Source organism: Gymnoscopelus braueri (genome assembly GCF_963280865.1).
Source record: "Gymnoscopelus braueri genome assembly, chromosome: 1".
In the NCBI taxonomy this organism is placed as follows: domain Eukaryota; kingdom Metazoa; phylum Chordata; class Actinopteri; order Myctophiformes; family Myctophidae; genus Gymnoscopelus; species Gymnoscopelus braueri.
In genome coordinates this window covers 41,114,898-41,178,720 of record NC_137603.1, presented here as the reverse complement: position 1 = coordinate 41,178,720, position 63,823 = coordinate 41,114,898, and the positions used below count along the sequence as shown (strand labels likewise).

The 63,823-nt window shown below is 41.3% G+C and overlaps 1 protein-coding gene across 1 annotated transcript; it reads right to left on the bottom strand.

The window, feature by feature from the left end:
- Positions 1–18,475: 18,475 nt before the first annotated feature.
- On the bottom strand, positions 18,476–57,149 carry map1aa (microtubule-associated protein 1Aa; the record flags this gene model as incomplete). Its single annotated transcript, XM_080433153.1, has 7 exons — positions 18,476–18,659; positions 19,581–19,807; positions 20,339–27,464; positions 29,461–29,601; positions 30,525–30,607; positions 55,904–56,005; positions 56,870–57,149. 7 exons carry the CDS (start codon positions 57,147–57,149, stop codon positions 18,504–18,506), a joined length of 8,115 nt encoding a protein of 2,704 aa, XP_080289279.1. The 3' UTR covers positions 18,476–18,503.
- Positions 57,150–63,823: the final 6,674 nt, after the last annotated feature.

Sequence of the window (63,823 nt, the reverse complement as noted above, 5' to 3'; positions counted from 1 at the left end):
CTGCATGTATTACTGGTGCTTATTCGACATTTCATGCTGTACTCCTCAAAAGAATGACTGTAGTTTTTATAATATGTCACCTGGAGCAGCTGGAGCCTTTTTTATTAACAGATACAGTATACTATAGGTTCTATGGGACGGCCATAGCTGAATGGGTAGAGAGGCCGTCTCAGAAACAGAAGGTCCCCCGGTTTGCACCCCTGGCCCCGGTCTATGTGTCCCTGAGCAAGACACTTAACCTTTAACTGCTCCCAGGGCACTGTATTAGACATTATTATGTATTATGACACTTTCCCACTGCTCCTTATATATAGGATGGGTAAATGCAGAGGACAAATGTATGTGCAAATATGTACAGTGACAAAAGAAATACCCCAAATGAGTGGGGACCTTATTATTATTATTATTATTATTATTATATGACCACTAACCAATTAAGCCTGATTTATTATTCTCTGTTATATGATTGAGTAATTGCAGCGAAAACAGACAATTTACAAGCCTTTCAGTATTCGGTATTCGGTACCAATGGAGTATAAATTAAGCATAAAGCAATAGAGTAACACAATGTACTTACAGTCAATAGATTTATTGAATGTCCCTACTGTGATTTCATATCAAAACTATTTTTCTGTGTTGTGCCTTTCGGTGCCTATGGTCTTTGAGAGGCCATGTAACAAGACTAGACCATTACGGGTCCACTTTGCTCCATTTGTACACTGTCAAAAGTCAAATTAATAACCACTTAAAAAACCCTACTGTATATTGATTGTTGACTGGGGTCCACCAGGGCTCTATACTAGGCCCAGGCCTTTTTCGAAAATAGCCGATTAACAAGCTCAACGTGACACATTGTGAGCTTGTAGATCTGCTATTGTCACCAAATGTTACAGGGAATAGAAGGGGCTTCATGTGGATGACTACAAATTGTTTTCTATGCACTATTTCTGCCCTCTATGATGCACAAGAGGACACGTTACCCCACATAAATCCTCCCTTAATCTTCTGTAATACATAACAGAGTGTCTCTCTGTTATGTATTAGAGATTGACATTTCCCTGCCATTCTGAAAAAGAAAACACACAGCTAATGCTACATTGTAATTTATTTGAGGAAACAGATAATTTGGTATATGGATTTCTGCTCTCTAATAGTGTCTTTCCATTACATAGTACTAGCTTGCCACTTGCAGGTACTTATTTTAGTACCTCCGACATCCGAGTTCCAAGCGGGCTGAGGTGATACCAAATTGTTAAGTGAATTGCCTACAGACAGACACATACCCATGGATCGACTCCATGGAAGCTTGCGAGTTGCGACTACTGTTGTTATGGCCACCCATTATTGTTTTATAGTTGTATTTTGTATCTTCTCTGCGTGACCATGTCTCCAATGTTGGGTGTGTTAGAAATCAAAGAGATTAGACTGCATTGTGTTTGACAGTTAGCTGTAGTATAAGGTAGTGTACAAATCTAACCAAATGGACCCAACATAACTCAATTCAATGCATTACTTTCAGAAATCAAATTGTGGTAATAGTGAAGTAACACATTAAACTCACTGAACAGAGACGACAAGCTGGTTGACTTCCCTCTGGGTCTGTATTGAACATCCAGTATATTGTGTAACATCTTGTGATTGACATTGATGAGTGTAATATTTAGAGATCAATGCAAGATGCTATTTATTACAACATGGGCATTGCACTGATTATGTTGTTACTGTGTTCTGCTTCCAGAGATCATGGCCCAATGTTAGCACAAAGAAAATACAATCAATTATATACTGTAAGGCTATATTAAGATATCAAATGAAATGTATCCATTATACAGAGAAGATTTAATTATATTTGCTGGCACTTACGAAATGTTAAATTGGAGTTGAAATTAGTTTAAATGTAATAAAGTGCTGTTAGGGGTATGTTTGAATCTTAGAGAAAGATCTGGATGCTTTAAGTGTAAAGTCAAGTGTCTAAAATTAACTGTTGTTATCACCATGTTAAACAAACCTTGTTGATTATCATTGATCTTATTCTTTCTATGAAAGATGCATCAAAGAGCATTGTTAATTGTTCAGTGTCCCTTTTCTGACATGGATGTTAATACTATGTGTATGAATGCATGTATGTACGCAAGTATGTACTGTATGTGGAGTTATGTTTTTGCAATCTTGCCACCGCCCCCCAAGCAGTATGCAGTGTGAGCCATTTCATTTAAAAAAAAAAAACTTGATTGCCATTTTTTTTATTATTGTGTTTCACCTCTTTGATTAAATATCATGGATTATACTGCAATATTTCTTGTTTGGAAACAGGAAGTTGCTCTTTAACAGTCTAAATTATTCAAAAGTTTTCAAATAAATTTAAAAAATATATGTACAAGCTCCCAGTGAGCTTCTATTCTATTTTTTGAATAGCCAACGTATAAAGTGGTTAAGAGGATTGTGATGCTACATTAACTACTTTTGCTGGAGACCCTCTGGAAACAGGTGCAGACAGATACTTCTTTTTAGTCTCCAAGTGGTGCTACTATAGACCGCCGAAGTCTGACGTCATTTACACATCCTTTGTTTGTCTACCTGGTTTGCAGTTTTCCACCCCCGTTCTGAATCCCATAGACGTATTGAATATCGCGTCAAATAAGAACTGTGTTCCAAAAATAAACACATGACCCCGGCGGGTTGACTCTTATGGATATGAAGCATCAACTGACGGTGAGAAAACGATAATGTTACTTCCGCCGAATTAGTTACATTTTCGCCAGAAACAGACTGTATCAAACATAAGTGACTGACTACCATAAACGATATAGAACCTCCTCCCTGACAATAACGCCGACACGCGGTGTTTATTTTTGGACCACAATTCTTATATGAGACGATTCTAAGATGACCCAATGTTATTCTCCATAGAGAAATTACTTCCGCAAACCTGGGGATGAACGAGTGACGTCAGGACTTCGGTGCTCTATACGGGAGATACGGGTACTCATCGCGGTCCGCATCGCCTTGTAACATCCGTGGCTCGGTGGTAAGCACTTTATATTTGAAATCTGAACGTTTGTGAGAGATGGCAATGTGAAAAAATCGAACACAACCATGACTGTCATGGTATGACAGTCATGTTTCAGGGCTAGGAAAACACTTGTTTTCACTTTGTCGAGGAAAAGAACCCAAAAAATAAAATCATAACTTACACCACATATAACACAAAACAATGAACGTGATCTTAGACACGGAAGCTACCATCACACATTGAAATCGACTCAGTACACAATCAGGTGGCAAGAATGTGTATAATATTAGCACTCGTCTGTGTTTCCAGTGTGCAGGGAAAACACCTCAATGGGAACTCGTTATATGGCTGAGTCAGAGTGACGTCAGAGGTCCATCCGCCCGCCCGCAGCAGAGGCGAACAGTCTTTTTACCCCCGGTCTCAGTAGCCCCGCCCTGTAGGGGCCTACTGGGCGGTGCTTCTTTCGCTCTATATTAGAAGAGTGGGGAACGTTGGGGGTTGTCACATTCTAATACAGCCCAAATACCCAATCTCAGCACCGGCCTCAGTGGCGCATCTCGCTAGTCATTAGACTATCAATCCATTAGCATTGGGAGTCTGGGTTCGCAGAGCCTTCTATTAGAGAGTTGCGCCAATGAGGGGTCAGAAACAGCGTCGGTCACGTGGTTCATGTAGCTGGAAATAGTGACAAGGAGCCGCCGACTTTAATGCATTCCATGAACTTCCGGTTTAGGGATTTGTCACTATTCGCCAATGTATGTGTATGTAGAAGACCTGGCCCGAAGAAGTGAACGGAGTTGGCGTAACTCTCTAATAGATGGCACTGGCCCGCAGGCCTGCCCTCCCATTAGCCAATTTTGATATAGGATAGGATAATCTTTTGACACATCTACTTTTAGGCAAAACCACTGGGAAACGGTTTTAACAGAGCTAATCATATGTATTAAACTACTCATTACGTTAAGATAACTTTTGACTTCCATGTCACGACTAACCTTGCGTCAGTAGGTAAATAGCCTTGGCTCAGTAGTTCTCAAACCTTTTCGCCCCCCTGGACATGACGCTAGTATGTCACAGGGACTTAACCCCAGTCCGACCCTTGATGCTGAGTGCCAAGCAGGGAGGCATTAGGTAGCCTACCTTTTTTTTTCAACAATATGTTTATTTATTTTTCTTTCTTTTCACAAAATATTTCAACATTATATTACAAACACAACAAAAAACTAAAAGGACAATTACATTAAAACATTACAAGACAATCAATGAAAAACAAAAACATACATTGACATCAGCACTACTCCTCTCCAGATTCCTCCATTAAATGCAGCAGATTATTGTTTTCCATGTACTGTATAAAACTACCCCACACCTCCTGAAACATCTCTTGTTTGTCCCTAAGTATATATGTGATTTTTTCCAGAGGTAGGCATAAAGACAGTTCCCTGAACCACTGTGCAATGCTTGGTCTATCGGGCCTCTTCCAGGTCAATGCAATTACTCTTTTAGCTTGTAAAAGACAAATATCTATGAATATTCTCTCATTGCGCTTTATTCTGTGTCCGACTGGATAGAGGCCTAGCAGAAAGAACTTAGGTTCTGGTACAATGTTAATTAACAGTATCCTTTGTATTTCCTGCCCTTAGGTACCATTTTTATAGACTTTGGAATGACTCCCAGTCTCAGGAAGGACACTCTAACCATAAGGCCACTGCACTGAGTTGGTATTTATAAATAGTGAGAAATAATGTTTCCAGTCAGACTATAAAGCTAAAACTTGCCTGACCAAATAAATGTTGCAGGGTTATTTGAGGGTGAATGATTTCATTAGCAGTTAATGTCTTTACTTCCTCAGTCATTCCTAACTTTGTGCTGCCTCAATGTTACTAGATCTGAAGATGAGTTGATAACAAAATGTATTCGTCACTTTTATCCTTTACTAGCCACCCTCAAAAGACAAAGGATGGGTTGATTAAACAAGAATATCCAAATGAGGAACCCAAAAAAAAGTGTGACGTAACATGTGGGCTGATCACTGAGTTGTCAGCCAAATACAAGGAATATACGTATATCAAGTTTGATTCTAATTGTTTTTACATGCACAAGTAGCCCATAGGGGCATGAGACTGCCGTTTCTATAGAGTGAGATGGCCTGATGTACAAGTACACCCCCCCTGGACATAATATGTCGCAGCTGCTGTACACTGACTGACAATATGCATGTATATTGTATAGATGTCTGTACTATATGCACAGTCAAGTACAGAGGCTGACAATGTTTACAGGTGCAGACAGACACTTAAGTCTCCATTTGCTGCTACTACACTGACTGCCATAGTACATGGCTGTACCCCCCCAGGGCTGGGCATCAATATCAAGTCATTTCTTCACAGCCTTGATTTCAAAGATTTTAAAAGGGGAACATAGCCGATCTATAAACTCACAATACATCACATGTTGAGAGCTTGTAGATGAGCAATTTTGCCATTTTTTCACCAACACCATTACTGCACAACAAAGTATAAAATAGTGGTTAACCAGGCTAACCAATTTAGTTTGTCAAAAACAATTTATAGATATAAGAATATTTTTAAAGTCAGTTGTTGGTTCTAAATATCAGTTTTGATACATTTTGTTAATTGCCCAGCCCTACAATTTCTTATAGTGATGTTATCAGTTTCCTGCTGCAATGATCTGAGAAGCCATACACAAATTGTATAGGTACATGTACACAAGATGTTAACAAAATGTGATGCCCTCTGCTGGTAGGTGTCGCAATGTACTGTAGTTGCAATGACCACACTCAGGTAAATAAGACTCCTCCTTGTAAGCTGTGGTGGTTTCAATAAGGAAAACATATTCATGTTGAGGGTTAAAGTATTTATAAGCTTTATTATAACACTTATTACAACAAAACACCAAATAAAATTAAAAGACAACTTCAAGATAAAAACTCAGTTAAAAGACAGTATCAGCACTAAAACCTAGACTTTCTAAAAGTGTCAACACAATACATTTTGTATAATTTGTTAAGGAGAACTCAGCCTTTGTCGAGGGAAAGAACCCCAAAAATAAAAGCCTAAATATCTTAACACCTATACATTTAAACTATTAACACGGCAGCTACCATCACACACTGAAATGGAAACAATTGACTCTGTACACAAGGACAAGGTCAGCTGGCAAGAACTTTACGGTCTCTTGTGTTTTGGTGTGCAGGGGAAACACCAAAACAGGTTGAGGTTGGTAATCACATTGACTGGAGTCAATTTGGGAGACGTAGAGGAGTGATAGTCAGAGGCTTGAGATCAGATCGAGAGCCATCAGATCGAGTGCACAGGTATGGATGCAGTCTCTCATTAAAGCACTGGCCAAAGAACGTGTAGATGTGAGAGTTTGCATCCACATTATAAAAAGAGACCTGTCTCACGTCATAGTCTACAAAAACCCCCACTGCCTGTGGTCTCTCCTTCACAAACAGACTGAACCCAGAAGACACGGAGCCATATGCTCGATATTGGCCGGCATCCAGCACCATGACCCAGCATCCAGTCTTAACAGACATGCTGACAGGATTCTTTCGGTTAACAGACACTCTCGCCACTCCTACAGCCCAACTAGTCTTTCCCTTTACCTGAACCTCAAAGTAAAACTTCCCTGATGAGAACCCTTCCTTTGACAACACTGCGTGATGTTTAAATCTCTTTTTACTATCAGGAACATTCTGAGGTGTTGCTCCAAGAATCACCGCTTTCCCATCCGGGGACACGATGAGGTCACAGTGTGCAGTGTCTGGGTCAAGGGTCACATCCACTGCACAAGCCTTGAGCCTCTGCAGTTTGATTTCCTTATCCAGAAGAGCTGCACATCTTCTCACGCAGGTGGTGTCAGGCAGATTGAAGTCAACCATGGTGTTCTTCTGGTCCTTGTTTAGCAGAGCGGGCAGGCTTGACAGGAACAGGACAAGGCGGTGGTGATCGTCAGAGTGAGAGAGGTAGTCAATCTCTCTCAGTTTCTTGTTGAGCTCAGCGATTTCCATGTTCAGTTCTTGAATGAAACCCTCCGCTGTTTTACACCGGTTCTCAATCACCTCAACCAGGTCTGGCCGAGAGCGGATCAGCTGGTCATTGAAGACTCGTGCTCTCTTGGTTGAGCGTTTGATCTCAGCGATCCTCTGTGACCGTGCTTTTATCAGACTCTGGACTTTTGCCATCATCTCAGGCACTTCTGCAAGTTTGGATTCATATTCTTCCTCAAGTGGTACAATATGGTGATTTTTGTGGTGCGTTTTCATGCAAACAACACAAACACAAGTCTGGTCTGTCTTACAATAGAGGTCAGGGAGCCTGTGATGGTTCTTGCACAACCTGTCTTCAAGACCTGATACAGGAGCAGTTAAAGTGTGGCCCCTGAGGCCTGCAACTCTCTGGTGAGGCTCCAGATGCGTCTCACAGAGAGAAGTTACGCATAGCAGACAAGACACAACAGCCTTGTCCTTCCTCACAGAACAGATATCACAAAGAACATCATCAGATTGGTCTAGAACTTGCACCCACTTCTTAAGTCCTGTAGCCAACTCTGACAAGACAGTATTGACTTGCATTCGAGGTCTGGTTTGAAATGCTGTATTACACAGAGGACACTTGTAAATGTCATTGGTGTCCCAGCAGTGTTGAATACACGCCTTGCAGAAGTTGTGTCCACATGGTGTGGAGACCGGCTCAGTGACCACATCCAGACAGATCGCACAGAGCAAGTGCTCTCCTGATACAAGAAACCCGCCAGTTGCCATATCTGGAAAGAGAAAAGACAAACAAAGCATTTGTCATATGAATCTTAAAGCCATTTCAGTTTATTTACCTTTAGTGTCCCTATTCCAGGGCTAACATTCAGTGAAAATAGCTAATCTAAAACTAACAACGCATAGCGTTTCAACACTTTAGGAGCTTGTAGATCGGCCATTTTCAGCAACAATATTTAGTTTAGGGAAAAACAAGAAATGACAAAGTCATAATATACCCGCTTGCAGCAGGCTATTTTTGCCCCAATCTGCAGCACAAAATGTAAAAGTTGTCATTAAAATAAAATCTCAGCCATTCGAATGCAACAAAAATAACTCCACAGAGGTTCATTGGTTGGCTACCAATATAAAGTGTGTGTGTGTGTGTGTGTGTGTGTGTGTGTGTACAATATCAATGATAGTGAAAATAATTGATCTACAATCTCACAGATCTGCTATTTTCACCAGCTGATATAGTTACTTCATAATGTAGCCTACCCTTACCCAAGTCAAAACTACAGTGTTTCACTTAGAAATGTATGAACAACAAAAATTAAGACACACACACACACACACACACACACACACACACACACACACACACACACACACACACACACACACACACACACACACACACACACACACACACACACACACACACACACACACACACTGGTTGATAGTGTTGTATGCATTGTTCCTGGACAAAAGACCGGTGGTGACCAGTTAGTATTCATTTATGTATGAAAGAAAGAAACTATTTTCACAATAAACGAAGTGAGTCCATAGAATACAGGTAGCGTAAGGGCAGTCATGTTAAAAACATCAACAGTGGTGGAAAAAGTACTGTAATGTTTTACTTAAGTAAAAGTATCAATACTGCAATGTAACCCTAACCCTTTATAAAAGTGAAGCTCACAACTTGTCTTTTGATTTCACTGTTTGAAACAGCTAGGCTTGAGTTGTAATGCATAACTGCAAGTTTGCCCTTTTCACTACTGGCTTACATGAAAGAAAAACCCAAATGGGTCCATTTGGTTTCATTAATGTCTTTTGTAAATGAAGTATTCAATAAAACGTCATAATAAAAAATAGCAGATCTACAAGCTCACAAGGCGGCGATGCGTTGTGAGCTTGTAGATCGGCTATTGCCAAGTCGTCTATTATCAAATAGCCGATGCATATAGGTTTAAAGTGCTCATGTAGCCTAATAGTCACTTAAGTCTTTGGGCTTGTTTTCATTGACCTGGTTGCTTATTTTTCTCTCAAAATCTGGCAACCGTGTCATTGTTTAGACCGACGAAGAAGAAAATGGCGGAAGTGAATTGATCCTCTTTTCCAAGGTCCGTGTGAAAGACAGTATTATGTTGAGAAAATATAAAGTCATTACAGCACCATAACATGGTTAATACATTTTATTTTGGGATGTACAATACATGAAAATTACGAGAGTAATAACGCGAATTGCGTCGATAACTAATGGGGAACGGACATTAGCGCGCTTGGCTAAAAACAGTTAGTTAGTAACATCATACAAGCTAACTATTAGCCAAATTCGGCTAGCGCTCGGAGGACTGCATAGTCCCATAGCTTGGGAGGACGAGGCCGCCCGTTCAGAGTATGGGAAAGTATCCCATTGGCTTAAACGACAGCCAATGACGCAAATCTGTCGAACAAATCTGTCGAATGCAAATGAATCTGTCGAATGCAAATTTGTCGAATGGTGAGTCATAGGTCTGCCTCTTCATAGACCCGCAGCTTTCGCTAAGCGGGTAAAAACAGGAGGGGTTAGGGTTAGGGTAATAGAGCCCTTGGAATCTGGTCAACCAAGTTTTAAGTGGTTAAACCAGGTGGTGTAAAGTAACTAAGTAAATTTACTCAATTACAATGTTAGTTGTAGGTAGTTTTTACTTTACTGGAGTATTTCCCAATTTTCAGTAGTTTACTACACAAATATTAGACAAATATTGTACTTTTACTCCACACAATTATGTGAAAACTTAGTTACCATTATTACAAAATCACTTCAGCCCTATATAAAACGTGGCCATTTAGCAGATAGCTGTCATGTATTGTGAGCTTGTAGATCTGCCATTTTCAAAATATTTTATACATTTTAAAACTTGTGAAATAGGACTTTTTGCAGGAGTACTTTCTACTTTAAGTACATTTTGATACCAATACTTAAGTACTTTTACTAAGTACATTTTGAAACAGATTTTTACTTACAGAGTATTTCTACATTGCAGTGTTGAAACTTTTGCTTTGAGTACTTTTCCCACCCCTGGACCAGGGTACCCCAGGGATAGTATTTCCATCTGCAGTAAACCTCTGTTGAAAATAGCAGTTCTACAAGCTCGCAACTCGATCCCTTGTGAGCTTGTAGATCTGTTAGTTTTGCAGAATGTTTGCCCCAGAAGAGAAACACTAGGCTTCAAGTGGTTAATCTAACATGCGTCCCATAGCACACAGTTTGAAAAGACTTAGTGTAAACAAGTGAAGAATTTGACATTAGATTATTAATGAATGAATGAATACCTTCTCTTACCTCGAACTGTGGTGCAAGTTTCAAAATAAAAATGCACTCAACAGGTGGGTTCAGGCAGGGTGGATGTTGAAGTCGAACCTATGGACAGCTTTCTAAGCTTTTTGAAATGTAAACACAGCTGAAAGTAATCACATTAATTGAGGGTGTGTTTCATTTAGGTGTTAATGTGTGCCAGCATGCATGGCTCCTGTACTGTTATCTTCCTGCTGGCACGCAGAACATGTAAATTAAACACACCCACAATTAACTTTTAGCTGCGCGTTTACCTGCCCATGACTCATGAGAAGCACCTTGGCTGTGGTAGTGTGGTGAAGTTAGCCAGAATGACCACAAGATGTCAATGTTGCTCTAGAATCTGCACCTGGCTCGCTGATAACAAACTATCATTACACCTGGGTAAAAGTGAATCCATTCACTTTGGGTCCAAAATAAATCTCTGCAAGGCCGATGGCTTCACAGGAAAAGTGAGTGACAATGTGATCACAAGAAAAGAGGAAATGACCTACCGGGGTTGCATTTTAGAGGCAAATCTTTCCAGTGGAAAAAATGGAAACAAAAGTAATCAAAAAGGTCAATCAAAGAACAAGATTTGTGTACAGGATCTCCTCTCTGGTCAGTAGGAATACATTGAGGACTCTATAGCTGCCTGGTAATGTCACTTCGACTACGCATGCATGTCCTCATGGTACCATAGTAGCTGTAGAATACAACTACTCTCGTAGACGTATTATTCTGACGTTGTAGATTGAAAACGTCAGAATCATAAATACGTCTACAAAAGTTGTATTCTACAGCTAGTATAGCACCACAAAGGCACCACATTGACACGTTGTGACTTGTGAGCTTGTAGATCGGCTATTTGAACTATTTAAAATGTTTTTCAAAATACTAATAAATGCCCAAAATATTCAGGCATGAAGGGTAAGGCATACTAAGGCAAGATAGGGCCCTGATGTTAGTTAAATGCACTTAGACTTTTACTGTGTACTATCCTATCTAAACAAAGTAGCCTATTTAATTATTATTATTATTATTATTATTATTATTATTATTATTATTATTATTATTATTATTATTATTATTATGTAATACATTTACAATTTACTTTGCTTACCTTCATTTTAAGGACTCTATGACAGATGCAGGTAAAACAGTGAGCAGGTGAGTAGAAACTCATACCTTCACACACACACACACACACACACACACACACACACACACACACACACACACACACACACACACACACACACACACACACACACACACTCTCTCTCTCTCTCTCTCTCTCTCTCTCTCTCTCTCTCTCTCTCTCTCTCTCACACACACTCTCTCTCACTCTCTCTCTCTCTCTCTCTCTCTCTCTCTCTCTCTCTCTCTCTCTCTCTCTCTCACTGACAGATGTTGTTGGTTTTGATATTACAGGATGAAGGATGAGTCATCAGCCAGTATATATATATATATATATACAGCCAGTATATATATATATATATATATATATATATATATATATATATATATATATATATATATATATATATATATATATATATATATATATATATATATACTGGCTATATATATATATATATATACTGGCTGATGACTCATCCTTCATCCTGTAATATCAAAATTAAGTTTTCTAAGTTTGTATAATATGGCTCTAATATTTAAGTGAAACTTTGCACGCACATGATACTAGGCCAAGAAATGCAAGCATACATTTTTCAAACCGGCCTCATGGTGGCGCCTTAACGGGCCGATTCACTCTGTATGAACCATTAATTATTGTCTCCGCCAGGCCGAAAGGCATGGCGAGAGAGTTTTACCCCCTGTCCGTCCGTCCGTCCGTGTGTGTGTGTGTCCTGTCCGTCCGTTAGCAGCTAATCTCCGGCACCGTTGGCCCGGTCGCTGCGATACTGTGCACACACACTCCCTGGATGGATGCCAATTCAGAACCTCTGCCCCAAATTTTTCACATGGGCCTGTTATAGCGCCACCAGGAGGCCGATTTGTGCAAAACTCATTTTTTGACATTACTCCTACAGATTTTATCCAAACGTCATGCAAATTGGTACACAGTATCTCTATAGTCATGTGATCAACACAGATCTGTCCGATTTCCCATATTCCATCCTGATTGGCTAAGGTTGGCTTCCAAAGTTTGCAGGATTGGTCCGTTTTCAACAAAATGCCTGAAATTATGCACGCAACTTGCAATTTCCGTGACATTTCACACGTGCATTCCCACTAGGCAGAGGAAGAAATGCCACCCTTTTCACATTGGCCTTTTATAGCGCCACCAGCAGGTCTAATTTAGCAAAACACATTTTTGGAACAAAATGCCTCAAATCATGAATGCAGTGTCCGATTGCCGTGAAAGGCCTAAGAATAAATGGCACCCTTTATACATTGGCTTATTATAGTGCCACCAGGAGGCCACAATAACGTACCTGACCTGGTGGAGACCTGTGCTCCGAGGAGCACTTTTTCTATTTTTTTCTTGGATTCCTTGGATTATTATGCAACTCCCCAAATAAGCCACGCCCAAGTTTTCCACCATGTTGCATTTTATTCAACTTTGTTGGCCCACAATAAGTTACCTGGCCTGGCGGAGACCTGTGCTCCGAGGAACACATTTTTCTATAGTTTAGTTTTAGTTTTTTTGTATTTTTTTTGTGGAAGATTTTTAAGTGGACCGAACTCAACATGAACACAAATTTTTTTAAGTGGAACGATACAACTTTGAAGTGGAACGTAACAATGTTTTAAGTGGAACGTAACATGTTTGAACTGGAACATAACTGACATGATACTGACCATGATACTGACATGATACTGACATGATATTGACATGATACTGACATGATACTGACCATGATACTGACCATGATACTGACCATGATACTGACATGATATTGACATGATACTGACATGATACTGACATGATACTAACCATGATACTGACCATGATACTGACATGATACTGACCATGATACTGACCATGATACTGACATGATACTGACATGATACTGACCATGATACTGACATGATACTGACATGATACTGACATGATACTGACCATGATACTGACCATGATACTGACATGATACTGACATGATACTGACATGATACTGAGTGACATGATACTGAGTGACATGATACTGACCATGATACTGACGTGATGAGAGAGAGAGAGTGTGTGTGTGTGTGTGTGTGTGTGTGTGTGTGTGTGTGTGTGTGTGTGTGTGTGTGTGTGTGTGTGTGTGTGTGTGTGTGTGTGTGTGTGTGTGTGTGTGTGTGTTGTGTTTTATAATAGTTTCAAGATAATTGAATTAATAGTGATATTAATTTGGCCTAGGATCTCCTCGCGATTAACAACCAATAATATTGTTTAGAGGCTTCTACACTGTAAATGTTAGTAATTTTTGTGTTGTAGGCTAAAACAAATATAGATTCCTTCAAGAGTTTATTTACATATATTACACATGGATTCATTTCATATGAACTACTTTTGATTACCATTGTAACATCTTACCACTGTAACAGCTAATGGGGATTAGTTGTTACCTATTAACACATAACACAGCTAATGGGGATTATAGCTGTTACCTAATAACACATAACACAGCTAATGGGGATTAGCTGTTACCTAATTTAGGTAACAGCTAATCCCCATGAGCTGTGTTATGTGTTATTAGTAATAATACATTACACAGCTAATGGGGATTAGCTGTTACCTAATTTAGGTAACAGCTAATCCCCATGAGCTGTGTTATGTGTTATTAGTAATAACACATTACACAGCTAATGGGGATTAGCTGTTGTAACAGCTAATCCTCATTGGGGATCCCCATTTTGTCTGTTCAAGAATTCTGTTGAAAGACTCTCGGCATGCATTCTATAGCCTACTTACTGAACCTCAGTACATTGATGCATGCTCTTTCCAGCTCTGCCACGGCATCACTGCCAAGCAGTGATCTTCTCCTCATTTCAAAAGAAAAGTATAGTTACCCATGGTAACATGTGTTGTTCCTGTTACGCCTGCCCATGTGATCCAGGAGGTGATGTCATCGTCATGCTCATTCACTTGGTGCCAGTTGTGGTATTCAATGCCATGCTGTTCATTCATTCCACTCACAGCAGGGATTGTTCTCATGGAAAGCAATGGATCATTGTGCCTAATATATACAGTATACTGAGACACTTGATGCTCCATGGAGCGTTTTTGTCCGTTTTGCATGCCAAATTTGCACCTCGATTGTGCACGCGCGCGCGCGCGCGCACACACACACACACACACACACACACACACACACACACACACACACACACACACACACACACGCCCATTACACACACCTATCATAACATTACATCATCAGATTAGTGGAGACTGGAAACCTGTGTTCAATATGGGTAATATATATTTTTTTTAATTACATCAAATTATAATTTCATGCAGTGAGCTAAATCTTACTTAGCCTACTTACTTACTTAGAAGTGTAGGCCTAATAAAAAGACAAAAAAAAACATTTTTCTCAATAAATGTGTTTTATTGGTGTTAACCACACTTTACCCTTTTACAATAAATCTGAAGTTCTATTTTCATTTAAGCTTTAAAGATAGAGAATAATATTGCACTTAAAACAAAAGATGAAAGGAGAGCCATGAAGCAAAAAGGAGGAAAACGATCACAATGCTTTCTTTGTGGCGCAGCACTGCTTAGGTTACATGTGCCTTCTCAATACCACAAAGTTAGCTTCTTAGATATATGTTTTTTTTAAATAGCATTTCTATTGAAGTTTTTCATTAACTATTACAATACAGGAGGACTCAAAATTACACATGCACATACAAGCAGGGCTCACTGGAAATCAACAGTCTCTATTGTGATTAGGTTACATCAGGATTCAGAGGTGTTTTAAAGTAATAGATTCATTTGATCTTTTGTCACACAATACCAAAAAGCTGCTGTTTTCTGTATTTGTATCATTGAGTGTGGGGAAGAATTTATGTAAATAATAATATCATTAGCCTTTAGAATGAAGCATTATTTATACTGTAATTCACAAATTAAGGTGACCACTGTGTCAATATACTGTATCTGTTTAATATGCACCTCTGCTCTATCAGAAAAAACCCTCGTACTGATGAATCCTGCTTTACCAAACCCATCGATGACACTTTATAATTCATCATCTCATAATCCCTTTCAGCTCAACATTACAGACATGGTTATTATAATCTTCCTCCTACAGACATATGTCAGTGTTCATTTTCTTGCGAAACATTCACTGCCACAATTGCCTTGTACTTCATACATAAAGAACACAGTAATGGTGGTTAGATTAACATTTACGCTGTGCAGACGTATTCGACGTTACGAGGAGAAACCTTTCAGCTGTGTACAGACTTGATATGTGTTGTAGTCTGTTGTAAATAAACTGTTATCAATACCAGTGACAGAGGATTCAGAATGTGCCATGTAAAATGCACAGTAGCCAAGGCAACAAAGAAATCGAAAGTCCTCCACGGAGAACATAAAGGTTATCTGCTTCTTCACATTACAATCAGACAGAACCGTTGAGTCCAGCCCCAAACCTCATGCTTCCTGTACATTTGAACAATGAGCATAGAACAAAAATATTGCAGCATTCAAAAAGCATGTTTTACTGGAAACATTTGCAAGTCTTTCTGCTGTTAAGTCTTAGTGCTGTTATTTACAGGCAAATATCATTTAAAAGTGTTGAAGAAACGCAATAATATGCAGCAAAGTTTTAGATTGCTGAAGACTGTGAAATGGCACCAATCTCTTGATTCCCAGGTTTGTTGGTCCTGTATTTGATGTTTCTAGAAAGTTGTAATTGAGCGTTGTTAAAAATCTATTCCAATACACAAAGACACAAAAATATAAAAGCATCGATATCAAATTAGAAGACACATAATAGTATGATAATAGAGAAAATTTGCCTTAAGAACCATTTGAGTACCAATGAAAAACATTGATAATGTAAACACCCAATAAAATGCTGTAAACAAAAACAAAACAAAAAGCTAGTTTTTGATGTGATGAGATATCCTGTGGACTGTGGATTCTGGTCCCAAAGATAAACATCTTAAAACCCACTAATCCATAACGATTTTTCTTTTCCTTTTTAATGACATAAACTAAACAATAAGTAAAAAGAAAGAATGAAAGAGGTAAAGCAAAACTTTGACACTGCATGTCATCCCCCTGTCTCTCTGTTTTCACTGTCTCGAATCTAAAAAACAAAACAACAAAACAATGCATTTCACTATATTAAGTAATGGCAAACAATAATCAGAGATTTGAGTATTTTATACTGGCAGGTCTGTAAAGATAGATTGACTATTGACTCGTTGCTTTGTATTGGATATTTTGTAACTTGTGCTTTTTGATCATTAAAAGCTGCAGGGTATAGTAAGACCCCATGATTGAAACACTGAACTGGTGCCAAAAAGTGCCATTTTATTATGCATATTATGTGCAAATAGTACTGGACCTTTTGCGTACTGATGATCATACCAGTTCACCTAGCCTCTCTACCACAGAGTCATGGGTGTACTACACCTTGATATACAGTACAATATATATATGACTCTGGCACAATATATTTACCTATATGTATGTGGTTATACACATTACCGTAGGTGTCCCCTTTCATACACCAAGACAGAAAGGCACATGTGGGTGACAGTCTAACCTCTACCACCTATCAAATCACCCTACATCTTGTTCATCAATAGAATCTAAAACGGCACACCTTTACAGGCAAACAACCATTCAATCTGTCTCCTCACAGCCACATGTCCCTATTGCTGTAGTGGAATTACATTCTTAGTTCTATTACAGCTTTTATATGAAGTTTACATACACACAATAACCAATGAAAGGCCTGTCTTGTAACAGCTCACAACCAGTGCACCAGTTGTAGATAGTGTATACTACGTACAAGGTGTTCTATATGTAATGATATGAGCAGTTATAATCAATTGTTTGTTCTTTCTATTTTCATTAAATCTTTAATGCAAACCTGTGTTCTATCCTTCACCACATAAAAGTCCCCTGCAGTAACTATATTGAAAAAATACAGCTAAGACTCCAGAAACAGGGCGGACACTGAAAAATTCTTAGTTGATTTTTACTTTGAGATAATTATGGATAGAGCATTACGCATGAACACAACTTTTGAATATGATCTACCCTAAGTGACAGCAAATATATTAAAAAGATACAGAAAGATACATCGGAATCTACTTGGAAGATTATCTATATCACTACGTCAGTAGTAGGCACAAAGTTCAACAACAGGACAAGCAGTGTTTTAGATGACTGGTACAGAGATAAGGGAAAGTCTGAGTAAAGCCTGATTTATACTTTGTCGTGTGATGTGTCGCTCGCTGAAATAAAAACAAGCTTGTAGATCTGCTATTTACGTCAAGCAACATCATCCTACAACAGAGTATAAATGAAGCATCAGTCTGAATCACCATATTTAGCTGATGATCATAACTTAGCAATAGCATATTCCTTAATGTGATCAAATTGTATCATAAAGGCTTCTGGACATCAGAGGAAAACAACTATGTAATACGTTGCTGGCTTAAAAGTAAGAACAGATGGCAAATTTGTGCTTTTAATTTAGGCTATTCTTAGAGGATATGACCTCTATCATAGCAAACCAAGAATCAAAATGTAGCTTTTTTGACTGATGTCACCTCAGAAAACAGTAGACAGAGCGAGTGTCGGCCGATAGATACAGAAATCATTATGCTAAAGTGTTTTAGAAACAATGTTTTATAGAACATAAACATTTTCCCAGGATAGAGTAATAATCCCATACTGAAGTAGAGGATGTTGTGATCAGAAAAGCACCATTGTAATACAAATGGTTGTGATAGCCATAGCCAAGACAAGCCTGTGGCTGTTCTGTGAATATAAAATAAAAATCTAGAAAAAATTGAGAGTAGACTGCTAGCCAAATCTGTCTCAGCTTTAGGCCAAACACATTGACCGAGTCAGAAACCAAAGCAGAGACAGACTTGCGTATCAGGCTATAGAAAAGAGCAATTAAAAACAGATCTACAGCAGGGATGCTGGATGTCCTGTCATAGTGAAGGGTGTGAGAACTCAATTCTTAGAACTCTATCTTGCAGGCGGGGAAGGATTCATCCTGCATGACCACGGTGCTGCTGGAGGCCAGGACCATGATGTTCAGTTCTTGCTGCTTCTCATGGGTCTGCTGGTACCACTCACGGGTCACGTCTGTGTCATGGGTGGGGATCAATGTTACCTGAGGATAGAGATGGCAAAGGAAAAGTATACATTAAAAAATCACACCCTGTGTGAAGTGGGCGGTGTCTTCCTAGCTAACCACAATACTGAATGGAGTCAACCAATGATGTACAAAAGATAAATACATTTATTGAAACACTCTTTATGATGGACGAAACCATAACTTGAAAAAAACAATTATTTTGTTTTTTTCAAGTTATGGTTTCTTATATAGGGCTATGCACATGTGTCATGTGACACTGGCCAATCACAGTCCTGAATAGATTGTGATTGGCCAATCACAGCGCAGGATAATTGTACAAATTTCCAAACTTCACTTTTAGGGGCGGTTTCACTGGCCAAAATATTTGTACATTTTTCCAAATCTCACTTATAGGGGCGGTTTCACCGCCCAAAAAAGAGAATGTGTCATGGCTGTGCCTGCCTCTCCTGTCTGCATTAGCTGGCCCATCCTATGTTCCACTGCATGAACTTTGGATGTGCCCAGTGTGTTCCCCAGCGTAATCAGCAATCACCTGTGTTAATTGTCCATTGTGCTCATCTTTGTTCTGATCGCGCTTTTGTGTATAAAAGCCCAGTTGTCCGACTTCTATTGACTTTTCATAAGCCTGCTCTATTCTTTCCTGTTATTTCTGTCTAGTGTTATCTTGCCCGTTGTCTTTGTGTTCATCAACTCCTGCCCTCCGGCCTTTTCTGCTTTTGGGTCTTACTACTGAAAATGGCTTGAAAAGTGGAAAGATTTGAGAATATAAGAGAATGCCTTTAGATCAGAATGGGGTAAAACTAGATGGAAATATATATGGCTTCACAAAACAGGTGCCTGTTCAAAACATAGTACACATCAAAGCACAATACATTTAACATAATTATTATTATTTATTTATTTTTTAAAGAAGAAAAAAGAATGGAGAAATGTTACCTGCAAGTTTGACCCCCACTGAGCCTTGCCCTCCAGCAGTGCATCCAGGACTGCTCGGCTGGGTTCAGCACTCCCCGTGTCGTTCCCACTCACCACGTAGTATGCAGAACGAATGCGTTTGAAAAACTCCTGGTCCACATTCTTGCCACTGCAGTGGTTGGGTATGTAGGCCAAGTCGACATAGATGGGAAAACCAGAGGGAGTTGTTGAGCCAGACTTCTGAGAGCCTATAGGTGAGAAAGAGGAAAGAAGAGGCCATAGTCACCAAACCCCATCCTGTATAAACAGTGAACTATACCAGTAGTTCTTAACACACTACCCGCCAAAGACGCAGATCTGCGTTGTATTTAATTAGTGCAAAAAAAAAAAAAAAAAAGTCCCAAAATGGCTGCTTGCGGTTGGAATGTTATTGTCCCAGTGGATACACAGATCCCTCCGCCTACCCACAGGGACTTTTTTTGTTGTTGTTTTTTTGTACACAACGTGGTTTCCACAGCGTTTCAACAATCGTCTATTTAAGGTAATTACGCTGGCAAGGGGATAGAAAACGTTTAATATCATGGCGGGTAATGTGTTAAAATGTTAAAATTTTGTTTAAAAAAAAAAAATATATATATATATATATATATATATATATATATATATATATATATATATATATATATATATATATATATATATATATATACATATATATATATATATATTCCTTGAACATTCATGTCTTCATATTAAATGTATATATACGTTATGCTTACCAGAGCTGGTCTTCACGCCATTAGTCAGCCCTCTGCTGGGGTTGTAGCTCGACCTGGAGAGGTCATCCTCTTTTGAACCTTGCCCATCTGACAGACGAGACATCCTGGAGCTCTTGTCTGCATCCTTCCTCTTCAGCGAAGCACTGCGTGGGGACGACATCTGTTTGAGTGGCATGGGAGAGCGCTTACGTCGAGCTGGGGACCCTGATTTGGGTTTACCCGAGGCCTTCTTCAGGCCTTTGGTTTTGGGCTCTTTCTTCATGGGAACCTCTGGTGCCCGTGTGTGGTCGTTGGCCAGGGAGTCGGGATCCACCATGCAGACGTCTGGGTGAGGGGGTTGTGGGTGGGGGTCCATGAGTGGTGCAGGGGGAGGATCATGGCTCCTCCTGGAGGAAGAACGATGGCTGCCTCCTCCCATAGCAGAGGATTTATCTACAGGCATGTAGTCAGCATCCTCATCTGAGGGGCACTCCTCCGTGCCCGGGGGCGCATCTGAGTCTGACTGAGAGCCTAGAGACTCACTGACAGAGGTTGGTGGAGTATCCTCAGTGGCAAGGCGGAGCCCTGGGTGGTGAAGAGAGCTCTGCATCAGTGGAGGCTGGGGCTGTTTATTGGCTCTCCTCTTCACTGACAGGTCATGCTCGTCGCCCTCCTGTGACTGGTCACTCCTGCATGCCTTCTGCTCCTCGTCCTCATCGCTGGACAGTTGTTGTATGCAAGGGTTGATAAAGGAAGGAGACAGATCCCCTTTGCGCTGCCTGTACTCCGAGGAGGAATAACCCGGGGAGGAACGGCTAGGATAAGAGGAGGCAGCTTGTGCAGTAACGTCCTGGTCGCTATCGTCGTCGTCGTCGTCGTCATCATCATCATCATCTCTCCCTCCTTGGCTACACTCCTCTGCATAGAAGGGGGCACGGAATGACTGATCAGTGGAAGACAGAGATAGAGGGCGGGCAGGACGCTCAGGTTCCATGTCACCTTCTTCTTCAAACTCCTCGTCGTGGCGGTAATGAGGAGGCGAATCCCCAGGAATCATCCCCTTCTGGGGCTTGGGTACCTCCCATTCATAGGAGCTCCTGTGGCCAGGTCCCTCCCTCTCAGTCTTGGCTGGGCCTGTGTCTGCACTACTTGCTGCCACTCTTGGAGGAATAGGGGACCTTGCGCTGACATCTGTGAGGCCGTTGGCAGTTTCTGGCTTGCTCGGCTGGAGAGACGAGGGTATGTAAGCACTGAGAATATTCGAGAGCGTGCCGTCTGCCTTGCTGCTGACTGCAGGAGAGCCAGGTTTGTCAGGTGAGAGACTACTGGTCAGGGCACTGGAGGGAGACCTCTGGGTAATTTCTCGCATGTAACCTTCATCGTCGTCCTCTTCTTCACTACTGTCTGTCTCCTCAAAGTAATGCTTGGCCACTACGTCTGGCCGTGGCGAGGAAGTGACGCCGACGAGAGCTGCATTGGCGGACTCTTTGTCCCTGGCCAGCTGTGCCCCTAAAGCACCGGGCGTCTCCAGCTTAGATCCCTCAGACCATGCTGGTTTGTAGAAGCAGTCTGACTGAGGGCCTTTATCAATGGCTCCACCTGAGGTATCCATCTGACCCTTCTTGTCCGCAGTAAAGGCAACAGAAGACAGTGACGAAAAAGGTTTGACCTCCTCGAAGGGGCTGCTGGGTGAGAAGCGGGAGGTGGCTAAGCTGGAGGCAGACTCTGCTTTGGTGGTGGCGGGGGCAGCGGGGGTGGTGATCTGTTTCTCAGACACTTCCAGGTATTCATCCTTTACCCCTCCGGAGCTGGAGAAAGGAGCGTCCATGACTAGAGAGTGTTCATCTTTAAAGGAAGAGTATTCAAAGAGTGGCTCTGCAGTGGCAGGGGTCTCCAGTTCCTCTCCAAACTGACGACTGGTGGAGAGAGAGCCTGAGGTCGAGGAGGAATAGCTGTAGGCGGAAGAAGAGGAGTAAGCTGGCGTAGCCGTGGTGGTGTACTGGAAGCTTGTGTCCAGCGTTTTCTTCTGTTTCTCAAACTCGGAATCAGCCCTCTCGCTCTGGTAATATCTGTCCTCGGTCGAGAACTCATCTTTGCCTTTGTCTGTGATTTGACTGGAATGAAAAGAGCCTTTCGCGCCGCTGCCATATGAGTATTCAAACCCAGAGATATGTGAGGTCTCTGACTTATCGGCTGTGGACAGTAATCGAGTCTCTGTGCTGTAATGGAATGTTTCCTTTTCTTTTTCTGCTCTATTGTAAGGAGGTGGAGTAAAATTGCTCTTGCCGGATATGTCGGTGGCTGTGATATCTGTGGGCTTCCTGCTGCTTTCTGTGGTACTTGGTTTCCCCTGGCTGTTATAACCATAACCAGCCATAGAAATCATGAATTCAGGCTTGTTAGAATCAATTGTTTCACTGACTTGACTTTTCCCCTGGCTGTTATAACCATAACCAGCCATAGAAATCATGAATTCAGGCTTGGTAGAATCAATTGTTTCACTGACTTGACATTTCCCCTGGCTGTTATAACCATAACCAGCCATAGAAATCATGTATTCAGGCTTGGTAGAATCAATTGTTTCACTGACTTGACTTTTCCCCTGGCTGTTATAACCATAACCAGCCATAGAAATCATGTATTCAGGCTTGGTAGAATCAATTGTTTCACTGACTTGACTTTTCCCCTGGCTGTTATAACCATAACCAGCCATAGAAATCATGTATTCAGGCTTGTTAGAATCAATTGTTTCACTGACTTGACTTTCCCCCTGGCTGTTATAACCATAACCAGCCATAGAAATCATGAATTCAGGCTTGTTAGGATCAAATATTTCACTGAATGGACTTTTTACTTCCTTCTCAGATTTGTCTTTGGCCCCCTTTTCAATATCTGAATCAGTGGCACCTTCCTCCTCCTCATCTTCTTCCTCCTCATCTTCCTCCTCATCTTCATCATCATCATCATCATCATCATCAACAACGACATCATCATCATAGTCTTCCTCATCCCTTGCTGTTAGTTTGCGCATATCAACCGCCAACGCTGCTCCTCTCTCATCGAGACTTGTGGCAGCTGGTTTGCCTGCATCGAAAGCAGCCATTGAGGAATATGGAGAGGACACCTTGCTATCAGTGTTGCCCTTGAAAGAGTCTTTATCCGATGACAAGGTAGTGGATGAGGCCTCTGGCCTATCAGCCATGGAAGGGAATCGGCTCTCTCTGCTGTATTCAAATGCCTCCCTTTCTTTCTTGGTGCTATCATAAGGCGATGTAGCAGAAGTGGTCCATGATGGGGAGGAGAAATCTTTGCCATAAGAGCTGGCTAATTCCTCTTTCTCTGCCATCTTACCTTTAGCTATCAACGGAGATGTGGAGTCACATTTCTGGGAATCTGTTTCACTCTTTGCTCCGTCTTTCCCCATCTTATCCGAGGGCTGCTTATAAGAATCTGAGTCCACAGAGCTCATTTTACTGTCATACATGTCACTATAAGAAAATGTCTTGCCGTGTACATAAGGAGTGTCTTGTCTCATGTCTCTCCCTGGTGCCTTTTCTTTGTCTTCCCTCTCTGGGAAATTATAGAGGCTGAATTGAACGCTTTTGTCTGCATCTTTCAATTCTACGTTTTCTGTTTTCTGCTTGCCATTGTCTATTTTGTTATCTTCTGCTAGGGGCTTAGGAGTCTTTTGGCAGGAGTAATCATCATCCAGGAAGCACCCCTCTTTCTCTTCCATAAGTTTTGCCTTAATGGTGGGCTTTAGATCTGTTTTGACATAATAATCGTCTTCCGCCTCATCCTCTTCATTATCAGACTCTTCAAATGTTGTCCGGTCAGTGGACAGGCCAATAATGGCACCCTTTTCTGAAATAGTGACAGATTTGTCCGTTTTATCGGGTTTCAGTTTGATGGCTGAATTGTCTTTTTCCTCTGTCTTGTAGGACTTTTCCTTAGTGGGAGAGTATCCACTGCTAGTAGGAGCAGACTGTGTGGGCGATGCCAGCTTCATGGTACTGTCATCCTCACTTTCCAGCATTGAACATGACTCAAACCCAGTGGAAAAGGAAGGAGGTGGAGAGACAGGCTTGATTTGAGCACTAGATTTTGGCACATCTTTGCCGAACGGAGGGAAGGGAAGAGAAGATGTGGTGGCAGGGGGAAATGTATCTTTCTCCTGCCGCAAGGCAGCGAGTTCGTAGCCCTCTTGTAGTTTGCCAAGTGGGATGTCAACATTAGGAGTCTGGTCCTCATCTTCATCTTCTTCATCATCTTCTTCTTCATGGACAGGTTTTGTCTTTTTACTGGTTTCCATCTCAGGGACGATGGGCTGGTACTCCTCAGATGGAGGAGACTTGAAGCATTTGTCCTCCTCCAGGGAAGAAGTGGGAGAGATGGTCCCCGCAGAGTGGAGGTAATCTTTCCCATGTGTAGCCTCAGTACGGGAGGGGATGCTGTTGACTGGGTCCAGCAGCAGAGAGCTTCTCCCAGTCTCCTGCGCTGTCACTGATGTTATGGACTGGTCCTCTGCCATGGAAGTGGCAAATGAAGATAGTTTGTCATACTCTGTGATGGAGGTGGCTGAAGAGATGTGCTCTTCTTCTGCTAGAGGAGCAGCAATGATGGTGGGGTATGCTGCAAGCACGGGGTCATGACCTCCAGTGAAGCCTTTGGGTTTGACATCAGCCATGTCCGTTACGGCTGAGGGCCTCATCCCTTTTATACCATGCATGGAGTCAAAGGAGCCCGGGACATCAGGGACAGAGATGTCATAGGAGCCCACATCATAGTGTAGCTGTGGGATCCTGTCCTCTGCCTCTTCATGGATCTCCTCATCAGAGATGGTCTGCTCGGTCTCGGAATAACCAGGGATGGTCTCATCCTGGATGAAGGAGAACTGTTCAGAGACAGACTGTGCTGCAGCTGCTGAGCCAGAGGGTGCTGTGGATGGGAATGGTTTGTGTTCAGTTGGCTTAGTGTCAGATTTCTCCTTTTTAGTCTCCTCTGGTTTGTATTTCAACTCCTCATCATCTTCTGTTCCCTCTAGATCAGCTTTTTCAATGACTTCGCCTTCCTCCTCTGAGCTGTCACTCTTCTTAGATTTGTCTTTTTTGTCAAATTTGGGGGAGTATTGGTCATATTTCTCCATTTTCTTCCTGTCAAAAGGACTTCCTTCCTTCTTTTTCACATCTATAACCTGTTCTGATATAGCCTTGTCTTTGCAGTCACTTTCTTGTTTAATTGGAGATTTAGCCAAAGGAGACTTGACCTCAGAGTGAGTGGATGTGAGTTTTCTGTCAGGGTAAATCATGGAAGGAAGCTTAGTATCTGTGTAACCTGGATGCCCAGAAATCACATCATTTTGGATGGGCTCGCTCCTACGCTTGCTGAGCTCATCTTGTTTCAGAGCCTCAAAGTCCTCAGTGAGATCCTCTGGAGATGACACAATGGCAGACCTGTCTGCCAGGGCTGCGGCTGCTGCCTCTTCATGGGCCTTCTTTGGGACTGGCCTTTTCTGATCCACCTGCTCTTTCGCTGCTTTGTTTTTGTCCGTCTTGGGTTTGGCCTGAGTCTTGGCCTTGTGCAGCGTTTTCCTCACCTCAGGGGTGAGTGGCTTCAGGTCGGGTTTAGTGATTTTCCTCAGCTCCGGTTTGTTTGGATCCTTCTTTTTATCATCCTTAGCTTTACTTTTCTCTTCTTTTTTAACATCCTCTTTCTTTACTTCACGTTTCTCTTTCTTGATCTCTTTCTTCTCTTTATCTTTCTTCTCGTCCATCTTGGGAGTTTTTTCCTTCTTGGCGTTTTTGTCTTTGGACACTTTCTTCTTCTCTAGCTTAGCTGCTGCAGGCGCCGCCTCACTGTTTTTCTGCTGTTTGGTGGCTTTTGCACTTTCACTCTTGGGTTTCTTCTCCTCTTTCTTTTCTATTTTGTTCTCTTTAATCAAATCACTTTTGGACTCATTTTCCTGCCCAATGGTCTCTTTCTTGCTCATTTTAGAGTGCGGTTTGGGTGAAGATTTGAGGCTCTCTTTGCTGTCGGTTCTTGATCTCATTTTTGTTTGTTTTATGATAGGAGGTGGTGCTCCAGAGGAGATGTCTTTCTGGGTGGCCACCGGGTATCGTAAGAAGTCCAAGTGCCTCAGCTTCTCAAGCCCTTCAAAGATTTTGTTCTGCGGTGCATTTCCTGGGAATAACACTCTCACTATCTTCTCTGTGGGACTGTGAGGAATCCAAACAATGAGGGCTGTAACTGACGTCAAGTAAGGGACGGATATCTCTCCTTCTTTTCCATTGGGCATCATTATCCCCGTCTTGGCTTTGCTGTTCCCAGCCCATTTCTGCATTAGAAATTGCATCTCTTTGCTTTCTTTAACAGGGTTCAGAACATACATGTCTAATTTTCCGACCCCAAGTTTATGGAAAAGTGTGATGGGTTCAATGGTGTTACTGACTACCCTGTGAACAGGCTCTGGCGTGATGCCAAGTTTGTTGAGGTACTGCAAGGTTAGGGATGCCTCTTCTATGCTTCGCTTCACTTTCAGCGTGGACTCTGGCATCCGTAGCTTCTCTGGGACATTGAAGAACACAACCCCGATCTCGGGGGAGATGAGGTTCTTCATCCAGTCACCATAGGCATTGGATCCCTGGGACTGCTCCTCCTCCCGTTCAGCAATCTTCCTCTGGAACAACCCATTGATGCCAGGGAGGTTGTCTGCCCCGATGTGGGTAAGCAGGACAGAGTCTATCCTGTCCAGGTGTCGCACCAGTTTCCAGAAGCAGGACTTTCGGTCAGACCCACCGTCCACCAGGATGTTGAATCCGTTTACAGCGAACAAAGCAGAGTCTCCCCTACCGCCGGGGAAGATGTAGCAGCAAGGCTTGGACAGCTTCAGAAAACCGCCGGAAGTAGGGGCCTCCAGAAGGTCAAAGGATGATGGAATGTCCACTGTCTCTGAGACATAATCTGTGAACTCTGTGACTCCCTCCATGTTGGGGAGTATAGGGTCGGGGTTCAAACGAAATTCCAGAAGGTTCTGGAGTGGCTGCTGTTCCTGGCTGTGACTCAGGGAGCTCCAGCCTCCGTCCCCCAGGCAGGAAACCGTTAGCCTGGGACGATGGTCGACAGATGCCCTGGATAGGATCTCAGTTACCTGGGGACAAAGGCACAGAAAGAAAAAACTAAGTCCATCTAAGAGGTATATGTTTATGAAACCCTCATAACGTCGCTGTCAGGTGGAAACCTTGTATGTCCTATGTAACTATTCAGGAAAAAGAAATGTGTGTGAAGTGAGCGGTGCCTTTGATGAGTTGATTTCATTAAGCTATATGAACTAGACCAGGGGTTCTCAAACTTTTGTATATCACGACCCCATATTATGAGGGATTCTTTTTGGCACCCCCCCAGGAACTGAAACGCTATGGAGGTGATTCAATGTGCACACATTTGTAATGTAAACAGGAGCATTTAGCCAAAATATATATTCTTAGAACCACATGAGTTTCTTGATCCACCTCTCGATTTGGCCACCAACGGTGGCGTTTTTCTCCATCGCAACATGTGTGTGTGTGTGTGAGGAGTCAAGCCAATTTTTTATTTATTTTTGACCGTTTCTTGATTTTTAAAAAAATGCATATTTTTTGGATGCCACTGCGTGACCCCAACGGCACCTTCTCGCAACCCCATAGTTTGAGAACCGCTGCACTGAACTAGAGGAACAATGTTTAATACCTGTCGATTCATTTCAAGGCTGCTCAACAGCGCCACTTGAAGGTAGGTCACCCAGCGGCATTCAGGCGGTACTACTCTATTTTATGTATGGGCGCTAGTATTCATACGGTACTAATCTATTTGAGCTAATTAGAGCAATGGTCACCAAGTTATGGCCATTTGAAATGTTAGAAACTGCTGTAACACTTGCCTCATACAGTATGTGTGCAATGTATTCAGTTTATTTAGTTACTTTGAAGTATTTTTTATGATTTTATGAACTTTTAAGTAGTTATACTTAAATTAGTTATTTTTTAATTACTTTAATTAGTTCTAAGTATTTTTACTCCAAATAGTTAATTTTAAGTATTTTTACTCAAATGTGTTACTTTTAAGTATTTGTGCTCAGTTTATTACTTTTAAGTATTTGTACTAAGTTTAGTGACTTTTAAGTACTTATACTTAAAATAGTAACTTTTTCTGACGTTTATTACTTTTAAGTATTTTTAGTAATTGTTATTACTAAAAATGCGGAAGTCCTGCAGTTCTGAGGCTTTATGTTCCATTCTCCGCGGTTCTGGGGTCTTGCTTTTTACATATAGCTTCACACTAACAAGTAATTAATTTTCAGGCCGTTACGTGGCCTTCAAACCTAGTCCTATGTTGCGCTGATAAAGAGGTCACCGTCTAAGAGCACCCACCCAGTTTGGGAAGTTTAGCATGCTGGGAACTGTAGTTATGGCTGTTTAAAGCCCAGCCAATAGGAACACAGAGGGGGCGGGGCTTAACATTTCAGCCCGTCCCTATTGGCCGTCTAAGAGCACCTACTAAGTTTGGGAAGTTTAGCAGTCTGGGAACTGGAGTTATGGCTGTTAACCCAAGCCATGGCTGTGTGTGTGTGTGTGTGTGTGTGTGTGTGTGTGTGTGTGTGTGTGTGTGTGTGTGTGTGTGTGTGTGTGTGTGTGTGTGTGTGTGTGTGTGTGTGTGTGTGTGTGTGTGTGTGTGTCTTTAAGTGGCGCATGTGTTGCACTGTCTCCTGTTTGTGTTTAATTAGTGTAACTAGTTGCATCTTTGTGTTGCAATCAGCTGCAGCTGTTGTTGCCATGCTCATACATATGGACACACATACAGTACATTTTGAGCGGCTGGCACCGCTCAAAAGAACCAGTGCTCCAATGGATCCAATGTGGTTATTATTTAGTCGTTAATTTAGTTGTTAATACTTTTTAGTTGTAGATCAGCTATTTTTGCTACTTTTGTGTGACACTGTAGTATGACGAAATAGGGCTATAATTTACTTTAATCTACTTTCATAGAAAGTTGAAATATGGAGATACAAGGTTTCTGCCCGACGGCAGCAAGAAATATCCTGTAAGTGAGTGAATAAAATATATGTGTACACAATACACATAGAGAAAACACTAGTCACTGTGGCTTACTTGAGGATGGGAGATAGTGTCATAAAGGTGTTTCCAAGTGAACGCTCCACCTTGCAGGAGTATGTCACCACCTTGTTCCGAGCTCTGGCCACTTAGCACCAGCAACTTGTGCCTAGCCTTGTCAGTGACCAGAGAACTGATCTGGATAGAGGACAGGGCACAAAGAACAGGTGATCAGAAGCGAATCATTGCAATGCAGGAAAAAGGAATCAATTTACAGTCATGTGTACAAAGTCAGAATAAGGAGCACTTCAGAAACACAACACTGATGTCTATCTATAAATTCACGAAGCCGTGTGTGTGTGTGTGTGTGTGTGTGTGTGTGTGTGTGTGTGTGTGTGTGTGTGTGTGTGTGTGTGTGTGTGTGTGTGTGTGTGTGTGTGTGTGTGTGTGCCGGGCATAACTCTTAAAACTGGGCTCCCACAGTGCCGAGTGGGCTTCCCCGATTGGCAAACCAACCCATCGGCTTCACGGATTGGACACACTTGTGCTGCTGCACCATATAAGTGCTAGCGTGTACAATGGAACTCACGTATGCCCATGTACGTCATTAACACGACATCAGCAGTTTTTGATGCTATCAGTGATCTACGTATATCGGTCATATGTACATAAGTAGGTGTAGAATACATGTATGATTGTGAACTATGGTAACACTAATACAGTACAGTAACTACCACAGTACAGCATGGACAAAAACAGTCATGTGTATTGTGGATACATTTCTACTGTAAATTACAGTAATATGATTTGTGTCAAGTCAACAGCCAATGCTCTTTATTTGCCTTCAATGGGCATGCTATTATAGCACACACTGAATTGTTCATGATAATTCCTGAGTCATCGTGCTGTTGGGGTTAAATAGTGAAGAACACATGCCACTGTGGTTTTTTAAGTGAACTATAAAGAACATCCACTCAGACTAAACGCCTAGTGATACAACCCCTTAATGTGGTTTTGTAAAAATGCTTGACAGTCTCTTCTGGTGACAAACAGCTAACGGTAAAAATGCCAAACGATCCTGCACAAATCAGAATCGTACTGCCTTCTCTGGGGTGATTTACCTCTGACGTGATGGTCTCTTCTGATGGGTTCACCAGTACCACTGTCTCTAGTACATCACTCTGGTACTGCAGGATTCTCTGGCCTATGTGGAAGACACACAAATAACAAAATAATCAAACATTAATGATATCATACTTGGTGCAGATAGGAGAACCACAAACCGTATGCCAACAATGTGGTTGATTGAATTAAGCTACGGTCACACATTTGTATTTCCCATGTTATCTTGCAGGGCCACAGGCAGTGCCGGGTGCTGCCTTTCCGGTGTGTAGCTTGTTTGACTTGGGTGTAGTGCTATTTTTAGCATGCACGCAACATGAAAACATTATGCATTCGCAATATGAAAACATTGTGACTGAAGGTATGTAGTTAGGTATGTAGTTAGATGAACCTTGCCAGCCAAGGTTCATCAAGGTCCATCAGTGTTCAACCCGATGCTTCACATGCGTCAGACTTCACATGCTTCAATGCCTACAAAGGGATGCTCCACCTCTTTTCTCCCATATAATGGAAGTGAACAGGGAAGCTGGCACTTCTGCATGTCTGACGCAGATGTGTGAAATGCCAATTCACAGAAAGCAATGCACAGACTCATGGCTGTTAACTGATAAACAACCTGTCTTCTAGCATTTGACAAACACAATTACACTGCTTATACTGCTGTGTGAGAGGCTCCTCACCCCGCCCCCTCACTTTGCTAGCTCACTTTGAGTCTTATTTCTCTACTACCAATAACTGAATGACCGCTATGAGTTTTATCCTATATGAATGCACTCTATTCAAATACAATCACAACAATAATGCTAAACCCCTCAGCCATAAGCCTTTTTGGCTGTTGCTATGGGGACGCTTATCTGGCTATTGCCGCTAGTCGAGTTACACTGACCCAGTCTTGGCTAAGGGAGACGCATTGCAGCATTTCTGAGAGGGAGGGGAGTGGGAGAGAGAGGACCCGTGCTGCAGGATAGAATGCACATAGCTTAACACAGGAGGTTACGACAAGTGCCAAGGCAGCAGTAACATAACAAGCATGCAGGTGCTACACCCTGGAATCTGCATTTAGCACAAAAGAGCTCATGAGCCCATCCCTAACTCAAACATTTGAGACAGAGCGAGGATACAGCAGGCTGGTGTTTGCTTACTCTTCCCTATTGAGGGAATGATCAAAAGAAATGACCCCAGAAATGACCCCTAAATTACATGCCTTAACACCCAGAGGTTGCATGTAAGCTCATTAGATGATCCTTACACTAATAGGACAGATGCAAAAGGCACTGCCAAAGGTGATGTTTGACATTCTAATAGCTTTTACAGCATCTCTGTGAAAATGTGTCAGCTGAGAGCCGGGAATGATAAGCCAATTTGTGCACACAAATGGCTAAAATTAGATCAGAAGCATATTCTTAGTAGGGCTAAATAAACACACCACTGCCTGGTTTAGAGACATATAAGTTGTACACTTGATGTCACATTCTCTTCTGAAATAGGTTAACTGTTTGAATTTGTTCAGCTGCCAAGCAAGTAAATAGTGGAAATTATTGTTTGAATTGCATGGGTGAATGTCTACATTCCACATTGGTATCTTTACCTACTAACACTAGAAGAGTCAACAACGGCTATGATGATATTATAGCTTTTCATCCTCTTCTTTTTTTCTTTTTTTTATTAATGTCAATTCATCCCCAACATAAATAATTATGACTGAAAGAGAATTATTAGGACTAGTGATTTCATATGATGTACTGTAGCATCGTACAGTATCACCATGCAACATGTAATGCATCACCTTTTTACCATAGAGTTATAAATAGCTAGAGGGCAGACTGCCACGCCCCCACCTATTCATTTCAATGAAAGTTGCTCACAAGCGCATGAAGCACCCGGAAGTACCTCTACTTCCTGGATTGGCTCCAATTGGCTCCAATTGGCTCAAAAATAGAGCAGATGCACTAGCGTTTCAGACGATAGAAGCATGCGAAGTCCTGCAATACCACATTTAGCCACCAGGCTTCTGAGGCTTCATGTTCCATTCTCCGCGGCTCTGGGGGCTTGCTTTTTACACTAACAAATTGTATATAAGCTGAATGAAAACAAAGCTGTTTTGCTTATGACTGGAAGGGTGACCAGATAGCCATGTGCCTCACATTATGGACTACAATCATATTTCTCATCTCTTTTAGTACCCTCTAAGTGGCATGAGATCATCCAGAGACCTGTCCCCATGCCAAATGTTTCATCAAATTGAGTGAATAGACTTTGCTTGAGAGTATAGATAAAGCAGCATGTCTGTGTTACGCAATCAAAATGAGAATCAGCAAATGTCTCTCTCCCACGACCTTCACGTCAGAGAATGATAGGGTATGTAATAACATTTCCTGCCAGATTCTCCTCCTTAACCGTTGACCTTTCGAGGAGATGCCAATGTCACTCAAAGGCACAGCAGAAAGATTGCACTTGTTGTCTCTCACCATACTTATGGCAAAATAATGGAAATATACTCAAGTGGCTAAATCTAAATGAATTACATGTTATGCTACCTACCTCAAGCAACCACTATACATTTCTGAGGATAGAAATTAATAATTTATGCTTCACTGTGTGCTCCATTTGACAAGTGTTAAAAGGGTATAAAAGTATAAATCAGGCCTCAGTGTTTCAGTGGCACAATGTCAGTAAATAATCCAAGCTTCTGCCATCCTGTTCGTTATCTGATGAAACATAACCTCTACAAAACACTAATCTCAAAGAATTGAATCTGGAATCTTTTATCCTCTGATAATGCCCATAACAGATTAATATCTTCCTGGCGATATGTTCCAGATGTTTCCATTCCATTTTGCACTGATCTACTGTATACTGTATACTGCCTCACCTCTCCACAACCATGGACAGTGAGGGCCTGCATGTGGGCTGCAACAACTAAGAAAAACAGATATAGACTATGAAGGACAAACTTGAGAAAGTGTATGCAAGTCATCTGTCTTTGCACTTCATTGAGTTATTTTCATATTTATTTCATATCTATTTTTAGAAGAAGACCGATGCACACCTCAAAGGTTGGTGACAGGTGCGTAGGACAAAGGCGCAAATGTTCATAAGGGTTCAAAGAAAAAGGTCCCACACACTGTCTGGAACTTGCAAAAATGTTGTTCTATAAATCGACGTTTCGGTTTCATCATCATCATCATCATCGTCTGTCCTGATGAAGGTCTAACGACGCAACGTAAATTTAATAAAGAGCTACATTTTTGCAAGTTCCAGACACACTGTCTGGAACCTTTTTCTTTGATTTTATTATCAGAGATCCCCTTTTGAATATTTCACAGACAGGCTTTAGTTCATTAAAGAATCAGTATATTTGTGTCACATATTGACTGTTCCTTGACAGGTAGCCAGAGTCCCAGTCGGCAGCTGTAACCAGAAGAGGCTTGTTTCAAAGCATCAGTGGCCTTCAAAGAACCATTTAACTTTTCAATGTTTATAGTGATAGAAATGAGTGAGATGAGAAACCACAAACACAAGCAACTATAGATGACAGATGTCTTTGATATCAGTGTTCTTATTTTGACAAAGAATCACATTTAATCAGGTCAACAGCAAACCTTGTGTACTGATAAGTGCAGGTCATGTCAAATAGGAAGCTTTTTAATTGTCTACTTATGTGCTATGATATTTCACTGCTGTCATAGTAGGAACTAGGAAGTAAACTTTGAGTGGAGCAAAGTCTGTGTGTGTATATATATATATATATATATATATAGAGAGAGAGAGAGAGAGAGAGAGAGAGAGAGAGAGAGAGAGAGAGAGAATATATTTATACATTTTAGTTAGTATAACAACAAAATTACTAGAAGAAGTGATCTCCAAAACAGACCCAGCAAACTTTGGAAGTCAGTTATAGCCAATCGGAATGGAATATGAAAAATCTGACACACATGATACTAGGGGTGGATCGATATATCGCGATACTTTCTCCCGCGATAAATAATCGATATACTTTATTTTTTTGTGATACGTTTTTCCTGCTCTGTATTTGTGTAATGATGATTTTGAACTGTTTGGTGCTATTTTATGTGTTCACAAATTGAATACAAGGACTATCGTGATATATCGTTGGTGAATTTTCATGCAATATATCGTGATATCGCAATATATCGATATTTTCAGATATCGTGATATATCGTTGGTGACATTTCTTGCAATATATATCGAATATCGTGATATCGCAATATATCGAATATCGTCGAATATCGTGATATATATTGTTATCGTGGGCCTAATATCGTGATATATATCGTATCGTGAGGTACCCATATCGTCCCACCCCTACATGATACATCTTGTGATTCCAGAGGGACCAGAGATAATGTGTACCGATTTGTGTGAGTTTTGGTCAAAATCGACAGTAAATCGAGAGTTGTAGCAAAAAGTGTGTTTTAAATAAACTCAAAATGGTGGAAAATGTAGACCAGGACAAATGGACGGGCCTTCATGGGGAGTTTCACAACGATTAGTTGTTTACAGACCGATATACAAACAAACAAACAAACAGACACAAGGACAGACAGTGACGAAAACATAATGTGTGTGTGTCAGTGTGTGTGTGTGTGTGTGTGTGTGTGTGTGTGTGTGTGTGTGTGTGTGTGTGTGTGTGTGTGTGTGCGTGTGTGCGTGTGTGCATGCGTGCGTGCGTGCGTGCGTATTTAAAGTGGCTGGCGACTGCCCTCCAAAGTAACTTGTACTTTGAGTAATTTATTAACCAGATACTTTTTACTTTGACTTATCTAAAATCTCTGCAAGTTGATTTTCATATAATATTGAAATACTGGAAACCAGCAGCTTCCAATAAACTCTACAGTATAACTAACAAACTATATTCAACAGTAACGTCAACTATAATGCAGTTGGGACAACTTGAGTTAATTATTGAGTTAATTATTCAACCAATTAACCAACTCCTATCATAGGAATTGCGAGAAACATAGCCAACTATACACAACCTAGCCTGCCAGTCAGTGTGCTTTGGTACTGTATCTGCACCCCTCCACCAAATTCAGCACTTGCGCAGGAAACAGGGTTCAAATCCGGGGTAGAAGAGGAAAGTTACATGCCAGACCACCGGTACAGTCCTTTAACAGCAATATGAGCAACAATAAAGCCTCATACTTGCCAATAAGCACATTCTTTCAGACCATGTTCTCTTTGCCTAGTTTCACTGCTGTACAAAACGAAGCGTTTAACAAAAGACACACACAGCCCTTTGAAATAAAACGAGAGTGAGTGGGTGTTCACGGTTTTAAGGAGTAATACAAGGCACAGGAAGAGAGCCCACAGTCAGAGGTGGAAAGTAAAAAAGTACATTTACTCAAATACTGCACTACAATTTAGAGGTACTTTTACTTTACTTGAGTATTTCCATTTCTCTATACTTTATACTTCTACTCCACTACATCTCAGAGTCAAATATTGTACTTTTTACTCCATTTGCAACTATTTGACAGCTTTAGTTACAAGTTACTTTGTAGATTTAGATTATTTTAACAAAACATATATTAACCAATTAAGCCCTATTTTATACTTTTTACAAAATAACTGATCCACAAGCTCACAATGCGTCGCGATCAGCTGATTTTGAAAACTTTTGGAAAAAAAGAGAACTATAACTTTACATTGTGGTATTGCTACTTTTATTTAAGTAAAACAAATCAGAGTTATTTTAACGCCACTTCACTGACAATGGCAAGCTTCTAGTGAGTGACGACCTATAGCCGTCAGATTAGCCGTCATTACTAGGTGGCCAGAGACCAAATATTATGCCACCTGAGGCCATGTGAGATGTAAACTGTGACCATAGCCTGAAAACTGTGTGTGTGTGTGTGTGTGTGTGTGTGTGTGTGTGTGTGTGTGTGTGTGTGTGTGTGTGTGTGTGTGTGTGTGTGTGTGTGTGTGTGTGTGTGTGTGTGTGTGTGTGTGTGTGTGTGTGTTAGGGTTAGGGTGTGTGTGTGTGAGACAGAGACGCATGTGTGAACCTCAGTGAAAAACTAGACCGTGCCCCATATATGTCACTCGGTGTGACACCACAGGGCATAATTCTCTGGCTAGTCGCTAAACACACTTGGCATGGAGTTTACTGGAAAACACTGCCGTGGTAATTTCACATTTCGATGACTAAGAAAAGAAAACATGGCAAGCAGGGCTGAGGCTATGTGAATGAGGTCGTGGTCAGTAATTTCGAAATTAACCCGACAGTGTACTTTTACAGTAGTTGAATCTGAAGGGGAATATTAATCAATTTAGAAATATACATATTTTGATATTCTACATTAATCTAATTGTGAATTTGATAAACTCTTTCTCAAATTCAAAATCTTTTTTCTCTTGTTTCCATGAAAGATATTGGTGAATTAAGTGTATACTGGCATAAACGGAATAAATAATTACTGCTTTTGATTAAGTGGTAGTGTCCCTAATGTATTACTAATGTGAGAATTTAAGTTCATATGCCCTAAATCAGTGGTCCCCAAACATTTTAGCTCGAGACCCAAAAGAGAAGATTGTATGTCTGCCCGTGACCCAAACTAGTGAAAATAGCATATCTACAAGCTCACAACGATTGTAGATCGGCTATTTTCACTACTTCATAATTTTTTCAAATGGTTTTTGGGCGGTGTAGCCGCCCCTATAAGTGGGGTTGGGACATCTCATTAGTATTAGTTTCCTGCACTGTGATTGGCCCAGCTGGCCCAGTTAGCTGTACTGTGATTGGCTGACTCTATTGGCTGACTCTATTCAGCACTGTGATTGGCTAGCGAGACACATGATGACATTAATAACCTATAAATAAGATTATGGACTTCCAAAAATTATTTCTTTTTGGAAGTGAGCTTCCATCACTATGATGACCAATAAAGATTATTTTCAATAAATGTATTTCTTTTTTGAAGTGAGCTTCCATCACTATGATGACCACTGTGATGACCACACCGCCCACTTCACACTGGGTGTGATTTTTGGGCGGTGAAACCGCCCCTATATGTGAGGTTTCACATTTGCACCCCCCCAACCCTGCGCTGTGATTGGCCACCAGTGTACCCCCCTAATCCTGCACCGTGATTGGCCAATCACAGTCTATTCAGGACTGTGATTGGCTAGTGAAACATGACACATGTGCATAGCCCTATAAATAGGACTATGCACTTAAAAAAAACACATTTTATGTTTTTTTTTAAGTTAGGGGTGTACAATGGTTGGTCCACAATATTACTTTTCTTTAAGTGAACTTCCATCACTGTGATGACCACTGTGACCACACCGCCCACTTCACACTGGGTGTGATTTTTTAACTCTAATCTGTGCTTCTGGGGGTCCCTGGAACAACATATTTTGAGATGGGGGTCCGTGGCCAAATACATTTAATTTTGGGTGGTTCTTGACATGAAATAGTCTGAGAACCACTGATTATAGCAACATAAGTTTCTTTCAGAAAACAGTCTTAGAAGACAGTTGTAGAATCACCTTCTGGGGTCCCTGGAACAAATTATTTTACAAATGTTCGCTTAAAGAAAGATATATTCCAAGATTAGCAAAAGGTTTCACGATGATATACAAGCTCATAGCTCATGAAATGTAGTGGAGTGCTTTTATTCCACTCGTTTCTCCCCTTTTTCATGGGTCACAAGTAAAATCCCTTTTATTTTTTTCCTTCTTTTGTGTTCAAATATTATTTATTTTCCCTGAATTTTTCCATTAATCAGAATCAGAATCAGAATCAGAATCAGAATCAGTTTTTTTTTGTGTGTGTAGCCACCCCTATAAGTGGGGTTGGGACACCTCATTAGTATTAGTTTCCTGCACTGTGATTGGCCCAGCTGGCCCAGTTAGCTGTACTGTGATTGGCTGACTCTATTGGCTGACTCTATTCAGCACTGTGATTGGCTAGCGAGACACATGATGACATTAATAACCTATAAATAAGATTATGGACTTCCAAAAATCAATTTTTTGGGGAAGTGAGCTTCCATCACTATGATGACCACCGCCCACTTCACACTGGGTGTGATTATTTATTTGGTTTGTTTTAACATTTATCAAATTCTTGTGAAAAATGTCATTTTGTTTTATTTCTGAAATAGAATCGATTTTTGGGGAGGGGAAAATCGTTTGAAATAATATAGTTTTTTTAATGTAGGAAAAGAAAATGAAAAAGATATTTACTTGTGACCCATAAAAATTGGTCGGCGACCCACGAATGGGTCCCAACCCACTGTTTGGGAAACAGTGCCCTAAATTATTCATATGATGACCATACCGTTATAACAACAGAACTGATAACGACTTATATTCTTGTTCTATTTGGCCTTGAGAGGGCAGGTAGTCACAGCTGGGATCATTAGTGAATGAATATGTATAAGTCATTATCAAGTCATTATCATCAGTCATCATGCTACATTGGACGTGTGGCTATACATCACGCCACAGATGGGATGAAATGAGAAGAAATCAAACCTGTCGGTAAACAGTAGCAGGTAGACTTTTTACAAATGCAGTAGTTTAAACTACTGTAGTCAGGTGCATCCACGTGATGTTTTTTTATTTATAGTTTAAAGTACTTAGCTGAAACTACTTTAAACACGTGATGAGGCCTAGCGTCCTTATATTGAGGCTTTCCCCCAAAATAGCAGGTCTACAAGCGATGTACAAACTCACGACACGTCGCAATATGATGCATTCTGAGCTTAGAACAGATATTTATGCCAAAGATATTTGGTCTGGAAGGAAAAAAGGAGGGGGGTTGGTATAGACCCTTGCGTGGACGTCGGTCAACAAAGTATTAGGGGCCATGGTCCAACTAGATGTGTTCCTGTTCCTAATTTACATTAACGACATGACATCAGCATGTGACTGCAAGTTGTTCTTGTGTGCGGGTGACTCGGCTTTCAAACTAATCAGACTACTACTAGACCTCACCATTAGGACTCACCTAACCCCTGCTTATTATGCTAGGGTGGGATTGCTCAGGGTAGAGGACAGAGTACACCAACTTGGCCTGGTTTTCAAGATACTCAATGGACCAGTGCCCATGTATGTACATGTCAAACTACTCAATACCCTCCTTCAAAACCGCCATAAAAGAGCACCAGTCTGCAATTTGCAACTGGACCTAGACAAGTCTTCTAGCTTGCCAAAAGAAATTACCCCACACTGTTCTGAGTGCAGCGTATGTTTGGAATTGTTTACAAACGGAGCACCACGTTTTTGGAAACCCCAGCAGCGTGGCGTGGCGCTGAGCTTTTTTTTTTGCGTTGGCGCATTCACGTGTGGGTTTTTATCTACTTGAAACTGTGTGAAGCTTGAGCTGAAATATTTTCAACTTGGGCGTTTGGAAGCTTTTCTAGGCGAGCACTCAGAAAAAAGCCTCAGTGGACACGGCCCCTTACCGTAGCAGATGTATCCCTCCTCCTCCAAGCATGACTCATAGTAATTATTAAATGAATGTCTTTTTCTGCTTTATCATTTAACCACGTTCCTCATCCACCAACCTATATCGCAGCAGAGCTCAGATCAGAGGAAACATGTCCTGGGGCTAGAACACAGAGGCAATAGTGCAAAGGGATTAGATATTGCAGTAGTAGAATGAATCATGACTTAAAGCAACAGGGAGGAGGCTAATAAAAATGTATTACATGGTAGTGCATGTCCTTAGAGAGGTATAACACAGTGGCATTGAGATGATTTCACCTATCCCTTTTATTGTCAGGTACTTTATAGAGTTGTAATGGTGATGTGGCATGTAGAGCAGTCTCTAACAAAGACAATAATTAGACCCTGGAGAAAAGGTGAAGTCTTCACACAATGAAATGCTCTCTGACTATTTGTTTCTGTCCTCAATATGCCATGTCAAAAGAAAGAGACCAACTCGAATGCAAATACAATCCTAAGTGTCATTTTACCTCTAACAAGGATGCAGTGGTTATCTGAAGGAGATGATGCCAAACTCCAGAGAAGCACAGATTCTACTGGCCCACGGCATGTGGGTGGCGATTAGGGGTGCAACAGTTCATCGAATGAATCGATTTATTCGATTATAAAAAAGATGTATCCTATTTTAAAATTGGCTAATGGGAGGGCCGGCCGGTGGGCAGGCAGGCCTCTGACGTCACTCTGACTCAGCCATAACCATATAAGGAGTTCCCAATGCAGCTACGCCCAAATATCGAGTGTGGTGTCTAAGCTCAATGTGTCGTCATGGCATCAGCCGCAAACAAATCAGTCAGTTCCATATATGGGCACAAAAGGGGGCATGCCCATATATGGGCATATTCTGATGACATCAGCGATCTCCATATATGGGGACAAGGACTGACAGATACAGAGATCCGGTTGTCCAGAGCCACAGATCCAACCGCTATGCCCATACTGTATATGGTCATGTGCATATATGGGTCCGACCGACTTCAAACTTAACGTGAGCTGCGGCAAGGACTCGAGGGAGTGCGGTGCCCGCAGCCCGCCGTCCACAACCGCCGATCTAACCAATATGCCCATATATGGGCATTTCAATATGGTATATGGCCATATACTGATGAGAGCAGAGATCTCCATATATGGGCATAAAGGAGGCAAGGACTGACAGATACAGATATCTCCAGATGGGCATAAAAGGGACACAGGTAGACAGACAGAAACAGACATCTCCATATATGGGCATAAAAGGGACACAGACAACGTGTACAACGGATACTCTGACAAAGCCCCCGACACTATGATTTGGACATATTGGTCGGATTGGTGGTGCGACGTAGGTGTGAGGGCCACATAGCGGCCCGAACCTCTAGTTATAATCCGTTCGGGGAAAAAATAAAATATTTTTGTTGCCAGACCCAGGGGGTCTGGCCTACATGAGGCTTTGTCGGTCTGTCCCTCTTTTCCTACCCAGCCAATCAGATGTCGGCATGACGTCACCTCGACGTCACCTCGAGTACTTAACCACTAGGGGTCTGGCACATCCAGGTCTCCTGGTCTAGTTTCCCTTGTCATTATACAAAAATATATGTTTTTAAAACATTAATTATATATATATATATATATATATATATATATATATAAAACATGCTTCTTGATTATCAGATTAATCGAAAAAGTAATCGATAGAATAATCGCTAAGAAATTAACAGGTAGTTGCTGTCCTAGTGGCAATAATGGTTGTGAAACAATGTACGCTAACGTTACTGTATGGTGTTGAGTTGATTTGGAAAATATATCTATTCAAAAGTGAAACATGCGAGTAATATTCAGGAAACCATGAGCAGCCACTTCCCTCCATACAGTATGTTAGGAATAGGATGCAATGAATTAGATCTCCAATTCATTCTAAACCACCAACCGCAGTGATCAGTTCGCCATGGGAGTAGATGAATGAATCTTCAAAGTATATAATGTACTCTACTGTTTGCAAGACAACCGATATGATCAAGAAAAGAGACCCAGAAACATTTGACAGATTGCAATGAATTGGTCTTCAATGGTATTTGGCTTTCTTAACCACTTAAACCCTCTAGTCTATACTATATAGAGGGTATACTAGTACAATTTACAAGTAAGACGCGCGAACGCTGGAAGCGAACGCAGCTCGAAAATATTGTGTATTTACGGACTTGTAATCCGTGTTATTTCACCGTGATGGGGAGAGAACATTGACATTGTGTGTGTGTGTGTGTGTGTGTGTGTGTGTGTGTGTGTGTGTGTGTGTGTGTGTGTGTGTGTGTGTGTGTGTGTGTGTGTGTGTGTGTGTGTGTGGCAGGCTGTTGTGCATTTTAATCAGAGCATTGTCTACATTCCTGCACTCTGGCGCACTCTGGCGGCTGCACACAGGCAGTGCATGCACACAGAGAGACACACACACAGACAGACAGAGACACACACACCCCGAGCACGGTTTCATAGTAAGCTCAGAGTCGACTCCGTACTTTTCCCTCTACACCAAATGTCTTAGCTGATCTACAAGCTCACAACGCACGTTTCGAGCTTGTAGATCGACTATTTCCAGCAAATGTTGCCCCCAGAATAGGGTTGCTAATATAGGTTCAATTGGTTAAAGATAAGAGGCTATGCACAACTTAAAGGCAATTGTGTGTGAATGAACATTAGTTTAAAAACAACTAATGTTGAAACAACTAACCAGTCAGTGTGTAGCTGAGCTTCCAGTAGCCTATAGCCTATATATATATCCCATTCAATACTGCTGAAGTCAGCAAACAGCATCACACACCCTGAAGCCTCATGTGTCCTGGGATTTGAAGACACTTGTGAGGCAAGAGGCCCGCTTGCAAGCCAATTGATCATGAAAAGCCAAAACAAAAACTGTCTATACGTAAAGAACAGTCACCCTTAGTTGTGGACAGTTGCAAATAGTTGTTTAGTCTTAACTTTACCAAGATTTGCCAGAGCAAGGAACTGCACAGGTGTATCATAAAGCATAATAGCCTAAAGTTGAAGGTAATAAGTCTAAATTCCTCACCTTCGTTTTGCAATTTTGTATAGGAAAGTCCTGGAAAATCAGTTTAGTTCAGGTTACATAAGTCTAAATCATACCAAACATCTGTACAGAATTTATCATAATTGATGAGCAGCATATCCTGCCTGTAAGGTTAGGGGATGCTCATTCCCAGGTTATAATTAGGTCATCTGTTTACAAGTTAAGAACTTCGGTAAAGAAGACTTGAGTAAATTCCTATACATTGAGCCATTTAGGGGAGTGACAGGGCACTATTCTATCACACAGGCTGGGCCTTACCAATCACGTCAAACGAAGGTTGACTTAAATCTACTGTAGCTACTGTAGTTTTCTTTCTGTCTGTAAATGCAATGGCTATGGCTTACATAATGCCTCAGTATTTTTCCAAGCATTTTCTATAGCAGATCATATGGCTTTCAAGAAAGCGCCTGATGCGCATCCTCACAGCTGGATGCAGTGAACATCAGTTATAGGGAAGGCCAATCACATCATGGACTGACTGTGCTCTTTAACCACTTAAACCCCAGCATCCTTATTGTGGGGAAGGCTTTCACAGAAAATAGCAGATCGACACAACACGTCTTGTGAACTTGTCGATCGGATATTTTCAGTGAAAGCTTTCCCCACAATAACAGCAAACAGAAAATACACTAGTATAGAGCCCTGAGGGACTGTGGTTAAATGTAACCAGGATGCTCCAGTGATTTCAATTATGCATTATTTACACACAGAATAATGTTAGAAAACAAATAGCTCACCCTAAAATGTCAATCCACCTGTAATTTCGCATGGCTAAAATAAATGGTCCAACAGTGACATGCTAGGCTGTCTCTCTCTACATCGTCGCCTGTTTAAAAGCAAACGTAATTAGAGAGCACCACAAACACTCGATGTCGACTGCTTCTTGTTTGGCCAGATCAGATGGACGCCATCGCAGGTTACGAATAGAAGACAACATAGAAAACCCATTATCTTACCTTTTATGTGTACGGACTTCGGAGGAACACACAGTGTACTGATGGCAGGAGGACGGTGGGAGGGGCAGCAGACGAGGCAGTGGATGGATGCTGCTGGTGGGATACGGACGAAAACGGTACTCTATACATCCCATAGTCTGCGCGGATGACAGCGTTGCCATGTCCGCTTATTATAAGCGACTTTGGGCTTCTTTTTCTGTGAAGTTGCTTGTAATTTGTAAATATTGGTAGAGTGGGTTGCTGTTTTGGGGGCTTGTTTCTAAAGTGCAGTTGCTTATTTGGGCTTGTTTCCCATTTTTTAAAATTATTATTACTTTAATCTAGTGGTTCTCAAGTATTTCAGCAGCCTGATCAGGGTTGCATATTTTCATGTCAAGGACCCCCAAATTAATATGTATTTGTCCCCCAACCCCCATCTGAAAAGGTTTTGTGCCAGGGACTCCCTTACCAAAATGTTCACCTTTTCTCCAAGAATCTTTTTTGAAAATAGCATATCTACAAGCTCACAACGCGTCATATTGTGAGCTTGTAGGTCGGTTATTTTCAGAAATATATTTTAAATTGCTCGCTTCTTTTGGGCTCGTTTTCATAGACCTGGCTGGTTGCTTATTTCTCTCACACAATGTGGCAACACTGGTGGATGATCGCGCAGTGATTGGTTAGTTGGTCGCAAGCAGCCACTCACGATTGACAGCATAGTAGTAGACATCAAATATGATCGAATAATTCATATAAATGAAGTTAATGGATACTTAAAGCGTTTATTGACCGAATGTGTCCCATACTCTGTCTGGACAGCAGCCACGAGCAATTACTCTCTTTTCTTAACATGTAACACCAGCGGTTGCCTGACAACCAACCAGCATATCACAGTACGACGAGCAACCGGGCAATGGGATCGGATGCAAACAGGGGAATTGATGTGTGAAAGCTGCTTAGCTGAACCAGGCCCGCCGTGTCATATGGCGTAACACCATTTAACATCTCTCTCTCTCTCTCTCTCTCTCTCTCTCTCTCTCTCTCTCTCTCTCCCCTATCTCTCTCTCTCTCTCTCTCTCTCTCTCTCTCTCTCTCTCTCTCTCTCTCTCTCTCTCTCTCTCTCTCTTTCTGTGTGGGTGGGTGTGTGCCTGTCTGCTTAGTAAAATTCTCACTGAGGAACTGCCTACTTAATCACACACACAACAAACACCCTGTTGCATTATGTTGCAACAAATGGCCATTATGTATATTATATCAAAACAGGGATCTTTAAAACGAAGACACAAGACAGGCTGTAGAACATTTATAATGTCTGTATCTCCTGTAACTGTGTTGGTATTTGTTCCACATCTGCCTGTTGATAAATGCTCCTTTGCCAGGATGCCCTCCCCATCAGTCCCATCACATAAAGAAGATGCTTCAATTATCCCCTGGAGGACCATTTCAGTGACCTGCTACACCCTCCTCTGTTATTGGGGGATGGTGTTTATTGACGATGGGCAGGCATTGAGGACAGAATGTGACTGGTTGATGGGTGACCTTGTCAATGATTCACATTTTATTCTGGTAGTAACGATGCGTAGTGTTTCCCACCGGACTGTATCATAGAAAAATAACGTAATAATACCTATTACATAATTACAAGCATCTTGCTCCTTGTAGCTAAATTGGTTGAGGATTGCTTTAAGGGAAGTTCTTAGCAATTTGCTTAATACGATGCGTAGTGTTTCCCACCGGACTGTATCATAGAAAAATAACGTAATAATACCTATTACATAATTACAAGCATCTTGCTTCTTGTAGCTAAATTGGTTGAGGATTGCTTTAAGGGAAGTTCTTAGCAATTTGCTTAATAAAATGGAAGAGAAAATATATAAATATATTGTAATTGCTATGCTTAGATGCTATTATTATATGGGGAGGGAGTGGGTCATCTGTTCGGGAAAAGGGACTTTTCAAACAGCTGTGACTCAAACAGCAGCTGGTGTGTGGGACAGACAAACTGAAATAGAATGCTCTGCCTACCCAGCTCAATGTAATGTCCAAACTATGAGCTGTGCCTACCCAGCTCAATGTAATGTCCAAACTATGAGCTGTGCCTACCCAGCTCAATGTAATGTCCAAATGAGCTGTGCCTACCCAGCTCAATGTGATGTCCAAACTATGAGCTGTGCCTATACCCAGTTCAATGTAATGCCCAAACTATGTGCTCTGCTTACCGATGCTTGCAGATCGGCTATTTTTGGCGAAGAGATTTGGTGTAGACAGAAAAAAAGTGGTGCAGTTGTTACTCAAGTCTGTTTCTCTGTTAGACTAGAGGGTTTAAGTGGTTTATTCATAATATACTTTGTTTGAAATGTAGTGGAGTAAAAGTCCAAAAATACAAATAGTATACTCAAGTATACTAAAAGTAAATACTGTCCACCATTGGTTAAGAGGGATTGGAAATGAATGTCAATGCAATGTCATCAAAAGTTTTCAAAACCAACGTGTGTGTGTGTGTGCGTGTGTGTGTGTGTGTGTGTGTGTGTGTGTGCGTGTGTGCATGCACAATCACATTGTGTGTACATGTGTTTGTGAGAGAGTATTTAGATATTAGATCAGATACTGTAGCTGTCCCAGTTAGTTGCAATGACAGTCTAGACACTTAATTATCTTTACTTAGAGAATAATCACTGTCTATCTCCCTCTGCACCTATTTTTAATGGACCAGTAGTTTTCCTTGATATAAAAATAACTCCAAAAGACAGGTAGACAAAACATTTCACAAAGTTAAAAATAATTTTGGTGAAAATCAACCCTTCATGTCACCTTTCTGTTATAAAAAGATGCAATCCAAAAAAGTCATTGAACCAATATATGCATATTATAACAGCTCACAACATTTATGGATAAAACCCATCGTGACAATAAAATTCCCAAAATACATGCTACTCGTGGATCAGTTTAGTATTATAGTAAATTGGTTTCAAAGTGCTTGGCCCTCATCATAGCACATATTTCTTAATTATCAAAAGAATCAGGATCACCCATGGCAAACAGAAAGTCTCCACCACCCACATTGTAAAATCTTCAGCATTAATTTAAATCGGAGAGTGTACTGGATAAACTACATGGTATTCATTTAACGCAGAGAGTGTATAAATGGACCCATAAGAGTAAAAATTTACCCATTTCTATAATCTCTGGGTTACCGTGAGGATTTGATTGTGCAGGCTGTTGCAACAGCATTCTCTCAGATCACACAGTCTCCTCTAAATCACAGACAATAAAATCCTGATTGAACAGATATGCATGCAGATAGCCCACATTCACAGTCTACCACGCCCTTCTGTCCAGACATGCTGCTTTTCTCTCCCCTGAATATCTCTTCTTACTATATTCTTTCCTCCACTCCTTGTAACATAACTGTTTTCACACGCACACGCGCACACACACACGCACACGCGCACACACACACACACACACACACACACACACACACACACACACACACACACACACACACACACACACACACACACACACACACACACACACACACACACACACACACACACACACATTGCAGTTGGTCAATGTTGCATGGCTGGCTGCTGGTGTTGATAGAATGATGTGTTGCTGAGAGGCTACAGCTTGAATTGTATAACATCACAAGCTTTTAACATACTAGACAGGCCTACTCGGGTACCACGCAAGTTTGGAACGATGCAATTTGGGAATGCATCCCACCTGGTTATGCAATACCCGTTTTACCCATTGTCAGAGTTGTACCTGTGTGTTTGTCTGTGTCCCTTTTATGCCCATTTATAGAGTTCTGTGAGGCGCATGGAGACCAGGCCAGTCTTTGATCCGACTGACTTTCCACTCCGCGCATCACGCTAGAATAGTCTCCATATATGGGCATGTTACGTTTGTGACGTCCAACGTCAATCACCTTAGCTGTCTACATTGAATAGCCATCTAAAAAGCAACCTAGGTTGTCACTTTATTTCCTAAGCATGAGCTTTGTTGTACACATATGTGGTAGCATTAAAATTATGAGAAGACATACAAAGAAGAATATTACATTAATGAAATGTCTTGGTGACTATACTCCTTTGTCCATTACCACCACTGTGTATCTGTAGATACTTAGGATGCAGTCCTCACAAACACCACACTGATAGTGAGGTGGTAACTTGTCAACAGGATTCTAAATAACCTGGATCCACTTTTAACCTCAGCTCAAGTTATTCCAAGATACCATTTATACCTTCACTTCCAATTGTTTAATTACTGCACTGTATCTCTTATTATGGGCCCTATAGTGTGTGTGTGTGTGTGTGTGTGCGTGTGGGCGCGTGCGCGCACGGCCGCACGTGTGTGTGTGTGTGTGTGTGTGCGTGTAGATGTTTGTAAGTGACACACCCAGGCCGCAGATGAAGGGGACAGGGACAGGATCAAGCTCTCTCTCTTCTGATGCACAGTTCTCACGTGGCCACTGCAGCGAAACACAGGGGCAGATCAATAACAGCAGCTGAATTATTTATCAGCCCTCAGGATGCATGACACTCTCACCAAACCCTATCCAGAACAACCTCCATGGCTGGGATTTGAAGACGTTTTGGATTTATTTCCTGTCCAGTTATTGTATATTTAACAGAAGCAGAGACAGTAAAATCCTCAGTGTTAATTTAACTCTGAGAGTGTACAAATGTAACCAAATAGACTACTCTCGATATTGTACTCTGCAGACTGCAACTTGGCTGCACAGATTGATCACATTCTTTTGAATCGCACCATTTAGTGATTGCCGGGACTTGGTTCTTAAACTGTGTGTGTGTGTGTGTGTGTGTGTGTGTGTGTGTGTGTGTGTGTGTGTGTGTGTGTGTGTGTGTGTGTGTGTGTGTGTGTGTGTGTGTGTGTGTGTGTGTGTGTGTGTGTGTGTGTGTGTGTGTGTGTGTGTGTGTGTGTGTGTGTGTGTGTGTGTGTGTGTGTGTGTGTGTGTGTGTGTGTGTGTGTGTGTGTGCGTGCGTGCGTGCGTGCGTGCGTGCGTGCGTGCGTGCGTGCGTGCGTGCGTGCGTGCGTGCGTGCGTGCGTGCGTGCGTGCGTGCGTGCGTGCGTGCGGCGTGGTGTGGTGTGGTGTGGTGTGTGTGTGTGTGTGTGTGAGTTGCTGTAAGTATAAGTCATATATCTGAGAAAGAAATCGATACAAGAACGGATTACTGTAAGCCAGCCATGCGCTAACTTCCATCGAAATATCACATCTAGCCCTTCTACAGGGCCATGCATACCCAAGAGAGGGAAAACCATAAGAACATTAGAGATTGAGAGGAAAGAAGGATTTATGGATATTACAAGTGTAAGTTAATAATACAGTACATAGGGAATACAGTTGTCATACCAAAGAGGAACAGAGGAACCATGCTTTGTTGACACTGTGTAAAAGCATGTTGTTGCCTATACTCATGATGCATCTGCTTCTATCACTGTGTGAATATTGTTGGCTCTGACCTCTTCTCTCCCTTCACTGGCATATCTATCATAATATACTGTACATTGGGCGAATACAGTGATAGATGGGGGCTGTGTGTGTGTGTGTGTGTGTGTGTGTGTGTGTGTGTGTGTGTGTGTGTGTGTGTGTGTGTGTGTGTGTGTGTGTGTGTGTGTGTGTGTGTGTGTGTGTGTGTGTGTGTGTGTGTGTGTGTGCGTGCGCGCGTGCGTGCGTGCGTGCGTGCGTGCGTGCGTGCGTGCGTGCATGCGTGTGCACATGTGTACGTGTATGCACATGTGTACGTGTGTGCGAGAACGTGTGTGTGAGAGAGAGAGGAACAGAGGAAGAGAGGAAGAGAGCAGAAGACAGTGAGACAGATGGACCAACAGAAATAGAGATGGAGCAACAGAGAGGGAGAGAGAGAGAGAGAGAGAGAGAGAGAGAGAGAGAGAGAGAGAGAGAGAGAGAGAGAGAGAGAGAGAGAGAGAGAGAGGGAGAGAGAAGAGAGAGAGAGAGAGAGAGAGAGAGAGAGAGAGAGAGAGAGAGAGAGAGAGAGAGAGAGAGAGAGAGAGAGAGAGAGAGAGCATATTTGTGTGAAGGAACCTTTATATTGGAAGCTCAGCTCTTTGGATGGCCATCAATCATATCTCTCTCCCTGTCAGATTCAAGCAGCTATTATGTCCGTCACAGTCCATGAACTCCCAGTCAGCCTTTTCCTGTTTGTTTGTGTGTGTGTGTGTGTGTGTGTGTGTGTGTGTGTGTGTGTGTGTGTGTGTGTGTGTGTGTGCGTGCGTGCGTGCGTGCGTGCGTGCGTGCACTTGAGTGAGTGAGTGCGTGCGTGCAGGCTTGTGCGTGTGTACGTGAGTGTACGAGCGCATGTATTTATATATGTAGGTGTAGCCTATATGTATGGATGAATGGAGAGATAAATGGATGGATTAATGACTGAAGCCATATGGAAGCATCCAATGAGGTATATTGCTCACTGTTCCTGATGAGAGATGGGTGTGGTAGCAGGGCTGTTGATTCGCCATCACCCCAACGAGTAGCTCCATTCCATGATTATTAATTGCTCAATGTGGGCGACAGATAGCTGTGCTCATGCAGACCGCTACCACTACCCCTCCTCTCCTGGGATTGAAAGGTGATCTTTCATGTTGTCAGACTGTCCTCATCAATGGAATCAATGGAAGAGGAACCCAACCTCAGGGTAAGGAGAAGGTGTACTGGAGGCTGATGGGCTAGCAGATCTATCGTTTGACTGATGTGTGGACAGGCCAATTACTTATTGTGATTAAAGGTATGCATTTCATCATGACATAATAATCCATTATTTATTCATCACACAGTACTGCATGACTCTTGGGAGAGACTGAGAGGTTCTGCAGGGAGTTAAAATAATACCAAATAGATTGACATTGTCAAGGAGAGAGAGAGGGGTCAAGATTTGCTACTGCTGCTACTGCAAACATATTTGTTTAGTCCAGTTTTTGGAAAATATAGATAAAAGTTCAGAAAATAATGGTCTGAGGGAAGTGTGAGCACATCGTTATCCCCTGTACTGTACTGGCTGTCAGACTGCATCATCTCATCACACAGCCCCAGCTACCTCATACACATGATATCGACCACCCTGTCTCCACGAGGGATGCTTCACTCCCCTGCAGTCTCTCTCTCTCTGTGTCCTGTCTCTCTGCACGTGTGTGTGTGTGTGTGTGTGTGTATGTGCTCATGAATATGCTTGCATTTAAATATCTGTATGTATATGCGTGTGTATCTGCATACTGGTGTCATGCAGGCAGGGAGAATAAAAATGTTAATCTAGTGTTATAGCAAGGTCTTATGTCTCAAGGACACCGCCTGTTGTCCAGGACATTATGTCATCCATCTGGGAGGTCAGTGCTGTCCTGTCCTGCTCACCCTTGTGTGGCAGGGACAGGCTGTGCCGTCCCTTCCATGTATGCATTACTAGATGGTTTAAATTTAAAGGGAAATGTGTGTATAAGATAGGTTGTAAGAGATGTAAATTGTTGCAACACTGCATGCTAGATACCTGTTAGTTGCATACTGTATCCGCACCCCCCACCATACAAAGTAAAACAAACAAAAAATTACACTCTAACACGGAGGAGTTTGTGGTGCATGAACACTTTCTAAGTTAATTAAGTAAAATGAAATGGTATGGCTAATCCAATGGCTTTCCAAGAAGAAACAATAACATGATAGGCTACTTGGACAGTGTGTTCTAATTGTAGTTTGACCTGGATCTAAATCTGTCTTTCTCTACTGAGGAATCAGGCCTCTTCTGCTATTTCAGTCCACACGAGTTCCTCATACAAAAAAGAAGAAGAAGAAAAAACATTCACATACTATTTTATCTTTTAAAAGGAATAATTACCAACATATTTATGAAGTCAGTGGAAACAAATAGATTTTGTGCCATCTCAAGAGTCCTCATCTGTTTTCAGGATCATCAGTGTTTCAGAGTATAGATTTTTAAATGCAGACTCCATCCTTTGTGTTCTCTGTGCCTGAGACTGTCAGCCATGATGACTGTGCACTCCACCAGCAGCTCTGTATTAGTATTCCAGGCTCAGACCAGGAGGAGTAACAGCATACTGAGCATAGCAGGCAGAAACTCCAGCAACACATTTCTAGCAGGGATCTTTCAGAACAGCATGAACAGTTTTGACAACTGACTTCATTTGTCTGACCCATTGTGAATGCTTTTGCTGAAAATGGTTGTTTCTGAATGATTATGTTTCTTACACCCTGCATGTGATGAAGAGACCTTACTGTTCCAGTGAGAGTCATTGGACCTTATCATCTTGAATCACACAGTGCCAGCTGAGCAGTGGCATAAAGTGCTTAGTGGGCTTAATAGACCCTCTATAGATATACCCAATATAAACCAATACTATAAATAGTTTAAATACACATTATACTCCTGTAGACACACCACTTCACTGTAGGGTACGATGCTGCAGTTAAAACAACTTTCTGTTTATATACATTATATTGCATTGCAACTTATGGGGGATTTGGGTATACATTTAACAAGGGCAACCTAGAGATGGGCATAGTTGAACTGTCCCCTACTCTACCCTGTATACATTCCCTGTATACATTCTATATATCTTCTATATTATTTTTATATCCTTGATATACTCTGTGCAGTCTCCATATACCCTCTACCTGTATAGCCTATGCCCTCTATACTCTATATATGCTCCATATACCTGCTATAGCCCATGGGATATGCCATTTGAGCATGGCCTTTTGGATCCGTTCACTGTCAGAGGTTCAGTGAAATGGTCATGGGATGGTTCATAGTCTCACCCCACAGGCACTTCTCTCAGTGTCTTCAATTGTGTCATTCTCTCTCCATCTCTTGCTTCAATCTATCTTTGTCTTTCCTTGTCTTATTTTTCATAATCCCATCTCTGATTTCTGATCATTGCTGCCCTCAGATATAAAAAGGGAGATGCAACAGCTTTCTCTATAGGATCTGCCTTCTCATCAACATGCAGGGACACAGCAAGAGGATATATTCAACCCTGATTTGCTGATCCTGACTGTGTATGCTCTTTTTCCAAGTCCTTTCTTTATGTAGCGTAAATTTCAGTACACATTCACTGCTGGTACATTTTGTGCCCTTTGTAGCTACTACTGTTGGCTACAGAGCTCAAGGGCACATCAGCAGTAGTTAACCACTTAAACATTATATACCTGATCCGGGGTCCTCCAGGGCTCTATATAGGTCCAGGGCTCTATACTAGGTCCGCAAACTTTTCAAAATCTCTAGTCGATCAACTGGACACAACGGGCCACTTTCGGTGAATGTTCGCCCCCAGAATAGGGATGCTAGGGTTCATGTGGTTATGGACTGTATATTCACTTTCCCCACGCAGATGATCCCAGTTGATCATGGGCTTTACCCTGCCACCTGCTGGATGCTTAGTACATCATACCATCCAAAACCACATTTATCACAACTCACCCTCTTATAACCACTTAAACCCTCTATACCTCATTTACCGGAGTTCCCCCGGACTCTGTTGGATATTATTTTCCTATCCTCAGCAAATAGCATATTTACAACTAAGTATATAGGGTTTAAGTGGAGAATTTTGTGAATTTTGTGAGCCTGTGCAATACACTTGTTAAGTTGGGCTGTTGATATTTTTGAATGACTACACAGATACACTGCTTATCAAATTGTCCTAAATGATTTTCTGAAACCATGGCATCATCCATAGATCAAAAACCCCATCACTGCAGCACTCTGGCTATATGCCTGATTTAGGCAGTGTTTGTTTTAGTCTGCCTGATGATCAATGACCAAGGGAAAGTAATCAATGTGATTAAAGTGTCAATGCACACAGTAAAATCCACAGTGTTCATTTAACTCTCGGAGTGTAAAACTGGACCCAAATGGGCCCTTCCATTTGGGATTTTACTTAATAGTACTGATTTTGTGTTTTGATTTTGTGTCACAACATGACTGCATCTACCAAAGAAAATCTCTCTTGCCTCCTTGACATTGCTAACCTGTAACAGCAGCAGTCAATGACCTGCTAAGCAGTGACAGGGAGAGTACTGTAGTTAAAGATATATACTGTAATTTCTTTCTATTGTCTATTGCCTTTTTTGGTCCAAGCACTGTTATGCCTAAATTATACTCCATCATATGATGGTGTCCCATGCCTGCCTGTCTGCCTGTGTGCCTGACATCTCATTGTGAGCTTCCAGCAGCCCTGCGTACCATAAAAGCACACCCATTCCTGCGCTTAATAAATCTTTACTCCCCTCTGACGCTCTTTGTGGGGAGCGAAATAGAGCTGCAGAACAAGAGAGGTCGAAAGGAAAGAGCGGGCTGTGGGTATAAATGAGAGAGGGGAATAAAAGAGATTAATCTGTGGCAGCTGAGACAAATGTCAATATAAAGGCTGATTACTGCAGGGCCTTAGTAAATACAGCATCATTGTTCTTTTCCAAAAGAGAAGAATTAGTGAAGACTATTGCATTGTTCATGATGCTGATACAAGGATAGACAGAATGCAGCAGAGGAAAGGCGTGGAAGCATTAAAGAAATATGGAGGAAGGAGACAAGAACTGAATTAAAATAAATTGAAACTCTAGTGGATTAACATTATTGTGCATGGTGTTAACAGGTTCATGATGTGAATGTGTGCATCATCATCATCGTCCACTTAATTTGGATAATGAGACCGTAACTTGATGTGAAATTATGCAGAGCTGTGAAGATCAAACAACCCTGCAAACATTAGATAGTCTTCAAACAGCAAACTGCCCTCTATTGTATGTCAGGCCTGAGCTGACATGGAATACGAGTATACAGCACAGTCATATTAATGTCTCGAGGACGTGCCATGCTTACTCATTCCATGCCAAATATTTTCTGCATTTTAAATACAAAACAACATTCTGTAACAAGTTTAGTTGTCACTGCCAAGAGCCTTTATCACCAGCTGAGATGTAGGCCTACAGTATTTGTGTTTAACTCTATGATAATTATTAAATGGTTAGACCTCTCCTTACTGTGCTATAAACAGAACAATGCACTGATCTAATAAAATCCTTTATTTAGATTACTGCTCGTGAAATGTGTGGGAGGACTGTAGGTTGAGATCTAAGAACTATATATTTTTTTCTTTTTCTAGTTGAACCAAGATTCATTTGTCCAAGCTGTGCAGATTCTTTCATATGCTCAATGATGTCTACACAGAGTGAATCCGGATGACATGGTAACATGGCTGTGGATTATGGATGTCACAACTGGCTCTTAGTAACTACTAATGCAGTGATCCAGACAGAGCATATAGGCATATAGCACACCCCTTCCAGTAAGAACCACATTAACAATACAATGTACAGTAGGCTCGCGTTACTGTTGACCCAGGAGCCAGATTTTATTTTCACTCAACAGATAATGTTCTTCCTCACATTACAGCCATCGATTCATGGCTTGACATGTAGCCTTCACATGAGACCCTGATCAATACGGGCTACCCCCCAAGCACCATCCCTGCCTCCCTCAACCCGCATCTACAAAGATGGGGTGCCATGTTTGTAGATGCGGGATGACATGCAACAGAGCTGAGAGGACTAAACCAGATAGGAGACAGGGCCTGTCTTTGTCTGGCTCTGAAAGCCCAGACTCAACACAATCTGATCTCCTGTGCTTGTGTGTCCTTCCTCAGTCACAGCCGCAGACTGGCTGGGAGCAGACATTATAGATAAGAATATTGCACGATACTGCAGCAGATTATGAAATCCCACTACCTCAACTGTGATAAACTTGCATAATTACAGTTCACAAAAAAAAGAAAGTGTTTACACCTCAGAACACTTGTGTCCACAGCAGCCTGCACACATTATGCAATTGCTGTTGTTTTCTTTCGGACTAACCTTTGACCTTTGAAGAAAACTGGGCAGAGTGTCTGGTCTCAAACAGCTGAAGTTCCTTGTTCAGGTCGCATACAGTCAGATCAATGTCCCATGAAGACAAACCTAGTAAACACATCACATCACATCACATCATTAAGAATGGAATATACATTTTGCACAACATTTCATTCCTATACTTAGGTCTCAGACAGTCCCATCGTTGGGCATTACCATCACATTTCCATGGTGAATGAACCTACGCATGTAGTATGCATGTAGTACAAGATAGATGTAGTACAAGATGTAGTACAAGATAGCTGAACTGTCCATTGTTTTGGTTCTTTACATGTGGATCAGAGGGGAATGTTGTTGGTTGTTGGTTTACAAATTAATCCCAGATGAGGCACATCTTTTGTAGTATTTATGTTTTCTTGTACTCATGAATGATAAGAATTTCAACTTAATACCACATTAAGCTAATATGCCAGGCCCAATACAGTAAACAAATTAACATGCAACACTTAATATAACCATTTACCACAAGGCTTATGTTTGTCACAAGCCCCGTTACATTTAACTGAACAGTTTGTTAAACTAAATAATGAATAAGTTCACCCTACTTCGCTCAAAATAATAATAATAATAATAATAATAATAATTTGACCTTCTTACAACCTATACAATGTACACTTGAAACATTTGATGAAGCTTGTATAAAAATGTTTTATCTCTGTGTTGCAAATGAATACATAAAATATATATATAACAATATTGAAAAAGAAAACTATGATAAAGTAAAACTGGTTCAATCACAGTAATATGATTTAATTATGAACTGCCATGAAAACAGATCATCAGTTATAGAGAATAACTGTATCCACGATTTATTTTTTCAAGTTTTGTCTTTTGGAAGTTATCACATACTCGCAATGCATGCAGTTGCTCCTAGCAATACACAGACTTGTGTTAGTGTGTTAGCAGACGCACCTTGTTTGATCTGATTCTTGGCACACGCAAGTTGATGGCTGGTCGATATGTCTCCGATCACTATCAGCATGCGATAGTGTCCGTGTTGAAACGGCTGCTCGGTGTGGTGCTGTCCCGGGTGCTGAACCACCAAGGTATGGTGCTGTCCAGGGTGCTGAACCACCAAGGCAGGCTGGAGCTGCTCCTCCGATTCTCCTTGCTCTACTGAGAAAGGTGCTGCAACTGGGATTTCCATGGTAACAGTGCCACTAGCGGACGCTGAGCCCCTTTCCATCTCCATGACAACTGCATCCGCAACAAGCACCATGACAGTGCAGGATGAGTTGAGAGAACCAGTGGGCGTGGCTCTGTGGGAGGTGACTATCTGATTGGATCTCAGCTTATGTGACTATATGATGTCACAGCCCACCATTGGACAGTCGGAAAAGAGGGATATGGAAATTTTATGTTAACCATATTTCATGTTGATGGAACTGCTGAGGCTGACAAGCACATATTTTAGATACATGTGATGAAGATGAAGATGAAGAAAGAAAACGTGTTGATGATCACCAGGGTTGTCACACTATGCTTTCTTTAAGTTACGTTAAATATACTCTTTGCCAGTGTTTATTCATGTTAAAAAAGCCATCATGATCCTTTTTTGCTATGGGCCCCTCTTATTCTATAGTATTCAGTATCTGTTATCCCCAGCATTATTCCTGTATAACCAATAACAGCAAAGACTGAAGCTGAGAAATTTGAGAAATATAAAGGTTCTATTTATATCAGTGTCATTGCAAGAACCCGGCCCGTGTGTCCCGAATACCAAACTGATACCTCTTTGTTCCCATTGTGAACCAAACAATGCTTCATCTGTGCAAAAACAGGGACAGTGATAACAAGGACCTTCAGTTGGCATTATAAAAAAATGCTAATTCAAGCATCATAACGGATTTGAATGATACCTTGTGAAACCTGGCAATGATTCGTTCTGCAAAGTTGACATGCATGATATTGACCGGATAAACTCAGACTAATTAGGAGAGTTGTGAGGTTATGATAAAGATAAAGCTCACAGTTGCTGATTCGTTGCTATAATCACCTTAATGTGAGCCTGAAGCTAAGGTTCAGAAGATTACTAAACGATGGATAAAATTCACTTCTTTCCTTGGTATTTTCTTCTTTTATTGAGACAATACGAGGAAGACAGAAAATAATGGTGTGACAGGTTTTGATCTCAGGCTGTAGAGACAGTTCTTAGTCACTGCACCATAGGCATGGCACGTTGGCACAATATTCCATTATCACACAAGTTTTCATCATGCAACATAGGGGCATTTATGTTTTGGGCTGACTATAAATAACACAAAACTCTCAAATTATTGTCCTGAACGGTCAAGAGCACAACGCCTGCACTGCAGCAATCAGTACAGTCTTGGCATTTATCCAACGTAGATCAGAAGTAGGGGGAGGTTGAGAGATTGTGAAGAAACCATTTTTATAAACCTGCATAGGATCTGCAGATTATGTAAGAGATTGTTGAGGTTTTAGTTGTACTGGCAACATACATGTATGCATTGTGCATACATGCCACCTTATTTGTTTCACCTTGGCGCAGTTCTCTTGGCAGCATTGAAAACCCTGTTGTATTAAGAAATTTCTGTTTCACTCACTACTGAAATAAAACACTTGAACATCAATACTGCCAAGAACATGGTTTTAGAAAGGCTGTTAGGTTAATCTCACTAGATACTGACTACTCACTCCATTAGCTCAAAAATGTTCCTAAAGGAAACATTTCTCTTCCTTGAATGTTGGCATGCTAGATAGAATAGTAGGCTAAACTAGAAAGAATGCGAGCACAACTCAGTCACAATGAATAATCTGTTAATCGGGTGCACGGCTCAGAAGGATTCAATAACTGCTAAAAAAAGGGGGGGGGAAAGGCCATGGTTGTTGCATCAATATAATAAATAAGGTTTTACATTTCTGCTGATTATATCATTGGCAGGTACATTTTCGAGCAGCCCACCCCTGGTACAGAGAGAGTAAACTGAAATGGTGGCGTCCTTTTGTGAGCATTTGTGAGGTCTGAGAAATGTATTTATTTCGAGTTTTGATATGATTATGCCCCAAAACGTTAGGGGGACTATCACATACTGGAATGGATTTATCAGTCTAGGTGAAGACATGTTTACAGTTTTTGATTCGTCACTTCAGCAGTATATATCTTCTTCTTTATCTCTCTTCTTTGTCTTTCTCTCTATATTTGTATATTTTATTTAGATTCTTTAGTTTTTGTGTTGATATATATTATTATTATCATTATCATTATTATTACTATTATTAAAACATCCTTCCTGAATAATGCTAGGATTATTTTTGGCATTTTTATTGATCTACTGAAAATGTGGCTATCAATCTTTAAGAATATCTTCTATCCAATATGACACAGCTATAATCCAACCTCTGGGAAACAGCATTATATATAGAACAGTTACCCTGCTAGCTAGTCTACAAAAAATGCCTATAAGATTTTTTTAATCCATCACTGCTGGCTCAAGGTTGTTTTCAATTACCCCCCTCCCTGGTGTAAACAGCTGACCGGATATTGACATGGGTTTTTACACGTCTCATTTAAGACCTTAAAATACCCAAATCTGTGGTTTACAATGTTGTGCTTTTTGTGAACATCACAAAAACAGTCAGCACATAGCACCACCCTGCAACTCTGTTCTCACAAAGCAATGTTTCTCCCTTTTAGGTTTGTGGTATTGTGATACATGGTGCATGTTTATCTGGGAGGGAGCACACTGTGATATACAGCAGTGATGGATCACTGGGGGGAGTTGGTTAATGTGGTATAGCAATCCACTGTAGGCATACGCACAATTTAACTCTGTATGAAGTGTAAATATGTTTGTTGATTGCTTTGTTGCAACGTGTCTATTTTCTAAAGGCACCAACCTCACCCTACATCCAATTCAGATTTACTCTAATAAAATCCATGTCTGCCACTGCCAATGAGTCAGCATTGTACACTCTCACAGTGAGTCTGAGAGCATCCGGTGTCTACTGGCATCTGCTGGGCATAATGGGTGGGTGCAGAAAGTAGCCATTGGCATTGGTTGCTATTTTCCACCTGCACAAGAAGAATGTCTGCCTTCCATAATGTAATTTATCTATTGTTATTTTGTAATCATGCACCTTATGTATATTGGACTTTGCTGATTTGATTTGACAGTGACTTACTGTTATACTACGTGTTCCTTTCTTCTCTATTCTCTTTTTTCCTATTCTAGGTATTCCTGCAACTGCAATGTTGCAGGAAAGTAATTTCACCCCCTGTTTTATACATGTGATAATAAACAATGACAGTGACAATAAAGCTGATTCTGACATTTCTCTTTCTCTGTCCACCAGAGGAGCGGCATGTGTTTTGAATGCAAAAAACGTGTGATTGTAGAACTTAAATGACAAATCCAAATGTCAGTAGACATGTTTCGATGTCTACTGTGTTGTCCAGTGTGTTTATTGGCATTGGCTATGAAATTAACTCAAAAACTAATTCTAAGGATGGACAAAGCTAGTAGATTATTTTACAAGCTGGATGCATGCACCTATAGATTAAGAGGTTGAATCAATATTAAGACATATATTGCCATCTAAACTAAAAAAATCCGCCATCTTCAGCCTCTCTTGTTTTCACAGATGGAATAGTGTAGCAGGAGCTCCAATATCAATAATATTCTACTAACATATTGCCAGCTGGATATTCAATTCCATTCTATCATTTTTCAAATCATATCAACACCACTGGATACATATGCATAAAATGTTGACTTTATTCAAAAGTTAAACCTATGGAATCAAATGTAGTTTTTGTGTGTGTGTGTGTGTGTGTGTGTGTGTGTGTGTGTGTGTGTGTGTGTGTGTGTGTGTGTGTGTGTGTGTGTGTGTGCGCATGCGTGTGCGTGCGTGCGTGCGTGTGTGTGTGTGTGTGTGTGTGTGTGTGTGTGTGTGTGTGTGTGTGTATGTCCTTGCATGCGTGCGTGTACACACACACACACACACACACACACACACACTTTTTTAAATGTAGCCTATATTGATATATAGACACAATATAAATCCATATAACAGCTGATTTGAACTTGAGCAAATGAGCATATAATTGACATAAAAATGCCATTGCATCTGATGTAGGCTACGTGCCATGCGTGTATGTATCCATCCCACACCCCTGGCTCTCAGCAAAACAGAAGCAAGCTAGAAGTGAGCGATGTTGGACGCATCATAATTACAACCAAGGGGACAGTGTGGAAAGAAATTTGAAAATCCAAGAGCAAAACATTAATTGCTATAAAGGTAAGCTAAAGCTTTTCTTGTTCGTTGCGTATTGAAGTAGCCTATAAGCGATAATAACAACGATTGTCACAAATTGCTTCTGTCTCTGTGTTCGTGCCATATCGCCAAGAGGCTCGGCTGAGATTAGACATTTTGGGTAGTGGCTGCGCATTTCTTAATATCTGTGTCAGTCCAGCCTCCACAGCGTAACGCTACCGCTACCGGGATCAACTTTGCTGTATCCATAGAAAACGTTATTCTGCTTCAAGCTTGACTCTTGCGCGCACGACTAAATAAATAAATAGGATTTAGCTGCTTATGTTGTCCCCTGCATTTGAATGATTTGAGTCCGTTTTTCGTGATTGTATTAGGCCTACTAGCTCAATTTGATCTTTCATGTCCTTTAATGTCAATTGCATTTTTGGCCAAGAGCAGATCAGGATTGGCTATCACTATTGGTGGCGGTGGCGGTGACAGCTTCCAAGTAATAGTAGCACTGAGGCTTGGCCTAGTTGGTGATCCTCGATGTTGACTGCAAGAAGATGAGCCCCATAGAAATTAGTTGCATCCACACCGAGGTTAGCCTACTGGGATGTCAGAAGTCAGAACTGATATTAGCCTATAGAAAAAGTGCTCCTCGGAGCACAGGTCTCCGCCAGGTCAGGTAGGTTATTGTGGGCCAGCAATGTTCTGAATTCGCCAATCAGGATGGAATATGAAAAATCAGACAGATCCGTCTTGATCACTTGACTATAAAGATAACGTGTTGCGATTTGCGTGATGTTTGGACAAAATTGTAGGACTAACACAAAACATTTTTTTTGCAAACATTGGCCTCCTGGTGGCAGTGGCGCTAGAAAAGGCAGATGTGAAAAATGAAAGGTTTTTCCTTGGCCTCTAGGGAGTGCGCATACAAAGTTTTATACAGATCGGTGCAGTTATAGGTAAAAACACGAATCTGCATGAGGCTGATTTGAAAATTTAGAAAAATGTCATTTCTTCCTCTGCCTAGCCCTTGTGGGAATATGTGTGAAAAATTTCACGAACATCGAATGCTGTGTTCATGATTTGAGGCATTTTGTTCAAAACGGAGCACTCCTGCAAACTTTCTAAGCCAATCTTAGCCCAACAGGATGGAATATGAATGAAAGGCCCGTTTGGTTTAATGTTGCCTAGAATCCCTTTAATGACTAGACTGTGTACCGATTTGCGTGATGTTTGGACAAAATCTGTAGGAGTAGCCTACTGTTAAAAATGTGTTTTGCAAAAATCGGCTTCCTGGTGGTGCTATAGAGCACCGAAGTCTGACGTAATTTATGCATCCTCCCTGGGTCGCGGTCCCCCCCCCCCCCATTCTGAATTCCCATAGATGTCTTTAATATCGCGTCAAAAATAAACATATGATCCCGGCGATTTGACTCTTATGGATATGAAGCATCAACTGCTATATATCTGCTATGGCATCCAGGGAGTGTGCACAGTTTCCCTGCGAACGGCCCAACAGTGCCGGAGATTAGCTGGTCACAGCACACACACACACACACACACACACACACACACACACACACACACACACACACACACACACACACACACACACACAGACAGACGTAAAACATAGTCTCGGCCATACCTTGGCTTTCGGCCTGGCGGAGACAATAACAAATACGAATATTAGTAAATTGACTCCAGATCTCTTATCATTCTGAAACAATAAATGATTGGAGAATGGGACCCTTGCATACCTTGTTTGACCCATAATCTGTGGTCAAGCACCCCCTCTTCTGAGAAGTTGAACATTGAGAGGACTTTATATTCTTGTATAGTCTAATGTACTAGGAAATCACATTTTGTACTTCCTCTGCCCTTAGATAATTAGATTGATATTGTAGGCCAGTGGTTCTCAACCTTTTCAGGCTGTGACCCCCCAAATTAATCATATTTGAACCGGGGACCCCACTCCCTGATAAGCACTTGGAATGTAGGAGTTGAGACATTCAATTTTTCGGTTCCACAGATAAATATTGTGAAAATAGCAGATCTACAAGCTCACAACGCCTCGCAATTGTGAGATTGTAGATTGGCTATCAATTTTTGCCTCTTTCTTATATTATTTGACAATTTGGCCAATGTTTGACCAGTTTTTATAGTATAGTTTATTGGTTACTTTTGATGCAGTAATAGTATTTTTATTTTCTTTCTTTTTGAGGTATTAAAAAGGTCTAAAAAGTCCTAAAATTGTTACTTCACTGACCCACAGGTTGAGAACCCCTGTAGCCTAGGCTGTACCATGTGAGAGAAACGGTATTGTTGTTATTGATGGAGGCTGGGATAATTGGCTACTAAAACATATTGCTGCCTTTTATTACACTGGTTTGTGGGTATTCTTTAAAATATGAGCACATCAGAATTAATTTGCAACCAAAAGCTTAAGTAAAGAAATTAGACATGAAACAAACCTGACCTATATGGTAATTATTGTTATTTATCTGTCTGTTAAGAGCTGATGTTTCTGGTCTTTATTTGGTAACAGGATAGGTGGGCACTAGGGACATCTGGGCACCACCTGGGCACCATCTGGGCATTAAAAGTCTGTTTAGCTGCTCTAGAACCACTGCAGGTGTG